The following is a 50,503-nucleotide window of genomic DNA, read 5'->3' as shown; positions in this document are numbered from 1 at the left end:
CCCCATCAATCAGTGAAATGCCAAAATGTTTTGTTGTGAGTCATTATTCTTATGCAGATAAAACTTCCTAACTTTTTCATAAGTTACCCGGGGGATATGGACTGTGAGCAAACTCATAGCAGCTACATACTACCTGAAGGGACAGAGGATTTGTTTTTCATTCTGATCCATTTGCAAGAATCTGTTGCAATTTCACATAAATAAATAATGACAATAATACTGAACTAATGCTGAAAGAGTGCTCCCTACAGCCACTCAAACTCAGTTACCACTATATGATTACTCGTTTACAACATATCATTTCCCTCTCATGTTGATCATGCCTTTTGGAAGAGGACCCCAACTGAACAGAAGCAGAAGTTCCACCATTTGAGAGTCTGATTTTGCAAAATATGGCAACTACAACCAGTGGGTAGAGTGAAACCTTTGATCAGTACAGTCATTCATGCACTTTCTCTCATTTAGATTAAATAAAAGTGAAAGTTAACCATTCTATGTTTTGCTGGAGGAAAACCTGTAGCCCTTCAAAGGACTCTCCAGGTCCCTGAACCCCATTTTGAAAAGCAACCACTGCCTCATTCTCTTCATGTTTTCTTTCTTGGACTGAGTGTTTGTACTTTGTGTTACACCCTGGCATGCTTCATATAGCTAAATTATAATTGTCCTGCCCTGATGGAGAACTTCAATACTGGGCCTGTCACATGCACAACGACAAAAGACCTCTGAATGCACTCCCCGCCATATCCCTCAAATGCAGAGACCACCTTCACAAAGCATGTGTGTGATTAAATGGCAGCCACGTGCAAAGTTCAGCTCTGTTTATTTTGCTGAAAGGCACAAACATTGATTGTATTGACTACCAGCAAGGAATTATAGTGCATAATGTGAGTCCACTTTACCCCTCTTACTGTGACAGCGTGCAAAATTTAGGGCATACCCGCAGATATCTGAACAACCAACACCACTGAGCAATCAGGGTGATGGATTTAGCTCACATTCAGTGGGGTTTAAGTTGTGTCTGTCACCGTTCTGGCAAAATTCCTGGCGGTAACCCATCCAGAACTCAAATTCCTCCTCAGGAACATAATGATGTGGAGCTGAGCCAGTTTAGGATCATTTGCCATGCAACTATTATTTAGGGGGTTTTTCATAATCCAATTCATGAGGCATATGTTTTCATATGTTTTCAGAAGTGAGACAGAGATTCATTTAATTGCAATTACAAATTGTGGAACAAAAAGATGTCAGGCGATGCAGTTTGGATATCATTGTGCCCCATCTGTACATCCCACACTCCTTCAATTATGAATGACATTGTGAAGTCATGGTCTGAAAGTGGCACTTTGCTGCCCTACAGTATATATTGACCTCTCCAAAGCCACAGTTGATAATGCTTTGCTGCTGCAGAGACTATCTGACATTGGATTTTGCTCACTCTGCCTCCAACGGCTCTCAGAGTCGCTTACAAGGCAGGACGCCGTGTTTTAGCACCGTCACCCCACATCCAGCCTCGGAGTCTGAATGAACGAGCCTGTGCGGTCTTGTGGCAGGAGAGCCCCCACAAGGCTGCTGCGAGGCATTTGCAGCTGCTTTTAGATTTGCACATTGTCCCTCTCATTGCTCCGACATCAGTCCTTTGCCTCACAGAGAAGGTTGTCTGTAAGCAGCTTACAGCAATGCTGAGTGATAGCGTGGACCCACTCCAATTTTTATGCGGCGCCAACAACGGGGCAGAGAATGCAGACTTTACATTACGGACAGTCTCTCCGTGACTCTGCTGATAGTTTCTTTTTAACCTGTATTGAACCAGGTAAATTGACTGTGGAAAACACACTCCTCTGTGTGGTCCTGCCACAGAAGTCGAGGTGTGTCTTGCTTCTTGATGATGATGTTGGGGGAAAGGAGGCATTGATTTGTTTATCTCCCTTGTTGTGCAGCTTCTTTTTTTTTTGCTCTTTCTTGTGCTTCAAAGTGTTCTTGCACTGGCATTTTGGAGTAGGCAGAGACAACACGGCTTTTAAAATTGAATTTCTGGCCCTCTGAATTGAGTTTCTGACCCTGGAAAGCACTGGCAGTGTCCTGTCCCGGGTGTCTCCCTGTCCTCTGCGCAAAGTGTAGGCCCCAGTTTGTCATGACCCTGAAAAGAAATAAATGGGTAAACAAAATGATTGAGTACATGAAAGACACTGAACTTTTTTGTTTAAGAGTAGATGACAAGCTGTCAGCTAAGATAGGAGGTTTTGAACTTAATGTTCTGGAACTGCAAGTTGACTTTAAATAAGCTGCAGACTCCCATCAAAGAGATTTAGCCCTATAGTATTAAATAGCGTTAAAGATGCATTCAGATGCTTATCACAAGCATTTAAACAAACAAAAAAAAAAAAACGTAAAAAATCAGAAGTCGATCCAGCATCACTCATCTAATATTTAAATATATAATTATTTTTTTTTTAAATTTGCTGTATTGACCTTTTTCCCCTGTGTTTTTTAAATAAGTGTGCAGGTTGCAAAAGGTCATATATTCACATTGACAAATTGTGGTGAGGTTAAACCAGAAAGAAGAAAATATGAAAATGACCTTATGCATTGATTGCATTCTAATCATTTCTAGAATTAGATCAGAGTGAAATTAAACTGTTCCTCATTTTGCTGAGGACCCCCTGGAAGCCCCTCAAGGACCCGTGGGGGCCACGGACCGCCTGTCATCCACAGGCTCCAACACAGCTGCTGTGCTGACAGCTTTGTTTTCTTCTCAGCTGTTGAATTTGGTCATGCTGCAGTGGAGAATGCTGACCAAAACACAGATTTATCAGACGCTACCCACTGCAGCATCTTTCATAATGGTAATGCTGGCACAGTAAAAGTTGTACTTGCCAATAAGTTATTCAGTATTTGTTAAGGACTCATTTCCAAAATGACACTGCCGAGGAATGGTGTCTGATGAGGAACTTTCTAACTAAAGGCTTGTGCCTGTAAAGTATCATCCTAGATGCTCCTGGTCAAGAGGTGCCTGCCCTGCTGAAGTGTCCTTGAGCAAGACAGTCCCTATGTGCTTCTGCTGTAAAGCTGAGGCTGGCTTCTGACCTTAGAAAAGGCAGATTTCTCCTTCAGGGCTAAAAAAAAAAAAAAAAAAAAAAAAAAAAAAAAAAAGGTATTATAAACAAAAACACAATGACTTGCATTTTTTTTGGGGAGGAAGGGGGTTGAGTTATGCATAGGTGGTTAAGGTACTTATTCATTTCTTGTTTCTGTCTCTTATCCCATTGAAGGACAGGTCAAATGTGTCATTACTGGTCTGCATACATGCATTTGTATGACTGTACTTCAGAGCACCTTCATTTACTCCCTTGGTGTTATAATCCTCTTTTAGCCTTAAACAAAAACCCAATGTAATCTGACAGAACTTTGTTCATTTCTGACCTTGACATCACTTCACATCTTTTTTTTTTCCATTATATCAATTGATTTAAATGAAAATTAACTGCTTTCAGCTGCTTCACAGTAAGAGCTGTTTGTTTGGGCGCACAGTTCCAGTGCAGTCCTATGGAGCCACCAGGCAAAAATCATCCCCGAAACGAGTTAGCAATCACACAGCTTGCTGCAATATCTGTAATGTCACATACTGGTCAAAAGATGCAAATTAAAATCAGTGGAAGGAGAAGTTTTACCTTCTGTACCTGTACTTACCTTTAACATCAGCCAGGTATGACTGCCTGTCTTTGTGTAAGGCAATGAAAAATTAATAGTAACAATAATAATGCCTTTATTTGTATGGCACGCTAAACAATAAAAGCCAGCAGATAAGAAGAGCAGTGACAGTCGAATTCCTTCCATTATTCTTAAGCAGGCCATTCCATCACTAAAATAGTGAAAGACGTTAGGCACAGGATAAACTGAAATTTAAAGATAAACATGCCTTAGATTATTTTTCTATCCTTGTTAGGAGATTTAGTGCTCATAAGTACAGAAATACAAGAATTCACACATACACACACACAGTTTCCAGCTACGCATTGTAAAATGTGTAAAGGGATTGTTCTTTCATATATTTATCTTGATTTACATCCATTCTTTGGAAAGCACTCTGTCCTTGCTGAAAGCCCTGTGTCAATAAATTTGACGTGACTTGATGGTTCACTCTGGTACACGGTGCCTGTTTGTTGTGTAGCAGCACTTGACTTCTCATTCTGGCTTACAATCTGCTGCAGGGACAGGCCCATAAAGTCTGATACACACTGTCGAGCTTTGCTCTGGATCCCGGCCAAAAATTATGGCCTGCCTGGCTATCAAGCTGCTAGACAGCTTCTTGGCTTTCACCAAGATCTTCTTAATCCACCCCTCAATCCCACCCTGAAACCAGGATCCAAAGCATCCTCAAACCTGTGGGCATCCCTTTCTCCCATGCGTAAACATCCGGCATCAAATTTCCTGGCATTGTCCTGCACTCAGCTTTAAGCCGTCAAATGTTCTGGTAAGATAAACTCAATAGTATTCTTGCCATCGGAATCGGCTTCATTGCCATGCCACGCACTGTAAAATATAAGACGTCATCTTTCCTCCTTGGGCATCATCTGAGGATGAGGAAACATCCATGGAAAAAACCTTATCTTCCCAAACCTCTTCTCACGTAAAGCTGGAGCAACTGCCTGCAATTTCTCTGTAGTTTCTTAACTTTCTACTTCACTTTATTTGCTTTATTCTAACAGCGACAATGCACATTAATAAACACAACTGCAGTGTGCCAGATTTAATGATAAGACACTTTTTATCTGGTGTCCCAAGGTAGGCTGGCAGATTTTTTAAAAGCCTAATAACAATAATAAAGTGCCATTACACAGTAAGAACAAGATTTATCATGCACATATCTGAAAATACAAAACCATCACAGTACAACAGATACTCCAGTGCTGTCACATGAATGACATTGCCAATATGTCATGTTTTACAGCACAGGGGAAAGTATGTACAGTGTGTTCACTTATACTATGGGAGCAGTTTTGTTTATTATTACATGTATATTTTGCTTGATATGAAAATGTTCACCATGACAAGATGCACGTTTGCTAAATGGTGCTAATTATGTTTCCAGGGGAACATAATTTTGTCGTGGATTCTGTTTGTTAGTAATATGATCATGATCAGTATAAGGACTTTAACCCGAGTTTGAGTCCAGCCTTAACCAAGTAGTTCTAGTGGGTAATGAAAGGTAAAGGTAATGAAACTGACTAAAATACCACCTGACAAGACAAGATATATTCATTAGAAATGTATTTATGGGATGTCAGAAACAAACATAATCCGCAACAAAACACGTTTCCCCCTACATGTGATTACAAATGCAGTTTAGTTGTATGGGAATGTAATTTTTACAAGACAGGGATGCTTCTAGAAGACACTTTAGCAGACTAATTTTTGCTTGTGGTAACAATTTCACTGAGTGGCAAGGGGCATGCTCATGGAAAACTTGCCACAGTGTAAAAGACCATATTTGTCTGTGGATTTGCAGTGTTGGTAACTATTTGGCTTTTTGTCAAGCGTTTTCAGAGCTTCTCAATTTGTTTTACTGAGAGAGCTTGGATGGAATAGAACGGTCTGTCCAAGTTAAATCAGTGTTCCAGGATGGTCGGTCACATTGGCAGCCATTTTTATATGTCCTGTTTCTGTAATACCATCAGACTAACTTCTGTTAACTGATTTGCGGAAGTTGCTGCTTAACACTGAGGCGTCACAGTGAGTGTCACTTATGTCACTTTTACAAGCTCCTGCTGTATTATTTTTGCAGCAGATCAGGTGGGTTATTCTTTGTTTTTACAGTTCTCCTTTCACAGATTTAAGTTAAATATTTTTTTTTATTCTCCACTGAAGCAAGGCTAAACTATGACAATTTGCAAGATTTAAGAGATTATTCAAGTAAAATGTATGTTTAATGATGCTTTCCAGTTCGGTTTGCCAGTCTGCAGATGTTGCCTGTAGTGGGGTAAGCACAGTCTTTGTTAAAGTTGTATTAATCTTTGGTTGGACAGTTGTTTTGCTGCCTGCGAAACACAGATTCAAATGTTCACAGGAGTTTTGGTAATTCCTGCTTTTAGCTTGCAGCTGCAGTACACCACATCTCCACAGTTCACAGCGAGTGTGATGCATTTAAAAGCACCGCTGACTTGCTTTGTCACCATAGCAACTAACCAAATCACCACTGTATTCTGTACTAGCCAAATGACTATGGCACACTGTCTGCTCCATTCAGGTTCGGTGGCTTTATTGTGGCCGGATGTCTAATGCCTCCTGATGCATCACTACCCACCTGGCCTCAGATCTCACAGGCAAAGCGGGAAGACATAAATGGATCTTCTCTCGCGCAGGTGCCAGAATTTACTGTTGAGTCGTATCGATTTATCCGCTCTCCCACAGCCCACTGGTTTTATAGCGCAAGAGGTGGTTGCATCACGTCCTGTGCAAGCGGGAAAGTGCCTCGTCTGAGGTGCTGAATCACCCGTCTCCCACGTCGCCTGCAAGCTGTGTGTGGTCATGACTGCTGAAAGGCAATCTGTGGGTTCAAAGACAAGGGCAGCGCTTTTCAAGATGTTAAAATGACCCACATTCTTTTACTGAGGAGAGGAGACACTTTTTTTTTAGTGTCATTCTATCAATCTATCTACCTATCCATCTATTCTGTTACATAAATAATATGAAGATGACTTTCCTCCACCAAGGAAGAATTATGTGACAATGCCACAAATTGGACATGCCATTTGCACCTGAAAATGTCAGCCGGCAGTAAATTTTAGGCAAGTGAGAGAACTTTGGTTAAAAAAAACAAAAACAAAACATAAACAACTGATTATAGAACATAAAACAACAAATGCATGACTAAAGTGCATTTTAGTTCTAGTCACGTCTTCAGAGGAGTCGATGAAAATGAAAAAGTTTTCATCTAACTTCGCTGAATCGTTTTTTTTGACATTGTCCTTTCTCCGTAAATTCCTTGTTTATTATTTATTTGTTTGTTTGTGACCTTTATATGAAGATGCATCTGCATTCCTCGTCTGAATTTCTTGTGTTTTGCATCCAACTGAGGTCTGGAGTTGTGTTTTCATTCATCTATGTCCGGGTCACACAGGTTAATTTTTGATTAATTGTCTCATTTCCACTCTGGAAAGTGTCATCGACAGCTGCACAGTTTTAGTCCACAACAGTAACACTGTTCCTGGTGGAAAATGTGTTGTTGGGATTGTTAGACTTGGGAATTGAACTCGTCAAAGTAACCACTCATCCGCCAGTCTGACCTCTACAACTTCCCCCCTGCAATATTTCACTGTCAAACCGCTGCCTGCTCCTACTCGCGCCTCCACCTAATCCTTTGTGTCCGGGGAGGAGCATTTTTCACAGTATTTGCATTTTCAGACGCCGCGCTCATTTCTCAGCGTTTCACGAGCGCCGGGCCGCTCCATAAGTCTCCGGTGCTCCTCAGGTGCACGGCGTTTCATAGAACATTAGCTCCACATGGACTGCCGTGTTTCATAGCTCAGCGTGGCGATCACGCCGCCGTTGCAGAAATGACTCATGAACGTGCGATCCATTATGAACATGTACTCCCTTTCATACTCCTGTTCATGTTCTGCCCAACAGAGCATGAATGAGGACTCAGAATATCCCCCAGTTAGAGATTTTGCCCCAGGACAGTATGGGAAAACTGCTGTCATTGACTTAGCATTGAATTATATATCTGTCTTCATTGTAGGTAATGGAGTCTATGATGTAAGCCCTTTTACTTAGAAACTCCTGTAGGTGTTTATGACATTATTAATTTACTATCTTGTCTACTTTTAATGTCTTTCCAATAAATTCAGAGTGCTGTTTCTTTTCAGGTAGATAGATTAGGTTTTCCCGCATTCAAATCCCATCATCTAATTACTGTGGTAACTTTGCTGCACAAAAATTAGCTTTATTCAATAACTGCATGTCAACTTTGTTCCAGGGGGGTTTACGCCACACAGGCCCGTGTCAGATTGAGGTGTAAACAAGTCCTTGTGTTAACAACGGGACGGGGCAATGAGATACAAGACACCAACATGTCACAGAAAGAAAAAAATGAAACTTTATTTGTTTTTATACTTACCAACACTTTGAAATTAAAACCTATGTAATTACTCACAACTAATATAGATCTGCACATAGCAAATAAATCAATTGAAAATAGTTACCAAGCTCTATCACTTTTTTTTTCCAAACTGCAACACACACAAACAAAAGTGAAAAAAAAAAACAAAACATATCTAGTCATTCTTTTTTACCCCTTGTTTTTTTTCTGTTTTTCTGTTTTTCTTTTCTTTTTTTTTTGCTGCTGTTGCTGCCGCATGGAAAGTAGATAAATTTGAAAAAAATCATTTTCAGTAAGCTACACAATTCCCCCGTAATCTATGCTAATAAGGAAATAACTGAATAAATAATTGCACATTGCACCCTATTATTGCATCAGTTGCAGTTTTAAGTTTGAGTCAAAGTTGTATACTCAGGCATATACACAAATGTAAATACGGTTTTCAAACACTGAGTAACACATGAATATTGATGTTATTAAAATCACACCGCCATCACTAACAACTCCTGCTTAGTGATCAAATTCATATTATACAACAGGTCGTTTCTGCCAAGAAATATGATTTGTCAAATGTGCGCTCCTGCCTTTTAATCCCTGTAAAGGTTGGATGCCGAGCTGACTAACCAGGGAGCTTGTCAGCAATCGCTCTCGTTTTCTCCTGTTTTGTTCAGCGTATGTGTGTGTAATCATCTTGGAGAAAACCTTGGTTTGACAGTACACATGCGTTGATAGCTGTTGTATAAAAGCGGTAATACCATCGAGGACGCCCTCGTCGATATTACCTTGGTATCTTTGAGCTGAACTGTTCTAAAAAGCAAGTTTGCCAAAACATAAATTTCAACTTGTTCATATGACAAACATTCCATTGAAGTACAAGCTATAACAATGTTTTTTTTTTTTTTAGTTTTTTTTCTTTAAATGAAACAGATAACACAAACCCATAATTGCATCGCTAGCACTACTACTTCAGTTTACATCAAAATGTAAGAATTATTGCAGAATAATCATTGACTATGCATCGTTCAGTTATATTGTTAATACAGCATTTGGTCCATTTACATAATCACATTTATATCATCAAAGCGCTTAAGACCCAAAGTTAAGCTTGGCATAGGCTACTGAAAAGGAAAAAAAAAAATGAAACAATAAAATAGTGGTATGCATGAACAAATTGAGACATGTACATTGAAAATGCAGAATGCTGCTGTGTTTGAAATAAGCTGGACAGCGGGTAATCGCCTCGTTATTAGACAATGACATTCAACAGCTGTTTGTATGCGTCACACTTAACTGAGCTCAGCTGAAGCTCGGAGATCAGATGACTCAAACTGTCCAATTTATTCAACGCATCCTCAAGAGTGTACGTAAGGGATTCATCGAAATACTGAATCATACCAAATATCATCCACACCTCCCTCTCAAATTAAATACAGTACATCAAAAAACAAATGAAGCTAAAGTTTCATGATCGACAAACAAAAGTCATATGTGCATCACCATACCATAAATAAATACATGCTGGTTTCACGGCGGTGCAAAAACCAGCAAAGCAGGATTTGTCATCCAACCTGTCCTTTAAATAAAAACAATTACGTTGCTGACATAGTCGCGACAATAAAAGACATTCAGAACTAAAGCATCAAATCAACCGCATGACAAAAAAAGAACATGACAGATGAACAATCGTGAAAAAGAGACTGAGTGGTCACGTCCGCCCAGGCCCCGTGGGTTCCCCCCAATGAACCCCTGAACATTCCTTGGCCCCAAAAATACCATTCGGCTTCGTCCAAACGCCTACGCCTCGTCGCCGTTTTTTCGACTCGGCTTCGTTCCCTTGCTCCCCGCCTCCTCAAAAGCCCCGACTCTACCACGTGTTGCCGTGCGAGAACAGCGGCCTATCGAATCGTTTTCGCCCAAGGCAAGGGAAGGAAGCCGCCGGGTTTGGACACAGCACTGGGTTTTTAAGTCCAACTAATTCCTCCCACATCAGAGGCAGTCCAGAGTAAAGTGTTGAGTAGTCTATTGCATGAGAGCCGCGTAGTCGACTAATGTGCTAACTCACAATAGTCCTTGTACAAAACAAATATAATAATAAGTTAGTAAACAATCATTTCAATTTTCAATCATGGATGCAGTGTTTTAGACACTGATTTGTCACTAATTTCCATTCATGCATCTATACTAATAATTGGTGTTAATATAAGGAGGCTATGTCGGGAAGTTTTTCAATTGGGCAGGGAGTAGGAGTAGACGTGAATGGCCAAAAATATTGAAAAAGCTTGCGGAAAAGACCTGGAGCACAAAGATACTCTAACGTTTGAAGGAACACTGAACAGACTCAAATACACAACATTACATCACTTGAACACATGCAATATAAGTCATAATGTAAATAGAGGAAATTAACATGAGAAGGGAGGCTCTAGGAGTGATACCATTGGCTTAAAAGGGTCATGTGATGCAGCAAAGAGTCATGGGTAGAGATTGGATTTGCAAGTAGACAAAGATGCGAATTAGGATGAGAGCGGAACACTTCAAAATGTCTTTAAAAATATCACTTTTCAAAATAGCGTTAAAATATCAAAATTTGATAATTTGGCTACATCCCACCACACACTCTGCCGATAGCATCACTGAGCAGCTGAAATATGCAAATAACTATGTTCTACAAAATCGTCGATCTTTTACAGTTACGTTTTTTTTTTTATACTTTTAAATGGATACTGATGTTCTATGACGCAGCACTGACAGAGATAGAGAAAGCAACAGAGAGATAGGCAGAAGAAAGAAAGAAGAAAGAAAGTTTAACACAAGTTAAGTTCCTATTAAACATTCAACATGCTTTAACAGTTCTCTAAAAAAAAAACCTAATCAACAGAGATTTTCTTTTTTTTTTTTTATTATTGTTATTTTTTATTTGGCCCTCTGAAACAAATTAGCACCCAACCCTCCCTGATGTATAAACAACGGTCAGCCAGGGTGGGGGGGTGGTCACGGTTTTCGGAGAGCCAGAGCCAGAGTCCGAAGGGCTTCATCAGGGTTGTCTGCGGTAGTCAGTCATTGGAAAGGGCCGAACGGAGGAGCCAGTCAGGGATCTCAGGATGTGGTCATGGAAGATGGGTCATTCCACATGGCCGCCACGTCTCTGAACCTGGCGGGTGGGAGAAGACACATAAGTTTCCCTTGTCCCTGTTTTCCTCACAGCGGTATGAGTGTGACCCCAGTTTTTGGACATAGGGCAAAGATTAAGATGTTATGAAGATATCTCATGTTTGCAATGCAGGGTCCTGGGACCACTTTTACCACTTTGGACCTGTTTCCACCTGGCACTGACATGCGTCCTGGGTGATGCGATCCCAAGCGGACAGCTCTAAGTGCGTCTCTTCACACATGACACAGGAATGCATGTCCACATGTGTCTCGAGTCACTTGTGATCGGATCTCACTGCCCCGCTCCCCATGCAAATAAACACCTACATCATCCACATCCGTTTGCAAAGTCCAAATGGTCCAAGTATCATTTTGTTCAACAGGAATTGAACAAAATGATACTTGCTCACCTGAGTCTCATTTAAATCTGCCATCAATTAGGCTACTGTCATTTCCTAAGTAAAATTTATCGCGCTCTTAAAGAAATAATAAATCATCCCATATCCTGACTGCAAATGCATGTCTCGCATTTTGAACACCAGAGTTTGTGATTCTCAACCTGAATCCTGTCAAGCTTGACCCGATCACGTTGGTGCAGGCTCTCATCATTTAGTTATTACAGTGGGTTTGAGCGGGTCAGGGTCTGAGCTGTGCTAGATAAATTAATTGTACATGAAGTTCAACTTGAGTGCACAAACGGGCAGATCTGATGTTTGTCAGAAAGTACAGACGACATCAGGTAGGCAGACAGGAGCACAGTGGGCGTCAGGTGAGTTCAGTTCGGCCTTGGACACATGTCTGTTTACACCTCAAATGCAAATGCGGACAAAAGCGTGCCAGGCCACCTCTGAATGTGGTATGAGTGATCGGATCTCAAGACGCATTGGGTGCATTTACATCCGTACACATGTGCAGGATGCATGCTAATGCAAGGTGGAAACTGCCTGTTTGTCAGCGTTCAAATATGACATCTAAACTATTTATCACCTAACACAATCCAAAACATTGCACACGGGTGTCTGTATCTTAATGAAAGTCAGCTTGGAGCTCCAGAACATGAAAAACCATGAAAACTATCGCACTAAAGTGTTGCTGGATAAAGCATAATTGACACTAAAACTAAAACCAGTATGTCACTCCTCTGTATAAACAGTGGACAGTACAATGAAGCTGTAACATGCAACTTTTTTTGTGCATTAAAATAACAAATATCAAATATTGTCTGTAACCCAGTGCTAAACTCCCTCTGAAAAAAAAAAGCCTGAAAATAGCCTTTTAATTGGCTTTTTCATTTTTAAATGGGGTCATTTTTGGTTGTGTGTCAGTGCCTGTTGATGTGGCTGGTGGTCAGCTTGTTTGTGGTCATCCAGGTGAGGCAGACAGCCTAGAGAAGAGAAGTCAAAAGGAACAGCAAAGCTGAATGTGTAGCTGTCCTAAAACACCAGCCTTTTTAATTTTTAATTTATTTATTTTTTATTGTAGATTGGCTGCATTCGCCATTTTCCCCTTCAGTGCCTGTGGTGGATTTCTGAATGTCAGTTACCTCAGCCTCAGGCTACCTGCTGTTTGAAGGCCGACAGCTATCAACATGAGTGACAAGTATTACAGCAGGAACTTCACCAACTGAGGGGCAGGAAAGTGGGCAAAACAATGCACTTTTCTGCTGGAAGGTGAAACGTTGCATCATGTAGCTTTCAAAAAATCAGCAGCCACTGTACATGGAGAAGTGAGGATGCAACTTTCCCATGACTTACTAGTTTGTGTCGCTTGACTAGTCAATATTGCTTGGCACCACTTTGACCCTTTGCTGACGCCTGCGGGGCTCTGACCTTGCGTTGATGAGGTACTGGGCCAGGCTGATGTTGGCGGGGGTCCCTGTGATGGTGATCTGGCGCTCCGATGACCCTTCCATGGCGTTAGCAATTTTGATCTGCGCCCCAGACATCTGACGAATCTCGTTGATTTGGTTCCCTGGCGCCCGATTATGCAGCCTATTAGCTGGGAAGAAAATGGGGGCGGGACTTAGGATGGCCAGAGCATGAAAGAGACATGGATACACACATTTTGGTCTGAGGCCATTTGACTGAAAATGGATTTTATATGATGCGTGTGAGTAACGGTCATTACCCTTGTTCTAACAGTAATTCCCCAGACCAGAAATAGTACTTCTTACTCTGTCTAAGCAAGTCCTTTCCATTAAAGGCATTAATTTTACACAGCTTTCTGCCTTTGACTGTAGTGTCACTCTGGTCTAGAGTGGAGATGTTCACTAGTTGCAGCCGACTGCTGACAGATTGCACAGCCAGAAACTCCCAAATGAATCCATGTTAAATATGAAAAACCAAGGTTTTTGGCCTTGTGGTCCAAAGTCAGTTTGACTTACTCTCTATTCATTGTTAGGAACTTATTTTTCATGTGACTGTTGTTTTGTTGATTCACCATTGGCTTAAAATATTATACTCCAAAATAGAGCAGAAGTCATTGTGGGGTACTCTTACAATATCACATGCTAACCATCTCCGGTTTCAAAATCCAACAGACGACTCTATTGTTTCTCCTTTTCAAACACTAAATTAAAACCCAGCTGAGCACTTATGTAGAGAAATTGAGCCTCCTGTGGTGGTAGAGCCGCACAAATTGGTTGCAGATTACCAAATTAATGCTTGCTGGAAAACAGCATGGTAACGTTCCTATCAAAACAGCGCCCATATGCTACCTCATATTCTATACTCAGTATTTCCAATGTACACAATTACATACTGTTTCTTAACAGAGGCTTTAGAAAGTGACAGATATCTCTTTTTGATCACAGCGTGGATTGAGATTTAAAGCAGTTTTCCCAGTTGAGGGAGTAAAACAATCCTCATACTTGTACATTTTGCACATTATGACAAATGTACTCACATCATTGGGAATGGTGAGTTCATGAGTACTGGCCTGGTTACTGGCATCCAGACCTGCTGCTGAACACAGGAAGCAGAGAGAAAAAGAGGAGGGAAGGAAGAGGACATAAAATAGAGTTTGGCACATCAAGGGAGAGTAGAGCATCAATGCGCTGTGGCTTTGGTGACCAACAGCAGGTACAGGAGTTTTTCCAAATCAGGGTAAAACTCCTTTCCCCTGCCTGTTGACCAGCAGCTTTGCTGTGGCCTTGGAGGACCTGGCTCACGCTTGAGCAGAGCCTGCACATTGTATAACATACCTACCACCTGCCACTATAACTTTTACTTTCTAAACAGAAACAAAAACCCTTGAGGCAATCGCATCGCTTAAAAAAAAAAAAAAAAAAGGATGCTATGGGAAAATAAAATTGAAAAAACAGAAAAAAGCAACAACAAAACAAGAAGAAAAGAAACCTCAACATCAACAAGAGCAGACCACCAGCAGGCCATGTCACTGGCAGTGCACCACAGAGACCAATAGGAGGAGAACGACAAGAAGAAGAAAAAGAGAAAGGACAGAGAAAAGGAAAAGAAGAGAAAGAGAAAAAAGGAGGAAGAGAATGTGTTTGTCTCTACAGGTAAAAACGAGAGAAGGAGCTTCGGTAAAGAGGGTCGTCGTGTAGGTGGGTACGTACCGGGGAAGGCAGGGGTGGTCTGTCCGAGGGGGGGTAAAGGGGGTTTGCTGCATAGCCAACTGGTGGAGCTTGCTCAACTGCTGAGGGGGGGAGGAGGAGGACAGCAGAGCTATGAGGTCATCGTTAAAAACACACTCGCGCGCGCACATACACGCACGCAGACACACACGCAGGTCTGTCAGAAACGCTACAAGAGTAGAGAGAGGATCTGAGGAAAAGTAACAACACAGACAGGTGAAGGAGGACAAAGAACGAGAGAGAGAGAGAAGAGTAGAGAAGAAACTCGTGGAGGACTTGGCCTGGTAAATCGGCTAAATCGGGTGATGGCGTTTTATTATGCTGTTGGCTAAAGGCCCTTCTTCTTTGTCTTGGTGATGGAATAGATGGAATAGAGCCACCAAAAATAAATATGGCAATGCCAGATCAGTGAATTTTATTATTCCAATTTAATTTTGCCTGTTATTGTTATTTTCCTGTTGGCTAAAGCTGCATCAGGCATGATTTTTATATTAAAGTACACCCGTCTTGTCTCATTGCGTTGCGTTATGTTTGACGCACAGCTCACATGTCATGCACTTCATGAACCATCTTCCAGTGTGACATATTTTCATTTCCAGGTTGTCAAATACCACAGCTTGGTCACGCCCCTTTCGTGTCTGGTATCAACACCAAAGGCACCCATTAGAGGCTCGAGGCACCTTTTTGGTGTCGGGATGAGATGTATCAGGCTTTCTCGCTTCTGTCACGTTGCAGTGTCATGTGGTTGGTTTAGACATTAAAAAAACGCTTGGTGAAGGTCAGAGAAAGGTTAGGTTTAGGCAACAAAATGGAAACTGGACAGAGTCTCGGTAACACATGAAAAGGGTTAGGGTTAGGGTTAGGGTTGCTGCAAACGCAAATTGATTCCTGTGACTTACACGCCCGCCATCCACCTGGGCCAACTCCCATCGTGAACTTTCTCGCTCTTTATAGTAAGTCACCATGCCTCTTGTCCCATAGGGTGATACTGGCTTCAACTGGGTGCCTTTTGTATTGGTATACTGAAGGGCACCTTTGGCATTGGTATCAGAGGAAAAAGGCCATGACCATGCCTTGGGAATGAGAATGGGCTGTCCAATGACTCGTCTTCTCAAAACAGTGAGTAAATGCTAATTCCTTGATGACATGTTGATTTCACCATCCAAAAAGCGACAAGGCCAATGATCAAGACAACGGGACAGCCAGCATTCATGATCATTTCAGTGTTTTTTTTTTTTTTTTTTTTTTTTTTTTGCGATGTACAAACAAGGGCTACATCATAAATTTGGGCTGCGCCACTGTGCCCCATCCGTCTTTACTGAGACCTCATGGATTTGCCCTCATTGCCCAAATGAAATCCTGGAGCAAAAGTTGTGAAGTTGCCCAGTGCAGCTTTAAAGGAATGAGTTTCCCGCTGGATTTAGTGCTTCACTTTTCTTCTCTCAACTACTGCAGGCCAAGCCCCATAAAGTTTGACGGCAATTCGAGGGCAGTGGGGCGAGAGTCAGAAGAGTTAGAAGATACAGGAATTACATATCAGAGAAACAAGCTGTATTAATATTAACAATTAATATTAATAGGAACGGAAAGAGAGCAAAGAGCCTGAGACTAAAAGGGAGAGAGAACAGAGAAATTTGGATGTCGACAGAGAGAGAGAGAAGGATGGAGAGCGCAGTGAAGACTGCCTCATTGGGTTGGCACTCACATCTGGATGTGGGATGGCGTACTGTCCTTGAATGGTGTAAGCCTGCGAACATGAGAGGAAGAGCTCATTGTTATCGTAGTACATCTCCTACAACTTAATCTAACACCATTAAGAGTCTGCAATGTCTATAAAGATACTTGCATATAACTGAAACATATTCAGTTGTTTTCATCCAGTTAAAACACTCAGTAACACCGGCTGACATTTTCATTTATAAATCTCAGTAAATACATTTGGGATTTGACAGACTCACACTTATCTTTTAAGCCATATTTCAGCCAGGTTACACTAGCAAGTCATGCACTATAAATTCCCTGTCGTGTTCTCCAGCTATTCATCAATCAGATCCAGTTGAACTAAATCAACAGGGAACGACTGAGACAGTGGGGAGGTGACAGTGAGGTGAGGCTGTGGAGGAAACCATGGGAGAGAGGGCCCTGATGGGGATAAGATGACTTGGCCCTGTGGATGTGAGCTTGTACAGGTGCTACAGAGGTCAGAACTGAGCTAAATTTCATTTCAAGGCCAGCCCGGGCCAGTAAGTGGGACAATACCGGGACCTAAGAATGAAAATAAAATGTCTGACGAGAGTTTGCCACGAGTCATTAGTTGTCAATTTAAGTGAAAAATTAGTGACTCTGCACAATATCATGAATATCATGATGTTTAAATGAATGGAAAAAAAGAAGTCATTTTTAGCAAAGTCATTTAAAGTCAAGTTTGCCATTTAGCTAACTTGCTGTAAGAAAAAACAGTTAATTATTTTGGTCTGCCTATTGATGATCATCCAATATCTCTGCCTCCACAGTACTTATGCTACCAAAGCGTGTTTTACATATAACTAAATGTCCAATCTCACAATGCTAAAGTGTGAGCATGGAAATGAACTAGGAATGACATATGCATCACTGTAATGCATGCATTGTGTATTCCCTGTCCTTTGATAACCACAAATGCCATTTATCCCAGTTCTGGTTTGAGTGGCTGCAGGTGATGAATGGTAGTGAGGGCACAATAGATAGTAGTGGTGGTTTCATGCTAGTTCAAGGTAGGTGGGGTAGTGAGGTAGGGAGGAAAAGTGAGTAAAACCTGGTGCGACACTAACAGGCAGTGGCTGGTGCTGCAGTAAGAGGCTGAGGTTGGCTGTGGACGCCCCCAGTGGGTCTGCTCTTACCTGGCCACCTGAAAAAATGACAGGGGTGGAGGCAGGCTTGGGGCGGTAGGGGATGGTGGCACCTTTCGGTGGGGACTGGGGAGAGCAAGGAGAGGGGTGGGGGACAAGAAAAAGGGGTGAGACGTGGCGAGAGTATTACAGCAGAGAGAAAGAAACAAAGAAAGAAAAAGAGAAAGAAAGAAAGAAAGAAAGAAAGAAAGAGACGTTGCATAAACTGAGACCGAGAGGGAGTGCCTTAGGAGGAGACAACTTGTGACACTCACACAAAAGTGCTCTTCACTGTGGGTTCATGCTGACATCAGTGTCCAAATTGTGGTTGAGTGCAGTGCACACTGACAACTTAACTTACATTTACCTTGTGCATCAGTTTCAACTGGATAATGATGAGTCAATATTAACAATAGATACATTTTTTTTTATATATATTCTCAAGAGTTTGCATTTGCATCACAAATCTACTGGACACCCTGGCTGCCTTCATGGAGGCACTAGCACTTTGGAGAATAATTGTGCAGAATACAATATGACAGCCGGGTAAGAAAAAGAGAGATAGGCCTTTCTTTATCTTGTGCATTTGGCCCTAAGTAATCTGACTTAATAATTAATCTAGTTCACCTAGATTAATCAATTAATCTAAACCAGTGGTGGCCAATCATGTGCCACGGCGGGCCGAGAGTCTGCAGGTTTTCCCTCCAACCAGAGACAGTGTGGAAAAGCGATGACTCACTGTAGAGTAATTTCCTGTATCTGTGTCACCGTATCACATCCACCCATCCTGACAAAGTTCACAACACCAACTCTGTCTGACAAAACTTCCAAATGAGGTGGGTGGTGTTGTGTGTGTGTGTGTGTGAGTGTGTGTGTGGGGGGTGATCACAGCCACATAGAACACCAGATATGTATACCATTCCATACTACTGGCACAGCTTGTGATTAACTGCTTTTCTCATTGGTTGACGGTGTTCAGGCTTTAGCTGGAGGGAAAACCTGCAGACCTTGGCATTTGAATGGACACCACTGACCTAAACCTTTGGCTTTATTAGTGAGTTAAGTAGCCACAAAAATGCACACCATCACATGGTCCTACAAGACAGTGATGGTTCGCTGATTTGCTAGATAACAAGTTGACATTAACCGAACACAAAAATAATCAGAGTTATCAGAATGCTGTTGACAGCCATTGTTGCCCATGAACTTAAGACTTCCAATATGGCTGCTACAGGTTACATAAAATCATCTGAAAGCCTTGCATAGAGAATACGAGGCTTCCTGATTGCATCTCATTCACCAAGGTACTATTGTCATCTTTATGTGTCAAGCATTTGATTCATCAACATCTACAGTAGCCACTACAATTAACGCTCCTTGAATTTCCCTTGAACCGCCTCCCCTCCACCCTCCATACTCTACCTCGAGCATCACCACACATATCTGTTTGACACACTGGATGATGGCTTCTGGGGCCCCTGAGATGGTCACTGCCCTTTCAGTGGAGTTGGGTAGCATGTCCCCCGCAACCTGGACCTGAGCGCCTGTGGACTGGAAGTGAAGGATGAATAGAGGTGAGAAGAGTGCTTATTATTGCTCAGGAGGCATTCAAATCCCAAATGAGATCATGAATACACTTGAGGCATATTATACAGTAAGAGGTAGGATTAAGAAATCTATGGCTTTTATCGACCTTTTGTTCGAGCAGCGGGATTTGCAACAACGCTGTGACAGAATGATCTCCTCTCTGGCACAGCACCCCCGTACCTCCATCCAAGTAACACCACATTTTCAGAATAGGGATGTGTAAGCTGGCTAATTATAGCAGAGATCCAACAGAAATGCCCAGTACAGAGGTTATATATGGCTGTGCTAAACACTGTAATAATAATAATCCTGCGTTGTCATTGGCGTTTTGGCTGGAGAACATAATAGCCCATCACTCTCTCACTGCAACTCCACCGCCAGCTGTCTCACAGTTTTATAATAAATCATGCAGCACTATTATGCATGTAAATGCGTTTTTAGAATGTCAATAATGTGCATATAATAAGGCAATGTGCATTAATGCATATGCAAAGGACAAAAAAGGGTGGCATTTATCGATTTAGAAGAATGTGCATGGGACGTGCAGGTTTTCTCTCATTTTCTAAACATATCCAAAAACTTTCTATCCTCTGAATGGCTAAAAGATACAAAGACATGCAATCACATTTCTCGTGTGCACTTTGTAAAGATGCGATGGATGCTGCAGCAGCATCTCTGTACCGTACCTCTCTCATTTCTTTGATTTTGGAGCCTCCTTTCCCAATGAGGGAGCCACACTGGCTGGCCGGGACAACAAGCCTCAGGGTGACAGGGGGTTTACTGGTGGCTGGGCTGTTACTCATGGAGTTGATTATATCCTGAGGGGGGAAAAGTCCAGGCTTTAACTGATAGACACTTCGTTCTTCACACCATGTAGAGCTCACTGTTAGCCTTTGTAGACATCCACCTTCATGCATTTATTCCGCATCAGCACTGCAGCATGCATTAACACTGCAGAAAATTCTCTCTTGGCTGTCATGCAGGAGAAGCTGTTTGCTGTGTTGTAACACAAAACTGAAGTGGCCGGTCACCAGGACACCTGTACCTCCCAACAGTTACGTAAGGGAGCAAGGCTTCAGTTTTCCAAACACTTGGGAATGATGCAAAAGTCTTTCAGTGGCTCAACAAGAATGTAAATTCAAAAACTCTCTCCCTCCGGATAAACATACCCTCTTCATTCTTACATTCTGCAAATATTACATTTTTTTAATAATGGTTCCACAATTTCATCTTTTATAGAGATTGATATTTTTCATGTTTTATTACTGCAGTCGTGACTTCTAATAACATCAGCAACTGCAACTGTAGCTTAATAATCTCTTTTGAATTCATATTCCTCCCCTTATTTACAACCAATAATCTCCATCATGTGTTTAAATTGATGCCAGCAGACATTTATATTGCATTTATGTTGCATTACTGTTTGTATTCGTTTTGGGCTGCTTTTTATATTACTTACTTTGTTTTGCATTTGTCTGCTTACATTCTATTTGCATCCTTTCCAGATGAAACCTGTTAATTTTGTTGCTGCAATCACTTAATTACCCCGGAGCAATTAATAAAACTTTCATTTTATCATAAATGAGTAAACATTGGGTTTTCCGTGATGATTACATCTGTTTGTCTACGTCTGGTAATGAGTATCTTTTAGTGTTGCTGCGGCGGCAGCCAAACGCGCAGCACTGGCCCACTTTGAAAGAGTGTTGCAGGGTTGCATTAGCACATTTCTCTGGTCTACAGGGACCGAGCCTGCTTTGTATTCCAGTGGAAAAGCAAAGGGTGCAGATACAATACAGCACCCATAGTAAATCCAGTGCAGCATCATACCTGTGCAATGTAAGAAAAAAAAACAACCCCAAAAAACACCCAGAAAATTATTTTGGGATTAGTGCTTTGGTGATAATTGCTATACCTCTTCAAACTTGTAGGCTATCATGGCAAAGGCCTTGAAAATTGCATCTGTTGGCCCAGTGATGGTGACTATCCGCTCTGGGCAGTTCCCCTCCGAAATGTTGATACGAGCACCGCTCTGCATGACAAAAACAAAACAAACAAAAAAAAAAAAAAGAGCAAAAAAACAACTGCATTAAGGAGTGCTTCCTTCGAAAATTAAAAGAATGGCAGGTCATTTACAGGGCAGCTCCACTTACTTCTTCACGCATTTTCTTCACCGTCTCTCCTTTCTGGGGGCAGAGAAAACAAAAAAAAAAAAATCAATGGAACATCATTCAGGTGCTGTGTGTATTTGCTAAAGGCATTGTGCTGTTTTTTAAATCGGTTGTTTGTGTGTTTATGATTAATACCTTTCCGATGATGCTTCCAACCTCCTGCAGAAACATAAAACCACTGTTAGGTGTGTCCATGCCACAGGGGCCTTAAAATTAGCTCCATGTCTACTTTATCTGTTTTTGTTGTTGTTGTTGTTGTTGTTGTTTGACAGGTAAATTGGAAGGGTTGTACTTCTAAAGTAAACAACCCAAGTACATAAGAGGTGAATGAGGGAATAGGCAAGAGGAATATGAACTTATTTCTGAGAACATTAGTGTACCTTGCCGTGCATCAGCAGCCTAATGGTGAGGGTCACATTCAGTCCGCCTTCTGATTGGACCTTGATGGGTTCCATGTCGGGATTGGATGTGAAGGAAGGGGTGTGGTCACGTGAGAGAGGAGTTCAAGGGCCAATGCGAGTGTGATGGTGGAGTCAGCCAACCGGTCACCTGGCAGACAAAGAGCAAGCAAGGCTCGTCTGTTGATTTTAGGCCAAGCAGATATCGAGTGACTGACACCCATAATCTGTTTTCACATTCACCTCTCAGACATGAGCAGGACTGAGGCAAATGCGACTCAGTGCTTTAGTGAATGAGAAATTGTAAATCAGCCATGAAAGGAAGACCTGGTAGCACTTTATTAGCACAGTATAATGTTGGTACTCCTCTATAATGTGATATAAAATAGATCAACAAAGGTAATGCAGCTGTTTCCTACATCTGTGCTGGCTATATAACATTAACCAAAATTTTTACACTATTGTGGACTTTTTTAGTAAATAGCATTGAACTAATCAAATAAAGTCTGACTGAAGAGTTTCCTAAATTGATGAGAAACAAATTGATCTTCATCCTGCAGCAATCCACTAGCAGTACGGGTTTGTGGAGAGTGTGCAATGAAACGTTCCTTACTAAAAAAAACAATGATAGAACATTAAAATTCACGTAGGAGCTTGATGTAGCTGTAACTAAACTTCTTTAGCAACTGTAAAAGCTTTACAAACTAACATTTTAGAAGATGTAAAGGACTCTACTTTGGGAAAAAGAAGCAACGGCCCACCCCACCCTCAACCCTCAAAAACAGCATGATCCAATCTATAGCCGTTTGCAGTAAAAAACATCAAAATGTAGGTCAGCATATGTCTGTACAGTCATGAGATGAGCCATTGAACCTGAGCACCGTATTTATTTTTATCAAGCCCGTTTCAAGCGCAGCCCGTGTAATTCTGGCTGACAAGTGATGTAATGACTCAAGCCGGGCTTCAGTTAGCAGAGCGAACACAAGAGGGCACCTCAGTCCGCTCTATGGGATGGAACCACCTCTCTCCCACTGCCAGTGGAGCTCAGCAGCCTGCAGACTGCAATCACGGTTGGGTAATTTTAATCTACTACTATTTAAAAACCCAGTAAGCAGATTGCAAAGTTTCGCATAAAAAGAACGATTACTCCGAAATATATTTGACATGCAACCTGTGTTTAAATTGTGAGATTACAGACATGTGAAATTTTACCCAACTTGAGTTAATGGTTGTAGATGATGGTGACACACCTTAAACCAGTGTCAAGTAAACTGGAATAAATTATACTTTTGTGTTTGAAAGGAAAAGGCATATATTATGTGATATCTCAAAGAATAACTGGACACAAGTTACATAACATGAAATGTTATTGACGGTGATTACATAGCCACTCAGGTTGGGGAAAATGACTGCAACTGACAGTAAATGGAAATTGAATGTTATAGATTTCAAGGGCAGAGAGAGGAAGCAGTAAATTACCTTGCAGCTAATGGGTTTCATCACTATTGCAAATGTAAGCAGGTAACAGCACATTAGCAGTGGATTGCAGTTTGCAAGCAACTTTGCCAGGCTTTCCTGGCTGCATTTAAACAAATTGAGCAAAACGCCCAGGGAAGCCAAATGTATTTGAACAGACACTCCTGCACATTACAAGTTTCTCATTTGTTTTCTGTGCCTTTTGTGCCAAGCAAAAAAAAAAAAAAAAAAAAAGTTCAGCCTTGTGTGTACATACAAGAATAGTAAATCACACTGATGGCTTTATTGTGGTGTGTCGCGCTGCTTACAGTAGTGCTTTCCACAGAAATTGCCACCATGAATCTGATCTGAGCTACAGTGAAGTCTTTATTGCGCAATTAAAGCACCGAGCAACTGAAAACACAACACATTTTGAATTTGAGAGTGTTATCAAGGGCCAGAAGGGAAATAAACACGTGATTGTGTTCTTAATTATTTTCCAGTGCATTGTATGAATTAATTAAAGGAAAAGTAACAGCATTTCTTTCATTTCACAAGGATGATAAAGACATTTTGATTGGTATGCTCTAACACGGAGTAGATTTCTCGCTCAGATTAAAGTCACAGGTAATGTGATGCGAAAAAGCATACAGCATGAGTTATCTAATTGTGTAGTCTATCTGTGATGTGCATCCTGGCTTGCTAATTCAAAACGGAGGATGAGGGAGACGGAAAAGCTGCTAGAGAGGGTGACCTTGACCGAGGAGACAGATAATGCCACTGTCTGGCAATCACAGGCATTGTTACGGTGTGGATATTCAACTGAAACAATATTTTATTTATTTAGTTAGTTATTTCATCTCATTTATCTCTCATGTATTCCGTATCCTCTCCCACTGTAGTTTAATTGCTAGTTAGCTGACGGAAATTGGAAACACTGTTTTGGGAGTTGCCTTGACTGCAAAGAAAGAGAAAGAAAGAGAAAAGCTGCACAACTGCTGGAATAATGATGCATTTGGGTGGTTCTTGAGTAGCTGTTAAGTAATCAATTATGACATGAACAACTATGGTTCTTTAATTAGAAATGAGAGCGCAAACGAGTTGCATGGCAGCAGATTTAACAGTACGGCCGGGGTGATTTGATCAAAAAATCAGACGTCCTCCGCGCTCAAAACGGCAACAGCTGTTGTTGCAGAACTTGAAAGTGTCGAGCCTCAGTCCTGTTGTCTGGTTTGAACCACGAGGCCTTAGCTGGGGCCTTTGAAGAAGAGAACAGACAAGCCGGTCGTCTCAGAAGGCTGCCAGGCGTTATTCCCTTGAACGCTGCCCAAGTTGGCTGCAGAGCTGTGTATTATTACTTGTATTGTTTTGGGAGCTATTTGCTTCTGCATCTGCCCCATTTTGGCCTCAGCGTTGTATCCCGGTGCAAGTTGTAGCCCAGCATCTGTGACTGAATATTTGGGTATTTCATCTGAAGGAAGGACACGGTCTCAGAGGTGGAAAAAGTGGGTTGAACTCTGCTCTAGGCAAGTTTTGCAAGTTGGCCATTCCAAATGGCAATGAGAGGTAACCGTACGAAAAATCTGAAGTTCATTACCCAGAAATCCTGTGAGGTGACGTCAGTAAACTGCACACAGCACACTCATGTTTGCCAGTCAAGCCAACCAACCAGAGAGATGAAACAGCTAACACTGATGTGCCCAGCTTTCTCCAAACTAAGGCTCACTTGCTGTTTTTTTTTTTTTTTTTTTTTTTTTTGAAACAGTTTGCAGTTTGTGCTTTGGTCTCAGTGTGGTGCTTCCAGTGGCTGGGAAAGGTTTCCTGCCGGTGATCATACCGGCTGCAACACAGTCTCCACAATAAAATGCTGCCTTTGTATTTTTGTTTCTGGTTTCTGAACCAAAAATATGTTGCATTTGGACATATAGCCAATGTGATGCTGCCTGTGCCTGTGTTAACATTCACGCATGTGCAAATGTTAGATCGTAAGCTTCTTTAGCCACTTTCATTTGCTTTATTAGCGTTGTTAGCCACCACAAACAACTTGGTTAAGGTTTGGAAAAGGTCATGGTTAAGGTTAGGAAAAGATTCACCATCATAATTAAGGTTGGGAAAAGATCATGGTTAATGTACACCAGGCTGCAGAAGCAAAGTCTGTAGCATCTACAGAACCATCTAACACTGTGTTTTTTTGCCTGCTTTACACTACATCCCAAAACTTGAAAATTTGACCTCTCAGTGTATCCTTGGTTTGCCAGCATTTTTTCCCTGGCAACTGCACTGTCATGGCTGACACAATAACTGAATTTGGGGGAATGGGACACTCTTCTCTACTGAAGCCCCAACATGTGATTTAGAGAGATAAATCGAGAGACTTTTCCACAAAAAAAAAAAAAAAAAAAAAAAAAAAAACTGTACAAAGTGTAGCTTTATGGTACTTTATTATTTATGTCACTCTGAAGTGCTGGCAGAGTCCTTGCTGTGGCAGGCCAGTGATGCTGAAGCAATCTATGGGGAATCCTGGTACAGGTGGAGATAGTGCAGCTGGGTGGGTTGCAGCATCACAGGCTCAGCCACCAACGTCAGATTGCAAAAAGACAGTTAAATTAGGCAGGGAATACATTTACATTTTTAGATTTCGGGCATTTAGCCAAGCGGCCTGAAATGTGAGCAGTTTCTCCCTCAAAGCCGTTCCACAGGACACAGTACTGGAGACAGTTTGGGGTTTATTATGGGAGTGAACTTTTGACCTTCTGTTCATGAAGCGGCACAGGGGGACCATTCCATTTATAGGGGAGTGTTTTTCTGTCAGTGGCCTCGGTAAATCAGCCTGATTATTCAAATCCCGGCTCCTAATCAGCATCGACACGACCAAATTGTTGAGCCCAGGCGCTGGCAGACTCTTGTGAATTGAAGTATGCAAACTACAGCATCTTGAGAGGGACAGAAAAGATGCACATTGATTGTCAAGGAGCAAAACAGAAAGTAAAACTAAAGTCACCGCATCGTCTGGCTCCGTTCAAACAATTCTTAATTTAATGAATAAAAACATAACCTCATCAGGCCAACCGGGTAAATTCTTACCCAGAATGTGTTATTTTCACCACATATGTGTGTCTAGCATGAGATAAAAAAAAAAAAAAAAAGATCTACTGTGTGTTACTTTACAGCACAGCATATGCCAACAGCGGCATGTGGGATGTCATATGTTGCTCGTTAGTGTGTTGCTGCAAACATAGAAAACATGAAAATTACACCCATTTTGCAACTATCATGTCGACCGCTGCCATTATGCCTTCTCTTTAATCTATGGCGTATGCAGAGGAGAGCTAAGGGATAGGTTGGTTGGAGGCCAGGGGAGGTTCGAGAGATAAGGACAGGGATTCTGTTGCCAGCTGTCTCTCCAATCTCCCAGAGGAGACCAGATTACATAAAAAGCCTTAATCCGGGTTTAAGACCCAAGCCAGCGGTGCAGGTCCTCGCTGGGGGCAGGAGGGGGGGGGCGGGGGACAGAAATAAACCCTCTAAGACTGAGCTCGGGATTCAAGCTAACGATCATGAAACATGGCGCACAGTTCATCACCACATAGTTCACGAGTTTGGCATCTAACAGATAAAATATATAAGGTGGAGTCCAGTGGTGCTTGACTCTGTTTGTTAGTTATCAGAGATTTTGACTTTATACACTATGAAGGTGTGTTTGAAATGTTTCACTCCAAAACAAGATACACATTTTTACTGATAAATTGCAGGTAGCAGTTTTATGTTTTCAAAGAGACTATATAATGTCTGTTAGGGGCTGCACAAAAACTATATGTACGATGAGATGTCTGCCTTGTATTCCCTGTTTCTCCAGCCTTACCTTTCTCTTTCCACTCTGCACACTCTGCACGCTGCACAATAAAGAACTGCCCCCCTAAAAATCCTCCAAGAGACTTCTTCACTGTGATTAAAACACAGAAACTGGGGTATTCTGGTGTAGATTTAGGTCAACCAAAACTAGTCTGTGGATCTCATACATGAACGAGGTCAGCTTTAAGAGCTCCGTTTGAATAGTTGGCCTCCCAGACAGTATTTTGCTCATGCATCCTGTAGTATAATAGAATTAGGTCAAGGCCCTGTGAATCATTTGCCCCGTTGGGCTAAAACCTCCCAGCAAATAACCATTTTTTATATTTGAAGGTCTGAATTTGAAGTCATGCAGTGCACCGTGTCCACCACAAACTCCATAAGCTTAAAAAAATGACCAAATTGACTGAAATTGTTAATAAATTGAAGTCTGTTTGATGTCATTGCTCTTTGGTCACTATGCAACTGTGCAGGTAACTTAAAACATACTTTATTTTTTCTGATTTTGTAATTTTCCTCCAAAATCTCTTTGTTAATCAGACAGGAAGTTAGTGGGGGGAAATGAGAAATAGAGAGGGATGGGTAGAGAATTTTTCATGACATCTGATGGGGAAAGTGGGTCATGCTCGGTGTTGCAGTGCTGCTAGCCTCCTCCTCTATGGCGGCTATTGAATTAATCACGCTTTACGCTCGGCTGGACAACGCAGCGCACAAAATGGCTCTCCCGCCCCCCCTGCCTCCCATCTCTCCCTGCGTCTGCTCAGTGCTCGCCACAGAAAAGACTCGTGCATTGCTCTTGAAGAAAGCTCAACTTGAGTCCAGGGTCCCTCTCTTTATCGCTCGTGGTCCCCTTTATGCGCGCCTAACAATGAGGAGATGCTCCTCTTATGCAGAGCCACTGGTCTGTGAATGACGATGAAAAACACTCACAAATGGGAGGAAAAGGATAATTTAAGGAGAAATTCATGACAGGGGAAATTGCATTTTTAAGATGCAGTAGTGGGAAGAAAGCAAAAGTAATGTGGGGCCAAAGGGGGGGTGGGTCTGTCGGTCACTGCTGGTCCACAGTTAAAGAATACAACACCTACTATGACAAAATAAATTATTGAGGATTTGCGTTCTTTTAAAATACTCAGCGTCAACATCAGCATGTTCAGCATCAGGATGGGTTAAATGCAGAAAACAAATTTCGCCATCAGTAAAGTATATATCAGGTAACAATGGCTATATAATATTTGCCTTGCTTTATGTTCTCTTGGTTCGGACAGGGAGAAAGCAGAGCGAGTACAGATCTCATCACAGCGCTCAGGCGGCAGAGAAGCGTTTGTCTATGGGAATGAAAATCAGACGCCCCTGTGACCGAGCCCTGCAACCCAGAGAGAGAGAGAGAGCCACTGAGTTCTGCACAGCTAAGTGACCATCAACTTTTACACATGGTCCCGCAGCCCTTTGGACACGGTCCACATCACCCTGTCCAATTTAGCAGAGTCTACTTTATAGGACAGTCTTGAAAACACATCTAAAAAAAAAAATGTCATTTATCTCACAGCATCAAGGGTAACAGAAAAACTCCAAAACTCATTTTCATCTGGGGGAAATCTGCAAATCTGCTTGGTGAATTCATCACTCTGTATTTTTTTTTTTTTTTTTTTAAATGCAACCTTTAATTATTTGAAGCTTGAGGTGGCCTAGTTCACCTTTAACAGTCATACCATCAACTTGGCCTGCTTACCATCAACAGAGATGTTCATATCACAGTAGAAATGGAGGGAAATTTACACATGTATGTAAGCTAAAGTTTGACTCATGAGTTTTTGAAGGCCAGAATGGGTAGGACTGAATACACAACAAGGTGGAAAGTCTCTCAAACAGCATTTAGACCATAATAGGACACTAAAATTTGCCCAGACTCAGAAATGAATAAAGAAAGAAAGAAAAGAAAGAAAAAAAGAAAGCTTCTTATAGGATGTGTTAATCAGGCTGTCATCAGGGAGAAAACCCACACCATATGAGAGGTGGGCAACACGACTGCTGGATTTCTGATGTTCAGTAAAAGGCCACTGTTGTCTCAACATGTGAGCAAATACTGTAATACCTTCTTTCCCTGTTGCCCTGCGCGTTAGTCATCCTAAATTAAATATAATAGTTAATGATGTTGCTATGCAAACCCAGTATAATCACTGAGTCACCCAGAGAGATGCAGTTACATTGTCAAATTCATGGCTGTAACAGTGGGAGAGCGCCAGAGAGAGGAGAGTGAGAGAGCGAAATCCTGTAAAAAAATTCATTAAGTGGACAGGCCAGCAATATAATCTAGGCCAAAGCCCCTGTCATCTGTTCCATCCTAATCCACATATCTAGAGATATGTCATTATGACGTTTTGATATGAAATCCCTCACGACTGTACACCAAAGCCAAAGCTGCAAAGGAACACAGAGTTTTTCTAAAATGGAGTCTGCGGTTGAGGAGTTTCTCGCCGTAACGAGGTTTCCAGCATTTGGAAAAATACCAAAAACAAAAACGAATGCCGACAAAATAAATAAATAAATAAATCAGATTGATAGCACAAGAATAACACAAATGATGGTATTTGATAAAACCTTACGTTGGTTTCAAGGTGCATGCAAGATGGCTGTCGTGCTGTTTTTGCCTCATCATTACTTCAACTTGCAAAAGCCGACTCATAAGTGATGCTGTTCTCACTGAAAAAACTCTAAAGCCTTGAATAAAATGCAAAGCAATGCAAAGTTCCTCTAATATTAAATTCACTCAATTTGGGATTTTAATGGCAAACGCTTTTCTGGCTGTCTTACTTCATGGTCACAAAATTATCGTCCTGAATATATTTTCCCCATTTTAAGTTCTGTTCCCTTAGTGATGTTTTGCGGTAGGAGATAAGTCGCTTAATCAGAAGCCAAGGGAAATGCCAGTAGAGGGATTTAGCCCATCCTACAGCCAAACGGACTTGCACTTGGGGGGAAAAAAGCCTTAATGAATCCCACGCTTAAGCTGAATCGATCTGCACTTTAGCTACCATCAGGTGTGGTGTTCCCTCTGTGCCATTTGACCTTCAACTTTTTAAGGATTAAACTCGCATGCGGGATCAAGAGTTTTACTTTTAACCGTCCAATTTGACAAATGGCTGATTCACGAGTGGAGGCTGGTGACTAAAAAGTTAGAGAGGACCTGACTCGGCAAAATGCGGAACAGGTGCAGATAAATCTTGGGCTAAAAGGCCAAGGTCGGACAATCCATCCCAATTAAGACCAACCAATACACTTCCTCTGAGTTTTTTGAAAAATTTGGCAAGAATCTTCCCCCCTTTCCTTTACGCATGAATCTCCCCAGGTTGATGTCGCACTTTGGCGATGAAACATTCTTTTACATTGTGTTTTGACCTTTTCTTTCACTTTCTGTTTGGCTCTTTTAACCCAATGAAAACCTTTCAAAATAATGTGATAATTTCATAGCCTCACTGATAAACAACCAAACCACATTTTTAGTGTGGGTGTCCCTAGTGAGAACTGAACTCTTAGCCTTGGCAGTATTAGTGCCATGCTTGATCCCCCATTGTCCACTGCTTATACATGGTACAGTGTTTATCATACTGTAAATCCTCTTATATACATAGAAAATGTACTGTTGCTATTATCATCATAATTTCAGCATCCAGTGAAGCAAGAGAGGGGGGGTACAGAGGACTTAAAGCATGCAAACAATATTCAAATCCATCCATCTGGGCAAGTTATCAACCCCAGCCACGTAAAAAGGTGATTTAACTCTTGTCTTGTAATGGAGCCAAATATGTCAGCCAATAACTGCGGTCCCTCTGACATACATGTTGTGCTTCAATTAAAACTGCACAAAAGGAAAATTAGCGTGGATATAGGACAGCAGAAGGGGCACACAGAGGGTGACCTCGTTGATCCATATGCTTTTCTTAGGACCTGTTCAAAGCATCTCGGTTCCGCATGGGGGAACTTGCCACTTTCAGGATCATTTAACGCCGCTAACACTTAACATGCAGCTCAGCGTGCGGGAAAACAATAAACCCTTTGCGACAAAGTTCCTGACAGAGGAGCCGGGAAAACATGGACGCTGAAAAAAAAAACAGGGCGCTGCTGGCGATCGCCCTCCCTGTCACCAACACCGACTGCAGATGAGTGAAATCGAGAGGAGTTGCACTGAGTTCTGTGGTTTTTGCCCTCACTTTACTGGTATATGAGCAGCTCTTGTCTCGTCTGGCGCAGGCTTTTGTTGTATGTGGCATGGTGCGATGCGGCGGGGTGGGGGGCGTCTACCCAATCGGCCTTCCTATACGCCGCTATGACAGTGCTCTCAAGAGCTGTCAGCCCACATCAGCAACCCAGCATCCTGATACCTCAGCCTAAATCACAATCAAATCCACGGCCACCACATCTTCACTCGATACTCACCGCGACCAGACAAATCAAGGAATGCAGAGAGCAAGGAGGGAGCAACTAGCATCCAAGTACCCCTGCACTGCAAACCCTATACAGTGCATGCATTCTCTTAGCAGCTGTGATGGGAGGAGGAGGGGAGGGGGGGCGATGAGTCGGCGCTGGCTATGGCACAGTGTAAAAGGCTTTACAATGCAGGCACACCATGTTGTGCTGTGAACACGGTGCTAAGAGCTGAGCGTTAAGTCGGCCATTTTAGATTTACCACAATTTGTAATGTGAGATCACTGCTTGTCACAAAGTCATGGCTTCCATATGCGTGAGGTTTGGCTGGGCAGTCATGCAGAATGGGTCAAGAGCACACCCCGTTTTCTTTCGCTTTCCCTCGTTAACTTATTGTAATAAATACACAATCGATTCGTCACCCTTTCCACCCATCGCTGCGGTTCAGAAATGCCTCTTTCTGTTTGATCCTTCCATCGAAGAACATCCTTTAGTGAGCGCACAGGACTTTCAGGGATCATTTGATTTGAAAAATTGCCAAACGATAAGCCTTTCACCCCAAAAACGGACCAAACAATGGAGTTATTCATCTCCCTGCTTCAAGTTTGATCCCGCAGTTAGCCTTTGAGGTAACGCCGACTGACATTTTTGGACTATGACTAGCTAAGAATAAGGCCATCAGCAGCGCTAATATCATCATGACGATAATTGGGATAACGATCATGAGGGACCCAACGTATCAATCCCACTGACCATCATGTTACGTTATCATTCCAGCAGAGTACAAGGTCAGCCCGGCTTCATACTTAACAGTGGAAAAGCAGTTCTTCAATACATGCCGTTCCAGTTAGCGTTTATTTCATTTCACATGCCGCATTCGGAGGTAATTATTCAACAATAAAATCACTCATGCCTGAATCTAAGCCAAGACAATGAACATCCAAACAAAGACAATCGACAGACCCCTAACAGGAAATCAACTGACCATAAAATTGGTTATTCTTTAGGGAATACTGAAATATTTCCACACTACATCTAGTCACCTCATTAGGGCACACTGAGGATAAGTTCATAAAATGTTAACTACGTCTACTTAAAATAACCAAATTAGGTAACAAGTCAATAAGTCATACAGTGTCACAGCTCATTATCAGGTTAACGATTACTCTCGGTTGTGAGTAAGTTAGCAAGCTAATTAATTATTGATGTTGTTACCCAACTCAACATGGCCCAGTATATTATGCAAGTTTGAGATCTGCAAGAATTTTTCTACAACAGTTTTGATGCTATTTCAAATACCCAATTAATGGCTCAAATATTTTTTTTTTTCCAATTATAAATCAACATTGGCATTCTGGGGGAGGATAAATGCAAAAGCACACACTGGCCTAGGCTTCACCAAAAAAAGCCTTCTTCACAACCACCACCACCAGAAAAAAAAGAGTTTACCTTTATGTAGTGCAGGACACTGTAGATGACAACCACTTACGACGTTCCGCAAAAGATTAAAAATCGCAGAGGGAAAATGATTTTTTTCCCTTTTCCTTTTGCTCTGCCCAGCACAATCCGTGGCACCCTATTGGTGCGTGCAACCGGGTCACATGAGCGGCGAGGAGAGCATGTGACCGTTCTCGAAATTATATGACGAAATTAAACCGACTTGCATCCTCAATGAGCACAGTTTTTGTTGTTGCGGCGCAATATCCCAGCAACGATTGGTGTATAGTGTCTCGTGTAAATAGGCCGTATGATGAGGCATAATCTGGGTGACCATCACCCACCACCCCCCACATAACCCCCCACCCCTCAGTTGCAGCAAAAGGGGGGCATGCCCAGTGAGGCACGCGGGCATCGAGGGGGCATGTCTATGGTGATGAGGTGGTCTGAATCAGAACTGTAGCCTCCAGGGCGTTCATCTGTCCCAGGGGATTGTCAAGCCCCCCCAAAATCCACCCAAATATCATCCCCGTTGTTCACAACAATTAGCACAGAGAACCTAGCTGGAATATTCGATGGCACCTTTCTTATCTCACACAGACTGCAAGCACACTAGGAAAAAGCTGTCTTTCTGTTTGGCTGTGTGCAGCAAAAAGACTGGCTCAGTTTGGGTCAGTCGAGGGAGTTTTGGCTAAATGCTGCAGAGAAGCAACCAAACACCTCAAGAAGTAGAGGTGACACCACACACACACACACACACACACACACACACACACACACAAACTTTCACATATACAAACACTGCCGCCCATGCATAAACACACTGCCGTGACATCCATATCCTCTCTGGCCTCTCTGTTCCTCAGCTTTTTAATCTGCTTCAGTGTGTGTGGGAGTGTGTGCATATGCATGTGGGTGTGGTTGTGTGTCTATGTGTTTGTGGTGTGTGTGTGCAGAATTACAGAGAGCTTTGGAGGCATCCCATCCAGATTTTCCAATCCAGCACAAATCCAGCCCTCATGTCAGATGGACAGTTGTGCAGAGCTTAATCTGACATTATTAGGGTTGGAGCACAGCAGCAGCAGAATGCTGCATTTAGGGGAGCTGCCAATGGGAAAAGCAAATGGTGGGGATATGCAGTTTGGATTAGGGGCAACACAGACAATGGAGAATGGGTTTTACCTCATTGTCAATTGTTTTCATTTAGCATGGATCCTCTCCACCAAAATCTTGTCTTAAACCTCATCAAACAAGATATAGGCTCTGTAATGAAGCTCCCAAAATGCATGTGCTCTTAATTTTTGTACCTACACAACACAGAATGGTAACCATGCCATTACTTACCCACCCGACTGTAAAATGGCCCATGGGATAAACTACAAATAGAGCATTAAATTTGCCCCACATTGAATCATAAGAGGCAAAAGGAAGAGTGTGTGAGGTAAAATAGAACGCCACGTCAGAGGAAATCTGCTTTATATTCGAACGACACTGTTGGCTCACCTTCAAACCCAAGAGTGGTGGCAGCCCTGGAGAAACCAAGTTTACATAACATCCTTGTATAACGCAGCAAAATCTAATCTTCATCAATTCTAAAATGCACTCTGCTGCCCTCAGTCCCTTGAGAAAGCACTTGAAAAAGTCCATCAAAAGTCATTTGGCAGATTAGAATCTACGGCTTAGAGGGCCTGTTTATCATATTATGGTCAAATAATAAGCCATCTAAACAAGTGCAATTGATAAATAGTTCTCTGCTGAACTGAGAGTGTCTGTGAATTAAATATATTTAAAATAAGCTACAATTTAAAAAAGCTACAAAAAAAGGGGGGTTCATCGCAGCAGTTTCTACCAGCCCTTAATAACGCAGCACCTCCTTAGGTCAAAGGTCAAAGTGCTTACCGGTCAAGATGTGGGGAAGCTCCTGAGCAGGAGAGAGGAGGTGCAGTTTTGGGAGTTTAGGACCAAGTTGGCAGACAATGGGCACACTAAAGGCTGGGTGAGCTGCCAGGGCCCTATAAGTCAACTCACTCCCCTATAGCCTCCAGCAAGGTGACGAACCCAGGCCGGTCCAGCCTAACACAGCCTCCCCGCCACCCTCCACCCACCCGCCCACCCACCCCCCTCTGTGTGCGAGTTCGCCCTCATAGCCACCCATGTCTCCTATCAGGGTGCCAGGGTCCTAATGGAGGCAGAAGGGCGTGAAGGAGAGAGTGAGGAAGATCACAGGGACAGTCAATCCCACTGATTGTTGACGAGCGCGAGAGAATGGCGACAAAGGGGGCTGAGTCGACCCCACAAGGTAGCGAGCAATGAATGTGTGTGTGTGTGTGTGTGAGGGAGAGAGAGAGAGAGAGAGAGAGAGAGAGAGAGAGAGACAGGCAGATAGATATTGGGAAATGCAGGTCTATATTTAAATGCTGATTATGAATTCAGTCCCCACATGCAGCATAGCAGATGTTTGTGTGTGTGTGTGTGTGTGTGGGGGGGGGGGGGGGGCGGGGTGGGGGGGTGCGTGTTGGAATATCATAGAATTTATTAACATGTCTTCCAAACAGGGAAAGTCAGGGAGTCTGAAAAATTCTTCAAGTCAAGGAAAGAGCAGGGAATTTTACAAAAGTACAGGCGTAGAAAGTAGAATTTCTGACTCAAGTGGAAGTACTGTTAGTTTGATGACATTTTATTCAAGCATGACCGAATCTGCTGAATCTACTTAGGTAAAATGTAGCTCGTCAAAAATGTACCCAAAGTAGAAATTACTGAGTTACTTTTTAGAAAAAATAAATAAAATTGTTTCATGTGATCCATCACTCCAAAAGAATGCGAGTAATCAGTTCAAGCTAAATTCTTTAAAGCTAAAATTTTAGAAATCACTAAATCAAGTGCATGGTGCAAAGTTACAGTCCCCATGTCTTCATTACAGTTTCTGATGCTTATGGCCAGCCGATAAAATGTGTACTCTGTACTGTGTGTGATTCAAAATATTCAAAAGGATAGTGCAAAACTTCAGCAAAGATAATACTGACTTTAAGAAATACCAAAAAAGTATAAGTGCCCAAACAGGCTATTCAGTAACAGTAACATAAGTAAATGTAATTAATTATGCTGACCCTGGGTCACCTTACTGGAATGTAGCAAATGGATTTTCCAACTCGTTTTACACATTTGTTACATTACATTACCGTTTATCGCTGTCTTGCCAACTGGAGAGGAAACCAAATTGTTTTATTGCTTCAAACTTGACCTTGTACTGAGCTATAGGGACATGAACAAGGGGATTGTGGGAATGATAACAACAGGCAGTATAAATCCTGATCATTTTAAAAACAACAAAGAAAAGATTAAAAATCTTAGGTCATGGAAATGCTGGAAAAGTTGAATTTTGATCAGGGCTTTTATGGGAACCCTGGTGGCATTTGCATGTAAGAGATGGTAATACCAATCAGAAGGGTCATATTGGGTATGAACTAATTCTACTACACTTTCCTCTCCAGTCAGTGTTGATTTTCCATGAGTAACCAACAGCATCTAACTATTGAGTGACAGAGGACTCAACTGTAGGACTGCAGCCAGCCAAGCCACTCAGTATCTGCGGGGTCTCTAATAACAATTTATTTGAGCTACTTTGCTTGGGTTTTGGATCTTTTCATTGTAAGGCACATACAAAAACACACAAAATTAGAACATGCTGTTAATTCTGATTGACAGTCAGTGCCATTACTACTTGACATGAGTGCAGCTTTTGATACAGTTGGTCATACTATACTTTTAGACTCAAGAACTACACTGGTATTTGATGATCTGCACTTTTGTGATTTGGTTCCTATTTATTATATTCAACAGACTTCATCTTCAGCAACAATATGAACTCAGATATTTGTAATTTGAACATTGGTGTAACACAAGACTGTGTCCTAGGCCCTTTGTTATTCTCAGTGCATATGTTACCTGAAATTTGTGATTCATTTTCATTGCTATGCAGATGACACTCAACACTATATACCTGATAAACTGAATGATTTCTTCCCCTTCTTTAACTTCCCTACTCCAAAGCCAGTTATCACATCAAAGCAATTATTAAAACCACATTTTACCATGTTTTCAATATTCATAAATCTAATATGTATAAACAGTGGCAGACATGGAAACCTTAGCGCATATATATATATATATACTAAGGTTTAGGCATCATCAGGACTTGATTGCTATCTTTCATCCCAACCCTGGCTCCCAGTTTATTTCAGATGTGATCTCCAGGTATTTCAGCTAACATATAAAATCTTACCTTGCTTACATTGTCCTATTTATCAGTTCTCATGCCACCAAATATAGTGCTACATGCCCTGTAATTGCCTTCTTTACAGCTTTAAATCCAGGCTTCAAAATCTTTAAATTCAACTTTAAAACCTATTTATTTTCATTAATAAGCATTTGATCAGCTGTAGTTTTGCACAATTAGAGTCAGCCTCTTTATAAAGTAACATAAAACTATTTACTTACCACTATCTCAAATAACTGCGGGGAATTTAGCTTGTGTCCTTTTTATCTCTTCATGTGCCTTTCTGTCCATGTGTTTCTGTTTACATTAGGGGGAGTAAGCAACTATGTGTGTGCTGTGTGTATGGGTCTGACTCTTCTAAATTCATTTTTGATTTCACATTGTGCAACTGCGTCCTTTCCAAAGCTGGGATTTAAAGTCAAAACCCTCAGGCGACGAGCTTATTTCTATGATTATTATGCGACCACTGCTCATGAATTCAAGAGGTGATGAAACAATGAACAAACAAACACAAACAGTGGCACACTGGTGAGGTTCCTGTATAAAAATGTCAGAAAGATTTTTTTTTCATCTGCACTGAAATAAATCCCCAAGGCCTAGCTGCTTAAATCACTGCTTAAATATTTTAAACAAGCTCTAATATTTTAAACAACCAACATAACCAGAAATATATTCTAATAAGTGTATGATCTTAGAGAAATTGTTAGTTCATCAAATTTAAACCATGGACAACCTCTGATGAAGTGCTGTAGGAGCTTAATGGTATTTCCAGACTCCTCAAACGTAAGAGATACTTCAAGGAACCTTTAATATACATTTCTTTATGTTGCTAAACGCAGAAGTACTTATTGTTGCCTTTTAGATCCTCCAAAGGGCAACAGTGTAAACAGTGTATATGTTCACAAGTAGCGTCCTTGGCATAGCCTGAAAGCACACAACCCCTGCTGTCTTTCTTTAACTGTTAAAGGATTTCAAAACCTTTAGCTTTGGAATATAAGAGAATAAAGTACAAGAGGAGTTTAAAATTGAGTAAAAACACGATTAAAGGTAGCTGTACTTATATATGATAAAAGTCGTCTGAAAAGGAATATAGTGGTTATTTTTAATCCCTTTCTCCCTTTATGTCAAACTATCTATCTTTGTGTTGAGAGTTTATCCCCGATAGCCAAGTGGAGCACTCTTCAGTCTTGAGAACAATAAACCTTCCATAAGTGTTCTGCACACTCTAAAAGCCTTCCCCCATAACTCTAAAGCTGTGGTACACAAAGAAACTCCATTTCCCTAATGGAAAATATCGCCTGACCCCCTTCACTGAAGTGGTCAATGCAGCCAGTAATGGGTACACATTGCCCTCCGGCAAAAGCCAATGATGAATAGCCTTCTGTTTGGTGAGGAACTTTAACTGTGTCTGACTCCTCTGGGCTCTCATGCCGTGTTCTTGCTTTGTCAGTGTTGGAGGTACACACTGCAAGATGCAAGTTACAAGGTGCAATAATGTTTATAATCTCAGAGGAAGTTTAGTTTGCAATGCCACCATAGAAAAAAACTGCACATCACATACAACGGAACAGTATCCAACACATTTACTAGCTGACAGCATTCACAGTTAAAGCAGTGAGTCTGCATATCCAGACACAGTATATACAGTCATCAGTTCGAAAAGAAAAAAAAGATACCAGAAAATACCTACAACCATGAAGGCCCTCTGCTGCCAAAGTGTCGCTTCGTATTAAATTTCTCTCAGTAAAGTCACTTATGTGAAACCAAAAGGTCAAAGGGAGACACTTTGGGCACAGGGAAATACTAACATCTGACTATGACAAATAATTTTGCCCTTAAATTCTTGAAAAGGCTGTGCCATTACCAACCCAACTGTGCATGCCTCCTGGGACAACACACACGTTTGTGTTCTGCACACTGGATCTTTGTAAATCGACAGCCACAAATGACAGCATGAGGGACTGAACAGGTTGAACCTAAATACCCAGAAATCATGTCAGGTGACATCAGTAAACTGCACATCGCTGATTATATTTACTAAAGCTATGATTTTTTATACCAAAGGAAATTATAGATATCAGATTTCTCTGGTGGTGCTTAGAGACACTTTCAGTGTCCAACGTCTTGCATGCAGAGACAATTTCCTGCCAGAGACCAGACTAGACATTTAATTTGGGCAAATGGAGCAAAACTTCGAGTCTCAATTAATAGAGATTGGATGTTCTTCTCTGTTTGAGCCCCACTTTATAATTCAGGCTCGAGGCCAATTTGTACTTTTGCTTCAAACTACTGCTGTAGCTACACCATCAATGTCGGTGGCAGCATGTACCTGCACCTTTCCTAAAATATAACCGCAAGGCCTGTGATTAGTCTGTTACACCACTTTATACTGCTTCCGTGCTTTGCAGGTTCATTACCACTGAGGATAAAGTCTACATGGTGCCGGTTGTCATCGCTCATCACCAAACGGGACCTGAGGAGGTATGCAAATATGTTCCGATGATGCCATCTCATCCCTGAATTATTCAGACTGCAACATGTCGCTAAGTTTACGGTGAGAAATATCCTCAAACTTTGCTTTGGACACCACCGAAATGTCTCAGAGTGAACGCTATGTGTGTTTGTGTCAGATAATGTCATCCTAATTGCTTCCTTTTTTATCTTTGCTTCATTAGCACCGTTTAATAAAGTCTCTGCACTGCTGTTCAGTGTTTTAGCTCAGTGTGCACACACTCTCCAACGCACAGCTATAAATAGTCTCACTGGCATAGGACACTATGGTGTACCTACGGCAATACTTCAACGCACAAGTACAATGGCCTTAAAGGAATGTTTTGCCGATTTTCACCCAGCTTTGTATCACTACAGTGTCGGCAGTATGTGCACATGAATGTTTTACTTCCCACCACGTTGCCTGCACCCAGAGCTACACATTCATTTGCCTGCAGAAGTCCTACAGATGACGCAGCTCTTGCAAACTAGAGATTGTTCTTCAACATTTTTATTCTGCAGAATGCAATAGGGACAGCATTTACAGAGTGAAAACATGCAATACATGTTTTTATGAGACCCTAGCTTAGCACATATACTGCCCCATTTTGTTACCAGAAAGTGCCATCGGTGCAGTGCATTCTGGTTGTTGTAGGTTTTCCATCTTTTGAGCCGAAGGGAATACCACAGCCCCTGGAAGTTTTAGGAAAAGACCGTCTTTCCAGCGTTGAGTCATTCCTTTAATAAGGCAGGTGTATTTTTACATCGCAATCCTTGCCTAGTCCACCTGTGAGAGCACCGCAGCTCCTGTCAGTTTGTGTTGCTGTTCACATATGTTGTGTTTTAAGGAACACAAAGGTGTGTTGTCCCAAAACAGACACACGGAGGTGTTGAAAGCCGCACATTCGTTTCTCAGAGTGTCGGCTCAATCCAAGGATTACCTTGGTGGTAGTACAGGACAGAACATTGGTATTGAGTCACAGCAAACATGACGGAAATCTATTTTAATCAAAACAACGCATCGACACGTGGGCTCCCTGGAACAATCCCGGTAGGATTTAGAGTCATATCCTCTGTTACCACCCGATGAGATCTGACATGTTAAGATGCAGGGCACATACAGCTGTGAAATCAGATGAGGATGATGAGGAGGGCAACCTTGTGTTGAGCTATAGGGATATGAGCTAGGGGATTATGGGAGTGGTTACAATAGGCCAGGGAGTACAAAGATATACCAACACATCTGGACGGAGGTGATTTTTAACATAGAGGTGGGTGGATAGTTGGATAATGGATGAATGGATGGATATAGATGATAGATGGATGGATAAATGAATGAATGAGCGGGCACATACTATAGATGCATAAAACGTACAGGACGGATGGATTATCGGTGCATAAGTGAACAGATATATGGACAGATGGGCGGATGGATGGGTGAACGAGTGGATGACTGGTGTGCTGCCGTGACAGAGCAAACCATTTTCTCACCCCGTCCGAAGAGTGCAGTGATAGAAATCGGACCTGACCACGCCAGAGGCTGGGGATGAGACAAACTCGCCCACATATGGAAAAAAAAAACATCGCCGAATCTCTTGAAGGACATTTTCTGACGCTAGCAAAGTTAGAGGGAACAATGACACAAACACTCAAGACAACCTCAGGGGGCCTCAAGCAGCAGGAGAGATAACTGAAACAGCCAGGGAATATGTATCATAAAGCCAGGGGTTGCAAACATAAAGACTGTATGTTACACAAACAGTAAAAATACGTATTTTAAGTTTGTGCATTTATCAGATTGATTTAAATAAACTATTGATGCGTGGAAACAAGTGGTGTGTCACACATATGTTGCATTACAACATGTCCAGTACTTCAGCAGTGCAATATTTCCAATATTTTGATTTCTGGCATTTTATTAGTGTGAAACTTTGACCTCATAATGCCATGCATCTCATCAAGTATGACACAAAAAGTAAAAAAAAAAAAAAAAAAGTTTTTAATGGTTTTTTTCTCTTGATATGATTTTTTTTATTTTTTTTTGGTCTCCATTATTGTTGGTAAGCTCTCATTGCCGTGATGCTCCTCCTCTGCACTTCCCAGAGGTCTGTCAATCAAACAGTGTGGGCGGGGCTTGGATTTACTGTTAATGGTGTTTTGAGTTTCTGTTGTTTTCTGTAGAATAACTGAATTATTATTCTATTTTTTGCCAAAAAAAAAAAAAAAAAAGAAAGAAAGAAGAGAAAAGTGCACATGCTTTCACAAACTTAGTGTTATTTCAAACAGGAACTGAATCAACAAACTATCTTGAATTGCTACTTTGACTGAAGCATGCAGCGTGCAGGATAACACGAGTCATCAGTGGTTACACAAAAAGTCAAAGGTTTTGTTCCATTAGGTTCCTCCTCTTACAGCCAAGCGGAGACAGAGCCTACACTCAGGATAATGTGGAATGTGAACATACTGCACAGTGACTCTCTCTCTCTCTCTCTCTCTCTCTCTCTCTCTCTCTCTCTCTCTCTTGCTGTCTCTCATCTCCACACACACAAACTGCCCTGGCTGCCTCCTAGCTGAAGCTGCCAGTGTGGCAGAACCAGTTGCTTTGACAAAGGACACAAGTTCCCCTGGGTGTCAGTGGGACTGAAGCCTTGATGCCCTGAATATACTGGAAGTGTCTCTGTTTGCATGTACGTGTGCGCGAGTGTCTCTGTGTGTAAGTGTGTGCGTTTTCTTGTGTTTCTATACCTGTGAGGACCAGGGCTGCTCACAAGGTTAAAGAAGAGGAATTTCCTCCAAGGTCGGGGCATTTTGCTGCCCCTCACTACTTTGAGGAGTTATTTTAGGATTAGAGCTTGGGTTCAGGTTGAGGTTACAGTCGGAGGGAGTGAAAGCACAGAGAGTACAGTAATACATAGTACAGTTTGTGGCCATGTATTGAAAATGTAGATGAGCAAAAGTATAATTAGCAGAAACACATGTGGGCGAAAATATCAACTCATGGTTAAGGCATACTTTATTATCCAAAAATAAAATTCATGTGGTTATGGTGCCTGGACAGAGAGACAAAGCCAAGTAAAAACATCAAAAAGACAAAAACTCTGATTCCAAATCTTGGTGGCCTAAAAAGAAATGGGGAAAAAAAGATTTAGGAATACTTACACTCATTTCTAACATTAGGGTTCCCACACACCAGAAACGTGACATGCATGACTTCCTGTGCAGCAGGGCAGAGCTTCCACCTTTGCTTTAGGAACCAGACACAAGCTGAATGACTACTGTTATATAGCAGTTGGTTTTATAAAGCAGCAAAATGAGCATGGAAATTTATGAAAATGTCTTAGTTATCACTGCAAGTCTTCCCCATCTGGAGCCACATTTGAACCCCAGCTGGCAAATAATCAAATCCTGCAACATCTCTTTCTTCTATGTTTCCTCTTCTACTTTCCTGCCATCTAAATAAAGAACAAAAAAAAAAAAAAAAAAAAAACATGAATGCAAGTGGACTGCCTGCATTCCTTTTCAGAAGTGATGAAACACAATGCAGAAACACAGGCAGATGAAAAAGAACAATGTTGCGCGAGTAGGATCAAAAAGAGAATGAAGGAGCGTCTAAAAACAGCTTCCCTCAAAAGAAACAGCAGTCAGACAATGGAGAATGTAGATGACAAGCAGCTGGGAGAAAATCAGGACAGAGGCACGTGGCCGGGGAGACGCTGGGAAGTCATTGACTGCTCATGTCTCGATGAAATTATAATGGCATGCTGCATGCATTAGTAAAAAAGGCTGGACACTGAGACCGAGTCCATTTGTTTTATCCAGAAGCACAGCCACGGTCCGTGCATTTGAGATCTGCGTTTCCCAGTAGTGGCTGGGAGTCAGCAGCGCCTGGCTCACATCCAGCCTCCTGCTTCCTGTCAGAACCACAGATCAAACCAGCAACCTCCCCAGCGGCCTCACCATCGCTGCCTTGCTGACAGGCACCTCGACAGCAGTTCCCTTGCTGTTTCCTGGTAGCTGGCTCCTGTCCAACCCCCCTTTGCACACACACACACACACACACACACACACACACACACACACACACACACACAGAGTACCCCGCCCCCTCTGACAGCATCAAGGATTGAACCAGCAGTTTTCCAGCTTCTACATAGCCTCTCTCCCTTTTTTTCTGCACATCATTACATCCCGAAAATAGGTTGAAAAATGTGCATACATACAAAAATGTGTGTAAAGCACATAAAAAATAAGTACAGAGGTAACAAATAAAGAGATAGAAAAAAGAAAAAATATGTTTGTCTGATTAAAGCAAGCAAGCTTACAGTGAAATCACACTATAATGTTGTGATGATGCTGAAATTCTTGATTGAAGGGACTTGACTGACTATTGCATATTTTACAATCATGAGGTGCCGGACTTTACATGGTCCTCAAAGCCCAATTTTAAAAAATAAAATCAAATAAAACAAGATAAAATCACTGTCAATCAAAAGTGAAGTGACTTATTCAAATTCTGCATGCATGACTTCCTAAAATAAATATATGAATAATAGTAAATAAAAAATAAAGAAATAAGAAAATACAGCTCAAAAAAAAAAACAAAAAAACAAAAAAACAAAAAAACTGGCAACTACATTTAATAAAATAACAAAAAATAATAAAATGTAAAATTTTAAAAAATGGCCAAATTTTAGAGAATATTTTGCAAAATAAATAAATAGAGTAAATAATTACAAATAAATAAATTAATAAAGAAATTAACAAAGCAAAATTAATACAGCAGCAAAAACATATAAATGATTGCATTGAATGCACCATATAATATAACCATATTCCAGTGTTTATTATTCAGTATTATAATATTATATTGACTCTACATCCCTGCAAATCACACGTGTTTTATTTGCAGCTGAGTGATGCAGTGACAAATGTGAAAGGCGATAATCTCCAATAATGTTTTTGACGGTGCCTTAATTCATTTTGGGGATCATGGGAAAATGTGATGCATTTTGCAGGATGCACGCGGGCACACAGTGGGTTGCTGGTTACTAAAACTGACATTCCTCATGGCTGCAGCACACGCAGCACCATATGTGGAACTGCTCACTTAGCCTCATGCATGGCTGGCTTTCATCATTAGCAGAGAATAAAACATACAAATTAGGCCTTGTAATTCCACGCGTTCTCTCCCCCTCGAGCAACACAGCAATTTTCTGTGACGAGCTTGCCGATGTGGGTGGGCCTGTGTGCAGGCTCGGGTGCATAAATTATACACAAAATCTGAACAAGTGACCTAATTACAGTAGGTAACAGTGAGGCAGTCTTAAAATTAAGAAGCAGAAGTCACTTCAGGACAGTTCTGGCATCCAGAACGCTGGTTTTGCAACTCAAACAGCATCAGGCATTTTGTTACATGTGGTATATTTCCTGTCATTACTACTGTATGTTTTAATTCACATTTACATATCTAATGTGTATCATAGGGAAGCGTAAACCAATACCAATACCAATTCAAGAAAAAATGGGATTAACTATTGGATTTTTTAAAGTGGACATGTTATATGGATTTTTATGAATTTCTGTCTCAGGATAGGAATGATGAGTTTCTGTGTTTCCTGAGGTTAATTACACATAGTTTAATATTTCTGAAATGAATTAAAAGAGTAGAATACACACAGAGTAGTTAAAAGTGGAGTTCAATCAATCCCTCACCTTGCAAATAGTGGCTTTTTATTAAATATAAGCCACTCACTATGATGAAGTTTGCTCCCTGACTGCATAGACTTAGAAACTGTAAGTCTGTAAAATCTGCAGTGAAATCTTATTTTTTCTGCATGTTCTACCATTCATTAAGATTTTTTTTACTGTTTATTTTCAATGCAAGTGTGTGGAGCTCCCCTCCTGTATACAGTAAATGAACAAAGCATTGAATCCACTTACAAGGGTTTCACTTTTTCACATGATGGCTCAGTCCAAGGACATTTGTCACATGATGGTCTAAATGCTGTTTCAGAGGCTTTTCAGCGCTGCCAAGACAAAGATTCTGGAGGAAACACTGAATTCTTGTCAGATTTTTGGCATGAAATCAGACACATCTAAAGATATTGAATGTCGGCGCTAAATGTCAGCTCCCAGCAGCTCCAAGCCACAGATATCAACTCATATCAGTTGAAGCTTTGTCATAGCAATGCACTCGGAAAAAAAGCCAAAACTGCTCAGTAAGACATGTCAGAATAGAGTTTATCAATTAAAGTGACCCAAATCCTTTATGCATTATTGAGAGGATTTAAGCGCGTGTTTAAGGAGGAGCATCAACTAAGATTAAGTCAAATTTGTGACGGGGTAATTGTAGATGATGTGCAACCGCCTGCAGACAAAATTAATGGATTTTTTTAAAAGACAAGAACTGCAAATCAATCAAGAAAACTGCACACAAGCCAGTGTCATCTTTGAATAAACCCACGCTTATTTAACTGATGTTTCTGCTTTATGAAAGATCTGACAGAGCTGAGTCAAAGCCGTGCTGTGTAGCTGAGGGGGCGGGCGTATGTGTGAAGAGGGTGGGGGTCAAAGGTGAAGTCACAGGTCAGCTCAAGTCACAACATCACAAACAAGGTGGGAAACCACAACCAGCCACGGCTTGCTAATGATTTTTGCATCGCACCGAGGCAAAGTTGTCCTACATCCTGCCATTTTTAGTCATTTCTATTTTTAATGCTGCAGAAATAGCGAAGGTGGTTCTGGAATACGCCCACTTAGATGTTTTAACCCGCTGACACGAGCCCGCAGAGAGAGAGAAAGAGAGAGAGAGAGAAAGAGAGAGAGAGAGAGCCTCGGGTTGTTATTTTGTAATCGTCTTGTCTGGTAAACTGTGAATTTATGCCCTGAGTGAATGCCATTTGTCATTTCTTTCATTCAGATCAGGCGTGTTGCATGCATGCTCTATATGTGTGTGTTTTCCTTTTTGGTGCATCTTGCTGTTATCCAAACGTAGAAATGGTCGGGGCATGAAATTGTTTGTCCTCAGCCGAATGCAGTTAACATTCCCGAGGCAACACGGTGCAGGCTGTGGGATTCAGTTCCTTCTATACCGAGTCCTTTTTAAATCTTGCTTTTCTAGGGCTCAATTGTTGACAAATGTACCAGTCACATATCTAGAAAGTGTGATATGACGTTAATAAATCTCACAGGCCTACACCCACTGTGTCTGCATTTGAGACGTGTGCTCTGCTGGAGGAAGACATGTTCTGAAGTTGGTTGACTCATGTTATCAGCAGCGCCATGGGACAAATCATCTTCTGCGGGTCGCTGGCTCCCCTTGCTGGACAGAGCTGGTACACAGAGATTCCGTGACAAATGAAAGGGGGAAATGAAAAATGCACTTTTTCCTCATGCAAATGAAAGTGTTAATTTGCACCTCAGCATGTTTCTGCTACATGCCCTTCCTCGGGATGCCATGGTAGTAGCAGCTCGAGAGGAAATTAAATTTCATCTGTGATCACGCGTGCAGGTAAATGAACAGTCATAATGCTGGAAATCCAAAATATGCAGCAGAAATTTCCTTTTCATCTTCCTTGAAAAAGGGTGCACATTAGGACTTCATGTCACATTATTTGAACATAAACATTACAAAAATGTGCAAAAATGGAATGCATACTCAAGTAGGCTAATTACATACCATATTACATAATTAGTTAGAAAAGTCTCAGTGCTCATTAGAAGCTGCATGCAGCCTGAAAAATCATAAAGTCTTTAATGAAAAATTCCTCAGCATCGGTTTCAGTTATTCATGCCCCAAATGTAGTTCTGTAAAAAGGTTAAATAGTAAAGTTGTTTCATTGATTGATGCCTAAAGCATAAATATTCGAGCCTGACTCCATGCAGACCTGCAAAATGATCTGCAGAGACGTCTGCTTGGCAAGCCCAGAAAGCCTCAGCATTCTCTGGAGATAACCACTGAAGTTCCCATCATCTATTTATCCTGCATCTGCATTAATACTTCAGCACTTTTTTTCAAGGACATTACGCAGCAGGGCCATATTAGCATAGTGCAACAGAAGAAGACAGCGAAACTTGTTGTTGTTGTGTTTTTCCTAAGAATTCCTCTCAGAGATGGAGTATGGAGAGTGAGTGCGGTTCAGCAAACATGCAGTAAAATGTGACTCGTACAAGAGCTACAGCTGTAATAACTGTGGGATTATTCATTGCTGTTAATAAGTGAGAAATTCAGCTCAATTTGGCCTGAGCACCACGGGTCCATTTGCATCGAGCCGGGTCCCCATTATGTTTTGGCATAGCTGCAAAGCTGCTTTGGTGTAGCTCATTTGAAGTGCAGTAGATGTCATTAAAGCCTGACAACACTGCAATGGAGAGAAATTGATTGTGTTTTTAACTGGCCACACTTGTCATTGCAATTGTTGTTTCAGTGTCATATAATATGATATTACCTCCCCTACATCTTAAAACAAACTTAATCTGTTTTCCAGGTTATAATGTTTGTTACCTCTAACCTTTCATCAGCTGTTTTTGTGCAACACTTGTACATTCAGCTCACACTCAAGAGGAGAAGCTGACTTTTCAGTTTAAAGCTGCACAAAGCAAATTTGCCCTTTGGTGGCCCCGTGTGGCAGCAAGAGGCAATTGTGTGAATTGATCAAAGTTTGAAGGACTTCATCACCCAGACATAATGTGGCATTGACTGAATAAACCATGCACTGCTTGAAATGTCTTCTTCGTAGCATCTGGAGGGACATGTGTAGAGGTTCAGTTTCCATTGATGAGTCCATCCTTTGCTGTTGAGTGCAGTTTTGCTCATTGCTCGAGTTCAGTTTGTCATTTTTGATGTGTGGAGATTTCCTGCCACTGTTCATACCCAACATTGGAGTATAATTTGCGTAAACTGTGTGAATCTGCAGTGTCTCAGTTAGTGGTGAAGGGACGGTCTTCATTAGGAGCTCAATTTGGGATCAGGAATTTTTGGACATGAATTTCATTTTTGTTTTTTAAACATAAAAAGTACAGCTTTCAGGATGCGTCTTTTCCAAATGCCTTGCAAAACAGTTTTATTCCAGGGCATTGGTACCAACACCTCAAACAAAAACCTGTGTATTTCCATCCTAAACTGTTTTTCAATAACTACATGACCTTGAATGACGGTAAGAAATGAAACTATGATTTACTAAAAGGGAGAAGCAAAAGTAAAACCTCAAAAAGTAAAAATAGAAGAGATGTCGTCTACCAAATCTTTTGCTTAAGTTAATGATGTGTTACAAATGCATTCTGAAAAGTAGCAGTAAAAATGACAGGCAGCAATATATCAAAACTTTTATCTTGATTTGCACTTGCAGGCTTGGTAGCTAATAGAAAATGTGAATCACCATTACTATTATATTTTATGGCTGTGACCTGCTGCTGTTTGACTTTATGTTTGTGTTTATTTGGAATCACAGGAACCTGGTTTAGCCCTGCATGTCTATTTATGAACTGGGATCTCGTGTCAGGAAAGTTTTTTAATGGGCCCCTAAGCTGTGGGAATCTGGGTGACCCTTTTTTCATGGGCAGCCAGCTGGAGAAAAAAAAGGCTGCATATTGTGTCACAGCAAGTTCCAGAGGTCACCTTCCTGGTAACAAGTATCGGAAAGAATTACCACTTCAACTTTAGCAACAACAACCCTCATCTGTCAAAAATAACTGGTAGACGATGCACCCCCTAAATATCAGACTGACAGTAAACTATGCCACCCTGCCATCTTCTGCTCAGTTTTCAACACAGTTGGTCACCATCCTCTTGGTCTAGAATAAAAATAGGTGGTAAAGAACCGTTTGTTTCTGGGTGTAAATGTTGACTTTGATTTTATTGAGCTAAAAGAAAGACAAGAACACTGGACATCAGTGCTGCCTGGTTGCCAGATTCTTCATAAGAGTAAGGTCAGATAGCTATATTACTTTAGGGAGCTATAGTGTGTCTGGTAGTCCTTACTGACCTTACTGAAGACTACTGTAATATTCCTATAATATTACTATAGGTCTCTATGGCATTCAATGGGAAGTTTATAGAGATCTTATTATACATAATGGTATTTTTTATCCCTGTGGTATCACTATAATATTCCTATAATACTTGTAGACTTGTAGTGTCTCTATATTAGTGCGTGTTTAAAGTGATTTTATTGCACCTTGTGGCAGTTTTTAATCTACATGGTGTCTGTGAGTTTATTCATATTCTGTAGATAGGATTATGATGTCATATTTGTGTGGTAGTCATCAATGTTTTGGCTGCCACAGGATTACTGCAGTTCTTTTTGTAATTGCATGCATAGGAATGTGTAATCTGATTACATAAAAATAAAACTGCGGCCATGGTCGCTGGTAATTCAGAGAAATGAAATACGCAAATCATCATCACCGCCCCCCCAGCCCCCAGCCCCCTGCCCCCTTCCTCTTCCTCCTCCTCCTCCTCCTCCAGCCTCTCTGTAGTGACATGATTTTTCACGTCAGTCTCGGCGCTGAAAGATGTACCCGGGGCTGTTTGTGTGGATGTCGGAGGAAACCGCGGCTCCCGCAGAGGCGTTTTCTGATCTGATCCTCCAGTCTTCCCATAATCTGCCAGATTAAACCAGCATGCTGCCCTCCAGATGAGGCAGCCCACCTTTGCGCTCTCCCGTGGCTCTGCCTGTTGTTTTTCTTTTTTCTTTTTTTCTTTTTTTTT

At 41.5% G+C, this 50,503-nt stretch overlaps 1 pseudogene; it reads right to left on the bottom strand.

Annotated features, from left to right (window-relative positions):
- Nucleotides 1-8,072: 8,072 nt before the first annotated feature.
- Nucleotides 8,073-33,343, bottom strand: LOC115372334 (poly(rC)-binding protein 3-like; annotated as a pseudogene).
- Nucleotides 33,344-50,503: the final 17,160 nt, after the last annotated feature.

This window comes from Myripristis murdjan, chromosome 2, assembly GCF_902150065.1.
Source record: "Myripristis murdjan chromosome 2, fMyrMur1.1, whole genome shotgun sequence".
NCBI lineage: Eukaryota > Metazoa > Chordata > Actinopteri > Holocentriformes > Holocentridae > Myripristis > Myripristis murdjan.
Note: the sequence above shows the minus strand (reverse complement) of the source record. Positions and strands in the feature narration are given on the sequence as shown.